This window comes from Malania oleifera, chromosome 4, assembly GCF_029873635.1.
Source record: "Malania oleifera isolate guangnan ecotype guangnan chromosome 4, ASM2987363v1, whole genome shotgun sequence".
NCBI lineage: Eukaryota > Viridiplantae > Streptophyta > Magnoliopsida > Santalales > Ximeniaceae > Malania > Malania oleifera.
Window position 1 is genome coordinate 37,556,739 of NC_080420.1, and position 72,089 is coordinate 37,628,827.

The 72,089-nt window shown below is 36.6% G+C and overlaps 3 protein-coding genes across 7 annotated transcripts in view; 1 reads left to right on the forward strand and 2 right to left on the reverse strand.

Moving 5' to 3' along the window:
- Positions 1 to 7,638: 7,638 nt before the first annotated feature.
- On the reverse strand, positions 7,639 to 9,935 carry LOC131154253 (folate synthesis bifunctional protein, mitochondrial). 2 transcript variants are annotated; one of them, XM_058106907.1, is made up of 3 exons: positions 9,717 to 9,935; positions 9,548 to 9,632; positions 7,639 to 9,429 (listed from the first exon to the last, which is right to left on the reverse strand). In XM_058106907.1, exons 2-3 carry the CDS (start codon positions 9,615 to 9,617, stop codon positions 7,976 to 7,978), a joined length of 1,524 nt encoding a protein of 507 aa, XP_057962890.1. In that variant the 5' UTR covers positions 9,618 to 9,632; positions 9,717 to 9,935; the 3' UTR covers positions 7,639 to 7,975. The 2 variants fall into 2 exon arrangements, with proteins under 2 accessions (XP_057962890.1, XP_057962889.1); XM_058106906.1 differs by having other exon boundaries at positions 7,639 to 9,432.
- Positions 9,854 to 37,696, forward strand: LOC131154251 (fructokinase-like 2, chloroplastic). Its single transcript, XM_058106905.1, has 5 exons — positions 9,854 to 10,143; positions 11,091 to 11,491; positions 11,583 to 12,223; positions 12,903 to 13,374; positions 37,084 to 37,696. The coding sequence occupies exons 1-5, from the start codon at positions 10,103 to 10,105 to the stop codon at positions 37,302 to 37,304; spliced, it is 1,776 nt and encodes a 591-aa protein (XP_057962888.1). The 5' UTR covers positions 9,854 to 10,102; the 3' UTR covers positions 37,305 to 37,696.
- A 33,469-nt stretch (positions 37,697 to 71,165) lies between these two features.
- The window catches only part of LOC131154051 (probable 6-phosphogluconolactonase 2), a 6,876-nt gene continuing 5,952 nt past the window's right edge, over positions 71,166 to 72,089 (reverse strand). For all 4 annotated transcript variants that reach the window (XM_058106541.1, XM_058106540.1, XM_058106542.1 and 1 more), the window contains one exon: positions 71,166 to 72,014. In XM_058106541.1, coding sequence (XP_057962524.1) covers positions 71,523 to 72,014 — 492 coding nt within the window. In that variant the 3' untranslated portion in view covers positions 71,166 to 71,522. The remainder of the gene's footprint in view (positions 72,015 to 72,089) is intronic.

Below are 72,089 nucleotides of genomic sequence, written 5' to 3' on the forward strand. Positions count from 1 at the left end.
AGTACGCTCTACTTCCCCTATGCTTTCATATTAAGGACAATGTTCCACTTTAGTTGGGGGGGGGGGGGGAGATGAGAAATTATATTGAAAAAAAAATTGAATATAGATGATTAGACCATGATTAACACTGACTTATACCCTTTACATACTTGCATATAACCTAGGAGTTATACACTTAAGCTGTATAGTGGCTTATTTATGTGTAGTTTTCCTTTATATGGTTTATCTATGAATTGCAACTCCATGAACGTTGACTGGTAGTTCATTCGTGTTAATCTAGCTATATAAACTCTTATATTTACATGATATCTTATGAGGTTGAAAATACACGTTCACGTCACTTGTAGCACTTAGGGTTCCTTGTGAGCACTGAGAGAGCACCCGTGGCGACTATGACACCTTGTGAGATACTATTGAGCCATTTATCGTTCTTTTAAGTTTTTTACGTTAGCTCAGAGTTCATGAAACTCAACTTTCCCTTCTTTTCTAGATACTCCTTGTACACTAGTCTCTGTTTTTGACTTTCTAGTCTGGAGGTGACATCTAGTGGAGAGATAGAAACCTAAGTCTTGTAACCTACTCAAGATGTGCAAGCTGAGCCACCCCTAGAAATAGACTTAATTCATGGATTACTGTTCAAGCTTAATTCCCATTGGTGGTATGAAGACAACGAAAGAAGTGTAATAATTGTCCTAATTGACAATAAAAAATAAATAAATTGAAGAATGAGCAGAAGAAAAAATAAGAAAAATAGAAATGCACATGAAATGAAAGGTTAATACCTGCTCCACATAAATACCACAAAAAGTTAGGGACACGACACATGTTCTCCACATATGATGACTCTTCAACCGCTTAATGCCTCAAATGAATTCACGCCTGGTTTGTGAATAAGTTGATCTAGGGTGGTCTTGGTTGGATATGGCGAATAGTGAGAAGATGCTAGGGTGAAGGACTCGACACCTCACAAATAGGCTGGATCCTTTTTAGACTAGTCCACTCCATACATTTAGGGTTTGTTCCTTGTAATATGTGGGATGTTTGATCACGACACTCCTCCTCACATATGATGAGTGAACCCATCCTTTTTTAGTGTTTCTAAGGGTATACCAGTTAGGCCAAGTCAAAATGACCGTTCTGTAGGTGTCCACTGGTATCCTGGGTGTAACGAGTCATACACATTACACATGCCTCGAGATTTCACCTATTTATACTTGAATTTATATGGCTACGTTAACACTGAATTGTAATTGCTGGTTAACTTTATGTGAGTATACTGTTTTTAATGGCTACATAATGATAAGACTTGCATGAATGACTTGCTTCAGAATTACGTGCATTGTATATAATGAGCTTGTGTGAAATATGGTGATATTCATGTATGTGAAATGGTATATTCGTGTTGCATATACATTCATTTAATATTAATTGGAATTGGTGTTTGTGGGTGTCGCGCTGAAAACCTTCATGAGACTACAATTCGTCCACTAGGATCAACGTAGGGGTTTAAAACCTTGTTGCATTCGGTAAATGCAACCGTGTTTCCCGCAAAAGAGGAGGTAGATAGGATTTGGTAGTTTTCTTAGTTTTCTTTTTTTGCTAGGGACCATCAAAACTTTAGTTGGAGGGTGTGATTATGCATCAAAGTTGCGCAATTAGCTGTTTAAATTCATGCATTAAGGATTATAATTTTAATTAAATGTAACGGCCCGAACCCATAATTCCAGGTCCGATGCGTTATACCTGATATAATCCTGATAAGTCATCTCCCATAACATACACAGCGGAAAATTATAATCATAATCTCTATAAACATAGTTCTACAATACCAACATTTCATAATACCAAAGTTTGCTATATCCTAACTAGAAATCCATAAAATTTAACCATCACCTGCATTTCCATATATATATATATATACATCTCCAAAACATTTCAGTATGTTCGCAACCATTTCTCTTACAACATCCTTAAAACATAACGACATAAAACATAAAACATAAAACATAAATATTTACATCTCCAAAATAGTATCAATATATACCCTGTTTCTTATATAGTCCTCAAAAATGCTAAAAATACCCTCGAGCTCCTAAGCCCAACCTCGAGGATGTCCTGAAAAAGAAACATTCATATTCGGGTGAGACACATCTCACTAAGGGAAGAAACATACATATTAAGACAGCGTGTGACCAACATAAGGTAAATAGATATTATTTTTATTTCATTTGCAAATCATCATATAACATTGAAATCGTTTTCTGAACCTAAACAATCACATGCAAAGTTTTACCTACGAGATTACTCAAGAATAAGGGTGATTACCTGCCCATACAAGTAGCATCCCTTTGCTCTGATACATAGGTAACCCTAAGGTCACAACTAAAGCATACTAGGGCACTCACCTTACTTAGTAGGCCCTCAAGTGTTAGATTAATCTCGTACTTATGCATTCAACAATAATTTACCGGCAAAGGCCCTAAGGATAGGAAAATCTACCAGCCCATACAAGTAGGTTCCCTCTGCCCTAGTACGTTATGCAGTTATTGACACATCTGAAGCTACTAGTGCACTTACCTTTCTTAGCAAGCCCTCAGGGGAAGAGTTCGTCTTGCCCAATCGTAACATGTTCTACGTACATACATACTTCTAATATCATAATACATCATTCCTTTCTGTCATTATACATTCATACACATTCATTTTTGTTCATAACTTGACTTTTAAGTGACTCTTTCTCATTTGTATCATTCATGTTTCACATTTCATTTCATTGCATTGTCATTCCTTTTTCATTTCATTGCATAACATTTTCATTTCATTCCTTCGTAGTACAACTGGTCTTTAGCCATCATCAGTTAGTTTCCACATAGATATGCGCTAGAATCTGCTACAGTTAGTTTTCACATAAAAATATGCTAGAATCTGCTAATATGGTTGTCTTTCAGTTGTCTTACATTTACATGGTTGCATTTAACATACACAAGCATCATTGTCTATATCACATTTTATTCATAAGCTTTACTTACTTAACCTGCATCAGAATCTTATGCCACACAGTTTTAGCAGTAAAATCCATATACATTTTTCACAAAATAAGTCAACCCATAGTTAACATTGATATATTGAAAATACATTTCATTTCTTAATTAATTTCTTATGAAAATTCCTTTCCACTTCCATTCATTCATTTTCACATATACATGACTATATAAACATTCCTAGGCTCAAAAAACATAAATTTCATGGCTGACATTTTAAACCCATATATAAACATATATACATAAATAATGCATAATCCATTTTTAATTCATGAAAAACCTAGTTTAATATATAAATTTCCCCCTTACCTGACTTTCAAACTACACTGGTAGGATCCCCAAACCGATACCCGCAGCGTTCACTTGGACCTTGAATCCAAAAATCCTAACTTAAATACAATAAATTTCAATTAACTTAAATCTTAAGGAAAATACTTATTTACTATTTCCTAAGTTCCATACAACATTATTCGTTAAGGAAAACCCAAAATAACTCACTTACCTTGATTTTGGGATGTTTCCCAAACCCCTCAACCCAATAATCAGCTCTTACAGCCTTGAAGAGAATGATCCCACGAACCTCGTGGCAGTTTCGGATAGTCAAACCGGGTCAAAATCGCCCGAAATCGAAGAGAGAAGGTTGGGGGATCGTTTTTAGAGGGGGAGAGAGAGAGAGAGAGAGAGAGAGAGAGAGAGAGAGAGAGAGAGAGAGAGAGAGAGAGAGAGAGAGAGAAGAGAGTGCCGAGTTTTCACATTGAAAATGAAAGAATTTCAATTTATAGGCAGGGCTTCATCGACAAGACACGTCGATTCGTCGGCGAGGCGCTATAGAGTCTTCGTCGACGAGAAGATACCTTTGTCGACGAATTTCAAGGTTTCCAAAATTCTCTATTGAGATTTCTTCGTTGATGAGAAGCAGACTTCGTCGACGAGCTTAGAAGGACACTCGTCGACGAATACATGACATTCGTTGACGAGGCCTGCTTTTCCTTAAAATTCTTCCTTTCTTCCCCTTATTTTCCTTTAATCCATTTTATTCATTATATTTTCTAATTATTTTAATTCCGGCTCATTACATTAAATACCTAATTATGTTCAATATTTTAACATTGCACCCAATTTATAATATTTGAAATTTTATTCAATAATTTACGGATTTTTGTATTTTATTATTACAGAAAAAAATTTTAGAAATTAAATCCGAGATTAGAATGTACGGGGGTCATGAGCATGAAGAGGTGCAGTGTACGTGAAGCGGAGCTCAAATCAAGACTGTGAGCATCCGGGATTTTCATGGGCATTTAAAGGATAATTTTCCGATCCATGCACGCAAGAGAGGCCATTTTCAACACTGTTTCGTAACCTATACTGGCTGCATCAATGTTGAAATCAGACGTGAAGTTACCATACACTGTTTTTATGGACTATTTCAATATTACTCTATAATCTAGGCGTAACTTTCTCGTCCAAGCTCCAATCAAGATGATTCAAAATTCTGTGGAAAGTTGAGGAAATTCTCTACAACTTACGTGTTTTGAGCTTTGAGAGTTACGGGCTGTAGGAAGGTAAAAATTGGGCTTGAAAGTGCAAAACTGACTATGTGTGAATAAAAGAATGAAAGAAAGAAAGAAAAACAAAAAAATGTGATGTGACCACATGATGGCAGCCCTTGCCATGCACTGGTCTTCAAGTTGCTGGGGTTGGAATTGTAAAAAAGGGGGATTTATTAGTTTTATTTTGACAAATCAAAGGGGGTAGCTTTAGGCAGGGTTTAAAGTAACTTATTTTATTTTTTTCTTTTGGATTTTGGGGGCCTTGGAGGCCGTGCGCACCAGGGGACCTCCCTTCACACGACTAAGCTCTCTCTCTCTCCTTACTGTTTCTTTATAAAAAAAAATTAGTTCAATTTTCTTGTTATTTAAATATTGTTAATTAGTTCAAGATTGAATCTTTCTCTCTCTTCTAGTCTCTTTGTTTAGTTTATTTGTTTAATAAAAAGTTGTAGTTGGAATTTTATTTTGGTTGGGTTATTATATTATTAAAAGTTCAGTTTTTGTTTTAGTTATTGTTGGACTTGTCTTTCTTTCTTTCTTTTTTCTCTCCTTCATTTTCCCTTTTATTTTAAATAATTGTTTAAGTTATTTGTGTTAATTGGAGTGTGTTTTAGTTTAAATCATGGAAGTTTAAATTTTTGTTTGATTATTATTAAGAAAGTTTGAGTTTTTATTTAATATTATCTTTGGAATGAATTTTGGGTTGAGTTATGTTTCATAGGTAAGCTCAGTTTGCTCTTCTAAAAATCTCAAGTTCGTTTTTGTGTGAGTGGATTATTGGATTTAGTTTGGTTTTTTTTATTTTATGCATGTTTAATTTTTAATTAAAGTTTAAATTTTATTACAAAATCTCAAAAATCCCAAGAACCCGAATCTGAACTGTGTTTAGTAAACTTTTTTTTTTTGGATTACACCAAATTTGGAATTAAACTGCACTCTTGAGGAGACGATCTCGCCCTTAGGCTAATTATTATACGACAAAACTCCTATACTTGGGATAACTTCCGAACTACTCATTTTTCGAGTGAGTCATTAATCCAGTCTAGAATGAATGTATGTAAAGGTTAGGGGCAGCCTTGTGAATTCGACCTAGGGCCTTCTCCGCCCCGTAAGGAGAATTTGTAAAGGTTGAGGTTAGCCCTGGGAATTTGATCTGGTTGTCTACAGTGCCGCTCCACCCGTTAAGTGAGCATTAGTGGAATTCTCAGGCTTGCGAGCTGAGGCGGGGACGTAGGTAGTATTGACCGAACCCCGATAACATATCTGGTGTCAGTTTTATTTTCTGCAATTTACTTTCTACACCTGTATGTTAATATTTATTGCGCTGAATTTTTGATATACTGAGATTGCTTTAAATTGATTAAATATCTACTCAATAGAATATTTATGATATTGGAAAATACTTAGACAGTAGGTTGTGCATATACTGCTACTAGATAGTCATACCTAGGCATAAATTTTTTAAAGAACCAATTCGCCCCCCTCTTTGGAATACATCAATTCCAACAAAGGACATTACAGATGTTGCTTTTTTTTTACTTATCTATTTGGTTGGAAAAAAGTGAAGAGAAGAGAAAAATGACTTATAAAAAGAAGAGACGATAGTTATTCTTTACATCGTTTGATTTAGTAAAAGAGACGAGAAAATAAAATAACATTCTTTTGTTGTTTCTAGTAATAATGCCACAAGATGACCTTTTAAAATTGTCAAGGCTATTTTAACCTTTTTGAGTAATTTCTCTCCAATTTGAGATGAAAAAACAAAAATTTTCACTTTTTTTTTATCTCTTTCTCCACTTCTCTTATCTTTTTCCCATTCTTCTCCTTTTATCTCTAACCAAGTAGACTGTGAGAGTTTATATTCACCTCCACTACAAAGAATTTGTTATAAGTTTAAGTTATTTTCCCTAGGGCACAATGTAACCAATGTCTGCCTGCTTTTGTACATATGATTCAAAAGAACTAGCAATTTAGTGGATAATATTTTACATTAAAATAAGAACTAGTAGGAGTTCAAAGAAATTTGCTTGTAGCATTGCTATTTGGTCATACAATATTTCCATGCAGCATGTCTTTTTGGGTTAATCTGTATCTCTAGTTTGTTTTGTGCATGTGCATGTGTCCGCGTGCGCACACATATATATATTACTGTTCATTTTCATGTGGTTGTATCTGTTGGTAAAATTTAAATGTGTACATTTTATTAGTTTGCACTCCTTTGCAATACTAGGTCAGTCCACCATACCATTGGGTGAATTATGCAAAACTGAATTGGTAGCGTGTCCATACCAAGTCAACCCACCGAATCATTGGGTTGATTATGCAAAACGGTATTAGTACCGTCTCCAGACTTCATGCGCTTGTCAAGTGCATCATCAAAGTGCCACATTGTGTCACTCGCAACTACACATCAAATGAATGGGTGATCCTTATGAGATTGCATCAATGTGATGGCCACTTTGTTTAAAGAGTAAAGAGAAATGTGTACAGCGCTCTTGTACCTCAGACAACTTCTTTACCTTTGTGCCACAAATCTTGCTGCATCCTGTCCTTCTTCAAAAACCAAAACCAAACTTCATTTTGACAAAAAAAAAAAATATCAACATTTTGGAGAAGTCGACTTATAGAGGTATATATTTGGCATTAAGAATATCTGAGATCATCCTTCTCTAGGTGTTTGTTAACTGCTTGCTAATTCAACTCAGCAATCTTATACCCAACTGCTCAAGGCCTACAATAGATATCAACTTTAATCATTTGTCCCAAAAGGAGCTTCTTGTTGAGGCTAGTAACAATTTTTGCTATGAATTCCTTGACCCATACTCTCCATGATCTTGCTCTATCCCTACAATGGCTCCAACTTAAATCAATTCAGTCCTTGGTAGCAGGGTCTACATAAATCTCCCAACTTAGTGATCAACTTTGATTAAAAAAAAAAAAAAAAAATACTGTTTGGAGTAATTCCCATTTGCAGGATCAATAAGAGATGGAGGCAAGAACGCAGCCAAAAAATTCAAGTTAAATATAAATATTAACTCTACTGATGTATAATGCCTGAATATTATTAGATACCCAGTTCTGGGCTGCGACAAGGTGGTAAAAAAATTTAATTTCTAAATAAAAAAATTAAACTCATACAAGCACAAGCTTAAGCAACCGGACACAGCTTTCATAAGTTTATGCATCATGCTCACTGAATCAACAAATCACCATTTTACAACACTTGTATCTGTTGTAATCACCTCAGTCCTTGCAACTCAGTTACAGTAGCCTTCAGGCCTGAGAGACCAATCCATTTGCCACGTGTGGAGGAAGGGAGAATCAAGGAGGGAATTATGTGGAAGAAAGAGAGCTTCAGGACCTTGTTGGCAATCCCAGAAATCACATAAGAGTTTTCTTGTGTTTCAGTGTTGCATCACACAGCTTCACAGCATCTAGATTATCCCTAACATTATGTACTCTTACAATGTTTGCACCACCCAAAACACCAGTTGTGACAGCAGCCAAAGTTGCAGGATCTCTCTCAATAGCAGCAGAACGACTGCAAATTTCTCCCAAAAATCTCTTCCTGGAAGGTCCAATCAATATAGGAGCATGAGACAGCGCCAAACTCTTCCTTGCAATCTCAGTTTGAATAGTTGGTATTCCTGTGAGGATCTCTAAATTATGTTCGGTGTTCTTTGAGAATCCAATTCCTGGGTCAATTATAATCCTCCATGCTTGGATACCAGCTAACTCTGCGTCTCTAACCCATAAATATAACTCGGAGGCAATCTGCTTACAAACATTATTATACTGCAGGTTTTCACTATTCTGCATGGTATATGGGTCACCCCTCATGTGCATTGCAATGTAAGGAACCCGAAGGCCAGCAACAACACTATGCATGTTAGAGTCTAGCCGTCCCCCAGATACATCATTAACAAGATGAGCCCCTTTCTTGACTGCTTCTGAAGCAACCTCTGAATAAAAAGTATCCACAGATAAAAGCTTTCCCTGTATCTCAGGCATCTCTAGAGCAGCTTCTAAGACAGGGATTAATCTATCTAATTCTTCCTGTGGAGAAATCCTAGACGCCATTGGGCGTGTGGATTGCGCACCAATATCAATTATATCTGCCCCTTCCGAGATCATCAAATGGATTTGAGAAAGAGCAGCATCCACAGACTGAAACTTTCCTCCATCACTAAAACTATCTGGTGTCAAGTTAAGGACACCCATGACAGAGGTTTTCTGGGACCAGTCCCATAAGCCATTTCCAATTGGTAAAACTCTTCTCATTCCTTCTTTTCCAATGAGAGTTTCTCCACCAAGTTCCTCCCATGATCCAAACAGTCCATTGGAATGTTTTGAAAATGAATGCCAGCAGGCAACAGTATCACTATCTATATCTGATCCAAGTAAGTCCACCAATGGGGCCATTACAAAAGGTCTTTCCCAAATCCTTTCATGGGGGACAGTAAGAATTTCAGAATTAATCCTAAACTTCCCATAGAACAATATATCCAGATCAATTGGTCTTGGACCATACCTGATCCCATCAGTTCGACCCATCTCCCTCTCAATATTCTTAAGCACTCCCAGTAGTTCATGAGGCCCTAGCTTTGTAAGGCCTCTAACAGCTGAGTTAAGAAAGAGAGGTTGATCAGTCACATAGGCAGGCTCTGTCTCATAAAGACAACCATGTCTTGTGATGTGCAATCCGGATCTCTTCATTAGTTCCAAGGCTTCATCGAAATTATGGAGCCTATTGCCCACATTGCTTCCCAAAGCAATGATTACTTCCTGCTCTTGAGAATGAACTTCCACCGATGTGTGAAGGAAGGAAAGACATGCTGCTACATAGAAAGAACTAAAACTTTATTAAGCAAGTTTCTTCTTTGCAGTAACTACACGTCTTAGCTGCTAAAATAATTGAAAAAGAAAGAAGAAAAACAAATTTAAGGGCATTACCTCGACCAGACTTCAACACCCAGTTGAATCCACGCTTGGTGGGCTGTCCCAGCTGCTTGAAAATGTTCATACCAGGAGCGAAAAGCTGAAGAAGAACAAGGGTAAGAATAAACATGGATTATAGCCATGAAACTTGCAAGACACACTGAGAGGCATTTCAAAATCTCACCTAAACACTGGTGCAAGAATTGGAATTGATCTGAACCCAGAGAACGCGAATATGGTCGAAGCCAAGAAATGGGACGGCGTAGCTGATAACGAAACCAAGAAATAGAAGGAAGTAGCCGCGATTGAAGATTCCCCGGCGTGACCGAAGCTGCGTCTCACTGGAACCCTCCGGAGAAGAGATGGAGAGAGAGATTGAGAGAGAGGATAGATGGGCCATTATGTAAAATCGTATTTTGAATTTCGTTAAAACTGTGCATTTTTTTGCTCGCAAAGGCGAACCTTTTAGTTCTTTTTGACAAAAATACCCCTAAGAGGGCGGGGTTTAACCTGTTCAGACAACAAAATCCTAATCTTTTGAACTGCTCGGAGAAGCTGCAACTCTGTCAAATGGCCTCCCCTTCCTTCACTCACTTCCCTTCATTGCCCAGGTTCTCTCTCTCTCTCTCTCTCTCTCTCTCTCTCTCCAATTCCTTATTGAAGTTTTTTTTTTTTGTTGTTGGAGTTTATCAGTTCGAATTACCAAGAAATCTATGTTGTTTTAAGTTGAATTTTTGAAGGGATTAACCCAGTTTGTGTTATCTATTTTACATTTGCAATCCTAATTGTAAAGAACTTCTTCCTATTTCCATATTAAGCGCATACTTAGCTTTGGCACAGAGCTTACACTGTGGACAAGGAACCGTAACGCCCCTTCTCAGCTACACAAAAACACAAATGTACTTTAGATGCTATTCTATTTGAAACTTACATGCAGTGAAGCAAGATGTGAATTGAGACCCATTCTGTAGTCCTATTTATGTGATTGTCTTGATTGCCAAGTACTGAAGAAGAAGAAGAAGAAGAAGAAGAAGAAGAACCATTCTGTAGTCCTTTTTATGTGATTGTCTGAGTGCCAAATACCGAAGAAGAAAATTCCAACATTGCAGTTGAATGGTTTCTAACTCGTTATGGGATGGGTTAAAAAAAGGGCATCCCTGAGCCGCAAGGCTCCTTGCAAAGTGAGGGTAGGGGTAGGGTTGGCACATTGTAGGCAACCTTACCCCTCTTTTTATGTAAAGAGGCTGTTCCCTTAGACTTGAACCCGTGACCAACTGGTCACGAAGGAATAACCTTATTGTTGGTTACAGGATGGGTTAGGAAAACCTATTTTTCAACTAGTCTTAAAGACTCAGGTAGTCAGGTTGCCGACATGCACCCTATATAATCAATAGGGAATATTTGCATGACATTTTAGCACGGTGCATGAGTGCAATCAACTTGTGATTAACTTAAAACTTTGGATTGAAAATCTCACACATATGGTATAGTCCTTGTGCACTTGTTAAAATGCTAAACACTTCTTCTTTGCAAAGCCATCATCTAATCGAATTTACAGGTGGCACTTGAATTGGCCTTTTTTGCCATCACAAATCCTTGTGCAGCTTCAAGTTCATAGATTGCAGAATAATTGGGGTCCTTCAGCTGTCTCAAAGAAAAAAATGGCAGAGGCCTTAATCCAAGAGATGTCAACTGAAGAACCAGTTGTTGCAAAAAGGACATCTAGAACCAAACGAAGTCCCACAAAAGGTCGGAAGAAGGTGCTACCTGAGATTCTGGAGGAGAAATCAGATGGTGGTTTGACATATGGAGAAAGTGTTGCTCCCAAACGACATCCCACACGAAGCAGGAAGAAGGTGCTACCTGAGATTCCAGAGGAGAAAGTGCAGGAGGAAAGTGTTGTTCCATCTGCAACTAGTGAAGATCCCAAGAACATCCCACGGAGAACTCGAAGGAAAGGTATACCTTTTACTTGGTTTTAGCATTATTACACAGGCCTCATGCTCATACATGACATAAAACTTATAAATGCAAAACTTAAATGATACAGCTACCCTGGCTCCTAGTAGTACAGAGGAACAGAAAGCTGAGAAGGGGAGGAGATGGAGGAAAACTAAGAAAATTGATGGCTTGGAGCATGAACATAGTGGGGAGGAACTTAGTGATCATGAAGGTTTCACATTCACTGCAAATATGGAGGATGGAAGTGAGGAAGACCTAGAACTTGAAATAGATGAGGGAGAAGATATTAGCTTTACTTATGGTTGGCCTCCTCTTGTTTGTTGCTTTGGTGGAAGTGCTCAACATGCTTTTTTACCCTCAGGAAGACCAGCTAATAGACTCATAAACCATGAAATGCATGAGACAATGAAGGATGCATTGTGGACTCCTGAAAAATTTGTTAGGGCTCCTGGGGGATCTTCAAGTTCAGTCGCATTGGCGCTAGCCCATTTGGGTGGCAAAGTTGCTTTCATGGGAAAACTCGGAGATGACGACTTTGGTCATAGCATCCTATACTATTTGAATTTGAACAATGTTCAGACACGTTCAGTTCGCATTGATAGCAAAAAGAGAACATCAGTCTCAAAAATGAAAATTCGTAAGAGGGGTGGCTTGGGAATGACCTGTGTTGAGCCTTCTGCTGATGATTCTTTATTGAAGTCTGAAATTAATATTGATGTGCTGAAGGAGGTAAGAGATTCCAATATGGAAAAATATAGTGCTCTGAAATCTTATTTTTTCTTGTTTTTCTTGTGGATCATATAATTATTTTTTTCATGTGCTAGCATAACAATCCTAGTGTTATTTACTATCTACTTGGCTAGAAATTAGTTGCTTAGAAGGCAAGCCGATGCGTTTAATGATATGGATGTTGATGAAGTAAAACTTAGTTATTTAACTATGAATTCAATATCCAAAAGTTTGATCCTAGGGATAATCAACTGTAAGAATCCTGTAGAGGGTTATGTAAGTAATGCATACTGCTGCATGTTTTTGGTTTCACGTTTTGATTAGTATAACATCTCTATGCATCAGTTTTTGCTCAGTCTTTTCTATGCTCTTCTATGTATATTTCTTAGACAAAAGGTGTTATTGCTCACCATCAATGCTTCTAGTTTTGTGCTTAATTTTTCCCTGCATTTTTAGCATTTCTGTTGCTTCTTCTTAGCACACATGCTCACACACAATCAGCTTCCCACCTAGAGTGCTTCTCTCCAACCCAGCCCCCCCCCCCCAAAAAATTTTTCCTGGTATTTTCTTCTGTAAATGCATTTTTTTTGCTTGCTATTTCCTTGAATTTGTAACATAGTATGCTATTTAACTGGCTACATCAAGTTATATCAACCCCTTTTAACTACCTTTCCTGCAGGCAAAAATGTTCTACTTCAACACATCATCCCTGATCAACCAAAACATGAGATCAACTGCATTGCGAGCCATAAAGATTTCAAAAAAATTTGGAGGGGTAATTTTTTATGACCTAAACCTCCCATTGCCACTGTGGCAGTCTCAGGAAGAAACTAAGATTTTCATGCAGCAAGTATGGAATCTCTCAGATGTTATTGAGGTCACCAAGCAAGAACTTGAGTTTCTGTGTGGGATCAAACCCTCTGAGAATTTTGACACTAAAGATAATGACAAGTCTAAGTTTGTCCATTATGGGCCAGAAGTAATTGCCCCACTTTGGCATGAAAATCTCAAGGTTCTGTTTGTGACAAATGGGACTTCCAAGGTACACTACTACACTGAAAATGACAATAGCTTTGTTCGTGGGACGGAGGATGTTCCCATTACTCCTTTCACTTGTGACATGTCTGCATCTGGAGATAGCATTGTTGCTGGTATGTTCTTGTGAAATTGCAGTCTTGATATTATCTCTTTTTCCCTTTTCCTCTTAGTTACAGGTATTTTGTGAAACCAATACATGTAGAATCTGTGAAGCCATGTGCCCATGTGGAAGGCACAACCTCGAAAAAATTATTTACTTAGATTCAATTGTTTGTCTTGTATATATCTCTTCATTCAATTATCTCATCCTGCCATTCATATGACATTTTAATGAACCGGCATCATCATTTTTTTTTTCGTGTGAATGGCTTCCAATCACCCCCCACCCGCCCGGGGAGCTTCAGTTGGCTATTTAGCTTGAGGGACAGATTTTATCAAGCCTAGTGAGCTTGGTTGGCCAAGGAGTCTGTTTGTAGGTTAGTAGATGAAGGCACCCACTAAGCATGTCACTAGAGATATTGCTTCTAATAATGTTTGGGAAGTTTCTTAAAACTCCTCTTACTTTTCTCAGTGCACGAAACCACATTGGAGCTGTCAGATTTCATAATGATACTGTAGTTTTAGTTAGGATGCTTCCTTGGTCTAATCTAAGAAAAATTTACCCTTCATACTCAAACAACTTGAAGAGCTTGGAAATGTTGCAGTTTGTTTAGAATAAAATTGCCACTAAGCCAAGTGCCTTCAAGCCCTTGGTAGAATATATCCAGGAGCCAGCGTAGGATTTGGGCCCAAAATCACCACAGAGCACTGAAGGAGAAGTTCACAGCATTTTAGCAAAAGATGGAGGCCATGCTAGGAGACATGAAGGATGAAATCCGCAAAGGAACAGAGCAGGGAACCCCCACCCCCTCAAGTACTGAAGGATAGCCTTGCAGCAGCACAGGACCTGAGCATGCTCACTGACCCTATTGACTAGAATGTGTAGCTGAAGCATCGAGTAGATAAAAGACCTAGCACCAGCGCGTAGACTGACCATAAATCATTTACAAGAAATTTGAGTGGATATATGATCAATTTGAGCAACTGATGACGGTGGTTGGGCAAAGTTGCAAGAGATGATCAGTGGGTTGGTAACTCTGATCCTTCATTCACCAAAGAAGTCATCACCCAGGAAGTTCAAAATGCAGCAGCAGGAGAGCTAAGATGGCTCCATTCATCTGGTTGAACACCTGGACACCGCCAAAATCTTGTTGTTGCTGCAAGAGACAGTAGATGTAATTATGTGTCATGTCTTTGCAATCATTCACGTGGGTTAGCTAGATTGTCGCACTAAATCTTGAAACCATGACCTATCAGGCTGTGTGGCACCTGCTGAAAGCCAGTGAAATAAAGTCAAAGGGTGCGATTCTATGTTTAAAAAAAATGTTAAATGGGAGGAAGTGATGCCAGACTAATTGGCACAAGAGGAGAATTGAGGAAAATAAATAGGAAATTAAGCCTTTTAAAGGATTTCTCTGATCCTATAAGGAAACAATCAAATCCCCCGCGTGTGCAGCCTGACAGTACATGGAGAAATAAACACACGATAAATAACACCTGTTACAGAGAATACAATAATTTTTTAAACACCACAAAATAAACATGGGCAACAAGAGTAGAACTCAGGACCTCCTGGTAACTGCTATGATACCATGTTAGATTGTCACTTTATTTAAAAGCTTAAGCTATTAGGTTGTGGGCCAACAATGTATATCTAGTTTTAACACTCCCCCACATGTGCAGTCTGACAGCGCGTGGAGAGATTAACAATACATAAATAGCACCCATTACAGGGAATATAATTATTTTTTAACACCACACAATAGAAGCAGGCAACAAGACTAGAACTTAAAATCTCCTGGTAACCAGCTCTGATAAAACTTGGAGTTATTAGGTTGTGCGCCAACAACGTACCGTGCAGCCTTCTCCCTCTTCTCTTATTCTTCTTCTTCTTCTTTTTCTTCTTCTTCTTCTTCTTCTTCTTCTTCTCACCCTCGATTCTCTCTCTCTGTTTCTCTTATTATCCTGCATCAATTTGATATCACAGGAAAGCTGATCACCCTCTTTTCCCTTGATTCTCTCTCTGTTCCTATCTCTTTCTGTCCTGCATCAATTTGACATCATAGAAAAGCTGATCACCCTCATTCTTCTGCTCTAACTGTTTCTCTCCCTCGATTCTCTCTCCGTTTCCATCTCTTACTGTCCTGCATCAATTTGATAAAGCTGATCACCCTCATTCTTCCGCTGTAACTGATTCATCATCAACGTTCTAACTCGTACAACAATTTCCCTTGAAGAATCATCCGAAGAAAACACTCGAACTACAGCCAAAAAACCTATGCAATCTCTCTTCAATTTCTTTCAAAATTGCTTCAAACCAGAGAATTAACAAAAATCAAGAAAAAAATTGTAAATTTGAAGAACTGTTATTCAACCTGCAATTTTCCAGAAAATTACTGTCATGCCCTTGTATTGCAAACACCATTTTTTAGGCATCATTTCATGACATCGCATCACCATTAAACACGCAGCCTCCCCCCCCCCCCCCCCCCCCCCCCCAAAAAAAAGTGTGAAACACCGTCCCTTGAAATTTCATCAGTGTCAGACCACCTGAGAGCTCACATGCTTGGCCTGAAAATTTTCCAGCCAACCCTTTCAAAAATCCTACTTTTTCTGGAGTTGTTTTGACACACTGCCACCACCAACAGATTCACCACTCCTCAATCCACTGCCATCTGGAATACTATTGCCCAATGACTGCCATTGGTGTCATAGGCTGAACACTTTACACCTTTTGAAGGGCTGTGTCGCACTGACAACATGAACAATTTCACAACCATTGACACAAGTTAAGCAAAAACAGTAAACAAGCATGTATGTAAACACAAGTTATGGGGTAAACTGTAAAGCAACGTAAATCATTATTCACACCTACATAGGCAACGTGTGGTTAGCGAGGGAGGCCAGTAAGCTACGTTTACAAAACCTAGTGATTTTTTTTTTTAGCATTAATTGATCAACACTCACCCTTAAAGAGCTTTCTATACTATTTTAGCTTTGACACTAGGAAACATACCAAGGAGTCATACCCCCATGGCCCCATATTACACTAAGGCATTATCCTAGTCAAAGAATAAAACCTACACTATTTACATGATGGTCACCCATCTCATGTACACAAGACAAGCAGTCACATACAAGCATAATGCCCTGAACAAGCTTGGTTCATAACATTTGGTGTTACACGTGACTGACATCCGGTGGCATGAGCGTGACTGAATTCCGGCACTTTGAAATTTTCATCTGCTGTGTGATATTTTGATTCCAAACATGATATATTGCAAACATATGTAATGTTTTGATCTGAATTTCTGGGAGTTGGACTGCCAGCGAACCATCAGCATTTTGGAGAGTCAATTGTCACTACATCAAGATTCAGACTCCCTTGCTGCATTCTCCTGCTAGCACCAGATTCAAACGTGCTGTTTGTGGGTTCACTGGGTTGTTTTGTGAAGACTTGAGAAATTGGGAGGTTATTTGAGAAATTTGCATGATTGAGCTGAGAATCATTGCAAGTTGTGCTTAGACTGTTGTTGAGTTAACTGAATTCTCCCATTCATCTTGATTAATGTGTAAATGACTAGTAAAATTTGTAATTTGCTTCATTCCAAATTTCTTGCTTCCATCTAAAAAAATCCTGCTCATTTGATGTGAGTTCCTTTGGCTCAGTCATTGCTTGAATATTTGTTCATACCCACAGACCCTTCTTGTCATATTATGTAGGACCATGTCAAATCATCTGCATTATGTTCAATAGCCTAATGTGTGTGCGTTATAGTAATTTTAGGATCCATATGACTTTTGGTCAAGTTTAGTCTTCCTTAGAATCATTTGACTGTACTGCATTATGCCATGGCCATTATGGAAGCCATTGAAACCATCACCAACAAACCAACACCAATTGATGCCCAGTCTTTGTCTGCTCAATCATACACTCTCTAGGTACAACAAAATTTTGAGAATCTCACTGAACAATTGACACAAGACTTGAAGTTGTTCTGTAAGTACCGTAAGGCCTAGTTAGTTAGGCACCCTTATGGGTCCCCATGTTTTAGCCTAGGTCATTCTTCTCACATAAAAGTGTTCCTATAGCAACCCAACAAGAGGAGTCAGGCCTTTAGACCACCCAGCAGACCTGTTTAGCCCATTTAGCCTCCTGTTAACATGGAGTAGGTTTGAGGAAGGTGGTTTTGATGAGATTGACAATGTATTTTTTAACCTAAGCCTAGGCACATTCCACATTCACCAAGGCATGATCAAGGGGATTTTGGAGATATCACTAAGAGGGTCAAGGTAGATGTACGTACTTGCGGACAACTAGATCCAAATTCCTTCTTAGATCTATGTTAGATCCAAACTTGTGGAAGAGATGGAGGATTACATTGAGTGGTACTGCATGAGAGGTGAGGAAAAAGTTTAATTGGCCAAGGTGGAACTTGTAGAACCAGCTGGGAAGTGTTGGCAAACTTTTAGACAAACCCTCTATGGTCGAATGAACATCCCATTCCTATTGGGGAGGTGGTGAGACAACATTGGAAATAGAATACGTCCCTCCTTCCTATAAGAACAAATTGTTTAGTGAGCTCTTGAAACATTGACAGACCCCCACTATGGCCATTTATATTAAGCGACCTAAGGAGCTTTTGCTTAGGAGTGGTATTGTCTAGGCCACACATGAACATAATCACCAGGTTCATTAATGGTCTAGAAGAGGATTTTAGGAGAGAGGTCGAAATGTACTCACATGAGTAAGGAAGCTTATTGGAAAATATATTGCCATTGAAAAGTACCTTAAGATTCCTTGTTGTTCATCATCTTAAGTGAGTGATTCTTGCAGTCCAAATCCTTTCCTAAATATAGGTAAATCATTACCTTGTCTACCCTTAGAGAGAATATTACAAGGAAAATAGAGTCCCATCATGTCATTCATTCTGGTGGGTCTAGAATTCCTCAAGCTAGTAGCTCATCCATGCTAGGGATCTCATAGTCACCCATTGTTGCCAAGCCTTAGCTTCAGAGAGTGAGATTGATGACATACTCGATTGTGAGGATTTATAGATGCCGTTGAACAATTGGGAGATGAGGTAAGCTTAGAGATGATTTTGAGTTGGATGAAAGCCATGGTGTGATGAGGTCTATGTTGTCAATTAATATGGATTGTGAAAAGTGGAATTAACCACTATTGTTCTCACTTTCATTTGATATGATGATTGGGCGTGCAAGTAAATTATTGATGGGGGTAGTAGGATGAATCAATCTTCAAAGCCGCACTTGGTAGAGTGAAACTTAAAGGGAACCACTCGCCTTTCCTTTTAAAGTGAGTTGGGTAAACAGGACAAATCTACCTATCATTTTGAGGTGTTGTATAACTATCCAAATAGGAGAGTAAAGGATTGGGTTTAATTATGATATACTCTTGATGCATGCGCATGTCTTGTTAGGGCATTTGTGGTTATATTATCTTGATGTGACCAATTGATGTAGGACGGGGGAGGGTGACCTAGTCCTACTGATTCAACCCTCACAAGCAAGCATACACACTCAAACACTTTAAATTAAGAATTCAGTTATCCAAACATAAACACAATAAATCATGCTACATTTCACATATTTAAGGATTTTGAAAAGGTGTATGATGCTGTTTAGAGATAAGTCCCAAGAGTTCTTTCACAAAGGAATTAAGTTAAATGCGGAAAAGATGCTATTTCATTATTTCAAGAATAAAGTTCTATGTTTAGCACAGTAGTATTCCACAATTGATTTAGACTAGCAAGCAATAATATTGAAAGTCTAAGTATTCAGATATGCTATTCAAGTTTTGGAATTCAGAATTTCAGGCAAAGGGTTTATCAAATACGAAGGTGCAGAATTTGAAATTAAGGTTTAGTAATAGTAGGGGCTGTAAGATATAATAGGGGTTCAAACAGAAACTGAAGTTACCAGGAGAATCTTTGGATGCATGACGTTGTTCAACACAAGTCTTAGACCACGCTAGAAAATTCCTTGGAACAAGTTTTGTAACACCGAGACGAACGCAGCAATGTAATGGAGGGGAAGTGGTCGTGTGGGGGGATATTTTGGTGTGGCCGTGTGGATGCGTTGGAGGATAGTTAGAACTCATCTGAAGTTCTTCGTGCACACTTTGAAATTTGGATATGTATGTAGCAAATGAAATGATGGATTGGTGGCCTTGGGGTGTAACTTGGTGATGGTTGTGTGGGTGATGAAAGGAAGTCGTGAAGGTGGGATAGGGATGGAGTCGCTGGATAGAATAGTGGTCTCTCACGAGGAGAATGACGTAGCCTCTCACTACACAATCACAAGGATTGGGCAAAGTTTAACAAGTTTCACAAAGGAAAAACCTTTTTAATTCAATAACAATACTTTTCTCTCTACCTAGTTCTTACAATGAAGGGGTATATATATATAGCTAGCATGGGGGGACAAAGCATCAATAAGTTTAGCTAGCATGGGGGGACAAAGACATTAAACAACTAACAATTCCCATACAAACATGGGAGACACAAATAATAAAGACACCAACTTACTAGACACATTAATTACTCTTACAAGTTACAAAATAAATGCTCTAACTTTCTAGACATAATAAATACTAACACAACTTATAGCACACACAACTTACTAAGACATGCACATGCAAGCAAACAAGTTGTCTTGTAAGATTACAAATTAAATATAAAACAAAAGTCAAAGGGAGGCCCAATTTCATGTGGGGCCCACAAGACTGGGGGGCCCACATGGGTCTTGAACTCGGACTTGCTTCGACATCTCTACTCGGGTCTTTCTTACATTGAAAATTCTTCAAATAATCCATTCAAAATCTACAAACAATTATGAACTATTGTAGACATCGGGAGGTCGTCCATGTGTCATCATGTCGGCAAAGGAAATGTGGACATCAAGGGGTCGTCCACGTGTTAGCATATCAGCAAAGGAAATGTGGACATCGGGAGGTTGTCCACGTGTCACATCATCTAAAAATGATATAAGTAGGGCATGCTGATCCCCATCATCTCTCCCGGGCCCAAAAGAATTCTTCTTCGAAGAATTAGAGGTGAAGTACTGGGAGTAATATTCCGAGTTAAGATGAACGAGGACTTCCTTAAGATTCCAGCTCCTTTCGGGAAGTGGCTTACCTCTCCACTTGATCAGGAACTTTCGGTACGGTCCTGCCTGCGTGAACTTTGCCTTGTCAACCAAGATTACACCAAGGTTCTTGGGGATGGGTAGGGGTAGAGGCAAAGGCAATTTCGGTTTTTCAAGTTCAAGAGGAGTGGGAAATGGAGCGGGGTCACTTGCAGGGTTAGAATTTGAAGGTTCCACAAAAGAAGATGCTACAAGAAATGGGATTAGATTTTCAACATTAAAAACATTGCTTATGCTAAAATAAACAAGAATATTAAGCATATAAGCATTAGAACTAGTTTTCATTAAAATTTTGAAATGATCCATCTTGTTAACATGTAACTTCCTCACCTCTCCTACAGCAATCTGCTCAGGACGAATACAAACTATAACCATATCACGCTTTGAAAATTCTTTTAACATGCAATGTATATTAGCACAAGATTCATGATGTTCAAAATTCAAATTAACCTTCATTCTTATTTCAAAGTGTAGATTGTGTATATGCTTTGCAAAAACATCAGTTGGCTCACTCACTCTAGACTTAAGTGGTAGTGGAATAAGATCTATTTGCTTTCTAGGACTATATCTGGTGACAACTTGAAATGGGCTAAGGCATGTGGTCCTATCCACTGAACTACTAAATGCAAAATTGACCACAGGAAGGCGTAAATCCCAAGCTATGATGTTTTCAACTACCAAACATCTCAATAGGTCCCTAAGGCTTCTATTTACTACTTCAACTTGCCAATTGGTTTGCGGGTGATAAGCACTAGTACATTTAAGTTTGGTGCCTAACATGGTCCTCAAGGCTTTCAAGAAGTAACCTATGAGCTTCACATCTCTATTGGAAACAACGCTTTTGAGAACCCTATTCTCAATGACAATCTTGTTGGTTGCTCTATTATTGATGCATGTGCTCAAAGTGTTATCTTCCTTGAAATTAGGAAAAGTAGGGAAGGCAAGTGGACCTAAACTCTTATGAACAAAGTCATGTTCCTTCAATTCATTCACTTGTTTCAACTCCTCATGTTCTATCGGGTTCACTCTATAATGTGATAAATGAGACAGAGATGAATAAGGAACAAGGTCGGTGACATGTTGATGGGAGATGACTCACTAGGTGGCTCAGAGATGACATCCTTAAACTTAGAAGGTAGGGATGATACTTCTAGTGGTGTTTCTTTCTCAGGAAGGGTATTTCAATCTCCTTAGTCACAACCACATTCACTTTCTGTGTATCATGACTTTCCCGCTCACACAACTTTTTACTTATGGTGTTCAAGGATTCTCCACTAGTTTCTTTCTTTTCATTCTTCTTTTTCTGACCATCTTCCCTATTAAGCACCAAGTTCTTGGTGGGACATTGTTTGGGAAAGTGTCCTTGTTTATGGCACCTGAAATTCATTGCACTGTCAGAACTCTGGTGAGAGGATTCAGTCATGGGTGCTTTTCCTTTGTCCATAGGTTGTTGAACTATGGAATTGCTCCCTTGGGAGATAACTTGACCTGATTGCGTTGGTCGGGACTTGTCATAACTCGGTATATTTCAAGAGTATGACTCATTTGAAGAGGTATCAAACCGGTTTCCCATGGGTCCTTTAGTCATTTGCTTAAAGTCATGAGCTAAATTATAGATCTGTTCAAGGGACTCAATGTGGTGGGGAAACAGTTTTCTCCTCAGTTCAGGCTTTAATCCTAGGCGGAATCGGGAGATCTACTAACTAACAGTCTCATAGACACCACATCTTATAGACAACTCATCAAATTGACTCATGTATTCTGAAATAGTCATGCTACCTTGACGCAAGCTATAAAGATGATCTATAAGGTCTTCTCTACAACTAAGGGGAAGATACTTCTCCCTTAACCTATCCTTCCTTAGATCTCAATGCTCAATGGGTTTATGATCTAACCTCGCTTCTTGCCTCTCAACATGCATCCCATGGAGCATGGCTTGCCCTGTTAACTTCATTTTTGCAAACTTAACCTGATGAGGGTCAGTCATCTTACACCAATCGGAATAGGAATCCATCACATTCAACCAATCTTGGAAGACTTTAGGATCCATCTGTCCATCATAGGTTGGGGCTTTTATTATCATTACATCCTTGTAAGGATCACAATGGTCCCTACGGTAAGATCTCCTAACGGGAAAGTCATCAACGTCATAATCCTCATCATCCCAATGTTGGGCATAGGACTCGTGACGTGGTGGTCTCCTAGCAAAGTCATCTTGGCAATTCACTTGCCTTTGTGGGAGGGGAGGTCTTTCTCTAGGAGGCATAGGTGGTTCTCTTTCATCATTAATCCTTCGACCTCGGTAAGGATTCTTGACTTGAGTAGACATCCAAGGGGTTGGGGAAGGATATGGACACACTAGGGAAGCCCTTGGAATGGTGTTTGGTCACACAAAGTTGGGTCAAGTGTAAATCTAACCAAACTAAGTTCCAAATATCCAAAATTCAGAATATAGGTGGGCTGTTCTAGGCAAAATCCTGCGGCAGTTTTAGTATAAAACTAAAATCCTGCAAGCTAAGGGAATGGGACTTTGAGGGTTCAGCCTAACGAAACCTAGGCTCTAACTAGGCTCTGATACCAAGATTCAACCTTCACAAGCAAGCATACACACTCAAACACTTTAAATTAAGAATTCAGTTATCCAAACATAAACACAATAAATCATGCTACATTTCACATATTTAAGGATTTTGAAAAGGTGTATGATGCTGTTTAGAGATAAGTCCCAAGAGTTCTTTCACAAAGGAATTAAGTTAAATGCGGAAAATATGCTATTTCATTATTTCAAAAATAAAGTTCTATGTTTAGCACAGTAGTATTCCACAATTGATTTAGACTAGCAAGCAATAATATTGTGATGAGGTCATCCATTTTACCCAATATTTTAACATGGTATTAGAGCATAGTTTTGAGACTTTAACTCTTATTCATAGCCACCATCAAACCAAAGCCTAAAACCCTAATCTGCTGCATTTCTACCTTTTAGGAGGACCATCCGCACCACTAGGGACCATAATCAACTCTAGGAGTTGTTGGAAAAAACAACATTCTTGAACATCACTATTGATTCAAAATCTCAAGATGCTGTTCTAAATATTGCAAAACCAACCCTATATACCGCCATAGAGCCTACTAATCTATAATTTTGTGAAATTTCATCATTGGAGGAGGTCCATGCGGCCCCATGTGCTCATTGAAAATCAATAGCTTTGACCCGACGTGCTGGTGCGCAAGAGGTTTTTGAGCACTATTTTTGCTTTGATTTCTTCCCAAATGCCTGAAATATTTCCCTACACTATAATAACAAGTTGTTGGTCTTGTCTTTTTTTTGAAGATCCAATTGTTTTTGGTCATCCACTCTTTGCACTTTCTTAATGGTTGTTTGGTACCATTAGGGTTGTGTGTTAGTTTCTTGGGGAATTTCTCGGGGAGGGGGGGGGGGGGCACGATTGGTTGTTTCGGTGGCTCTAACTAAATTGTTGGTCTCGTATGTGAATATCGAGATGAAGCCAATGAACCCTAAAAGTATATTTTTCATTGTGTGCTTCTATTTTGCTCCAATAGTCAAGGTTGTGTGTATGTTCGGATGGAGTCCAAAAATCCCAAAAATAGGTTCTTTTATTAATCACTTTTTTGGCCATTTGTGAACAAGGTACTCCAATTGTCTTAGAGGAGCACTATTCAAAGTCCTAGAATTAGTGGGCATCCAAACAAGCATCTCATCACATTGCATCTTTTTTATAGAGTGCTAATTCTATAGCCTGCATGTCACCTTGTTTCTCTCACTAGTCCTTGGGTTATCGATTCGACCACCACTAACCATAGGTGTAGCCAACTTCTTTTCTACCATCCAGTATTCTAAAAATCTACCTTGAGTTACTCTTGTTCTTGAGTCCTTGTGAAGGGGTTAGGAGCAATAAATGCTACTCATTCTCTCTTTCTTCTATTTATTACATTGCTAAATCCCCCCTTTGATCTTATGTCTTTTAGTAAGATTACAATGTCACTAACTTGTTTTGTAGCCTTCTTTCCTAATTCTTTTGTTATCACGGATTTGAAGATGAGGAAGATGAATTGTGTAGGATGTAAAGCTAGTGGATTTACTATTTTAAGCCACTCTCTCCTCCTATTGCCTGCAATTATGCTACTATGCCACTTCAAATTCATTGTCGCATTGGTTATCCTTCATTGGAGAAGTTAAAACAGCTAGCTCCTATTTTGAGTTCTTCGTCTAAATCTTGAGTGCGAGTCTTGTCAAATGGGAAAGAACCATCGTGGTCCCTTTTCATGTTAGTCCATTCCAATATTCCAGGTGTCTTAGTAGTGTCACGTCAAAGTTGGGGTTGAGATACTTTGTTACATTTGTCAATGACTACTCTAGGATGACTTGGTTGTATTTTGTTGATGCTTATTTTAGTCATTTAGCATTATTAGTGTGTTAGTTTTATGTTATTAAGTGAGTCAGTAAGTATCATGGTCATTGGTATGTACTTGACTTATATTATCAATAGAGGGAGAGACATATCATTGTGATTAGGTCTTCTATTTTTACCCAATTATCTAACATGGTATTAAAGCATAACTCTGAGACCTAAGCCCTAATTGTCACAAGCACCATCAAAACCAAAGCCTAAAACTCTAAATTTGCTCTGCCATCATAGAATAATTTCCAGTGACATCGTAGCCCAAATTCTATGCATGTCTACCATCATAGAATAATTTCCAACAACACCATAGCCCTAAATAAGAGCCAGCAACTGTTGGAAGCCAGAGCAGTCGTTGGAAATTTCCTTGGCAACACTGCTAGTTCAGGAACAAAAGAACCACTATACAATTTGCAAAAACAATACCATAGTCACCCATGACACTGCTGATCTGCGCCCCCCCCCCCTTTCTCTGAAATCCCATCTCTAAATTTTCTCCCATGCGCCTCATGCATTGGTTGAAGGTAGCCAAGGCTGACATCTTGCACTGCACATGAAGCTAATTTCAAGATTGTTTTGTCCTGACTTCATCTAGCATTTGCTTGAATCCCTTTAGAAACTATTAATGAAGTTTTTTCGTGACGTTTCTATTGTTTTTTTGTCCCATATTGGTAGAATAGTTCTACATTGGTATAAAAAGTTGTTTTGAATTTTCTGCATTATTTGTCCCACATTGGATAGAAGTGTTTTTGGACTTGAGGTTGAAGCTATATAAAGAGCTCAACTCTCCATTTGTAAATCAGTAACCATGAGCTTCGAACTCGAGATTGTTGGGATAGAGATGGGTGAAATGTTGATTTATTAGTGGATCTGTTGGGTGAAGATCAGGCCGAGGAAGTAATGAACTCTGCTATTTCTTGCAAGGAGGGTCCATATACAGTAATTTGGGAACCTTCAACAGATGGGAAATTCACCACGGCAAGTGCTTGGGAAATTATAAGGGAGCATAAAGAGGAATTCTCAGTTGCAAAATGGATCTGGCTTCCTATGTTGCCAAAAAGGGTGTCAATTTGTATGTGGAAGTCTTGGTTCGCTTGTCTTCCGGTTGATACTCGTATTAAAGAAGTAGGTGTCCAGATGACCTCTCGATGTGATTGTTGTTCAAATGCCAAGATTGAATCTCTAGACCATGTGTTTTGCACCGGATCTTTTGCTTAGGAGGTATGGAAAAAAGCAGCAGTGGCGTTGGGTATTAGTTGTATGGCAACGAGTACTTGGAAAGACAGAGTTAATGTCTGGTTTAGTTGTACAAGACGGGTCTTACAGTTAGGCATTTTGGTACGTTTTATACCTAGTCTCATCATTTGGAGACTCTGGACTCGTCGATGTAGAGCCAAGATGGAATCAATTCATGATTCGGTGAGAACTGTGTGGCTTGATATTAAATATTGGCTGAGATCCATTTCAGACAAGTTAAATAAATGTGCACCTGCTTCTTGCACGGATATTGCAGTCCTTCATGCTTTGGATATTCAAGTAAAAAATGTGGGGGTTCGTCTTCCTCGTGTAGTCAGATGGTGTAAACCTGGGATAGGTTGGGTTAAGTTGAATGTGGATGGGAGTTGTAGAGGTAACCCAGGGAATTGTGGTGGTGGAGGCGTGATAAGAGATGAAAAAGGTTTATTTAAAGCAGCTTTTTCCTCATTATTGGGTTATGGAACAAATAACATAGCTGAATTGAAGGCGATTATTTTAGGGATTAATCTGTGCAAAGATCTTTAATTTGATCAAGTGGAGATTGCATGTGACTCTGCTTTGTTGGTTCAGTGGATAAATTCTGGGAAGTGCTCGGTTTGGAACTTATGGGAATTGTGGGAAGAACTTATGCTAGCATTAAGAAGCATACAGTTCAAAGTGGAACATGTTTATAGGGAGGCGAATAAAAGTGCAGATTTCTTTGCCAAACAGGGTGAATCTAGTATTTCTCGATCATATAGTTGCCAAGATGATCTTCCTCAGTAAGTCAAGGGAATTATTCAATTGGATTTGTTGGGTTTTCCTTCTTTGTGCTCATGATGTTTTGTGTTATTACACTTTTAGTGGTTTAGTTTCTTAGTTTTTTGGTTGCTGGTGTTTGGTTTTTTGGTTTGATTTATGTTGGTTAAGTCAGTTTTAGGGTCTTGGAATTCGCTTTTGTTGTCCCAAAGTCTCAAAATTGTAACCACAGTTTTCCTCCACCATAAGTGAGGGGTTTTCTAATAAAGTTAGGAGGTGCCGCTCTCTTTTGCCAAAAAAAAAAAAAACTCTCCATTTGTAAAACACACCTTAAAGTTGTACTTTGTCAAGAAGTAGTGGATTGATCGTTGGCGCCCGAGGACGTAGGTAATTCTATACCGAACCTTGTTAATTTCTTGTTTTGTTCTTTTTACTATTTTATTATTAGTTTCTGCATTGCTTTAGTTTCTTATATATTCAATAGCAATAGTTGTAGTATTAGTGTTTAGCACAAGTGGGGTGCCCGGCACAATAATTGGTATCAGAGCTAGGTTGAATAGTGTCGATACAGAGGTGTTCCTCTGTTAGGATCCTTGATTTCACGTTTGATGCCTAAGAATGACCTTGTCTAAACGAGTACTCAGAGACCATTGCGGCTCAGTCACTCTCTGGAGGTCGGCCTTGTCAAAATGGAATTTCGTAGAATAAAACAGAGTAGACACAGTTGGTACATACTATTCATCCTAGGCCTTTTGCTTTGTTGGTTGCTATTGAATATATAGAAGATGACGGAAACTAGTGTAGCAGTATAAGAAACTCTGTCCGCACGAACTCCAACCCCTTTGGCTTTGACATCATCATCAAAGACGATAGCTAATGCTCGGTTTGAGGTGGAGAAATTTGATGGTACCAATAATTTTGGTATGTGGCAATGTGAGGTGATGGACATCTTGTATCAGTAAGAACTAGATATTGCTTTGGATGACAAACTAGTAGATATGGGTGACAAAGATTGGGAAAATATCAATCATCAGGCATGTGGTACGATTCGTCTGTGTCTCGCTAAAAATAAGAAATATTGTGTTATGAGGGAGACATCTGCAAAGAAATTGTGGAAGACATTGGAAGATACATTTATGACCAAAAGTTTGGAAAATTGGCTCTATTTGAAAAAGAAATTGTTTCGCTTCCAGTATCAATCAGGTATTTCGATTAATGACCATATAAATGCTTTCAATAAAATTTTGGCCGATTTGTTAAATTTGGATGAAAAGGTGAAAGATGAGGATAAAGTCATATTGTTACTGAATTCTCTCCCTGATGAGTATGAACATTTGACCACCACTTTATCGTATGGGAAAGATAAAGTTACTTATGATGCTGTTTGTACTGCATTGATTAGTACTGAATTCAGAAAGAAGGATCAAAGGGTCCATAAGGAAACAACAGAAGCACTAACAATAAGGGGACATTCTCAGAGTCGTATACCTGGAAGGAGGAGTAAATCTCATGGGAGGAGTAAATTTCGTGGGAGACCTGCTAAAGATGAATGCGCCTTTTGTTGTGAGAGAGGGCATTAGAAGAAAGATTGCCCTAAATTACAATAGAAGAATAAAGGTAAAACACATTCTAATGCCAATATAGCCAAATGATGATGGAAGTGAGTCAGATTTTTCTCTTGTTGGAACATCTTCGTCACATTATTTTGGTGAGTGGATTTTGGATTCTGGTTGTTCCTATCACGTGTCCCAATAAGAAATGGTTTTTTTAATTTTGAAGAATTAGATGGTGGGGTTGTTTTCATGGGAAATGATAATACTTGTAAAATAACTGGAATAGGATCAATACAGTTGAATGTCAAGATGGAACTATTAAGACCTTGACTGATGTTAGGTATGTTCCAAGCCTAAAGAAGAATTTGATTTCATTGGGTGCCTTAGAATCTAAAGGGTTCGCTATCACTTTGAATGATGGAACCTTAAAGATTAAATCAAGTGCGCTAGTATTGATGAAAGGAATAAGAAAAAATAACTTGTATTATTTACAAGGCAGTGCAGTTATTGGCTCAACAACTGTTGTTTCTGAGAAAGATACAGGTTCAGATACAACCAGGTTATGACATATGCGATTAGCACATGCAAGAGAAAAATCTTTGCAACAATTAGCTCAACGAGGTTTGTTAAAGGGTGCAAAGGTGTGCAAACTTGAATTTTGTGAGCATTGCATTTTGGGAAAACAGACTAGGGTGAAATTTGGCACTGCAATGCACCAAATTGAAGGTATTTTAGACTACATCCATACAGATGCATGGGGGCCCACAAAAACGGCTTCATTGGGTGGTATGCATTATTTTGTCACTTTTTTTGGTGATTTTTCCTGAAGAGTTTGGGTGTATTTTATGAAACATAAAAATGAAGTGTGTGATGTTTTCCTTAAGTGGAAAAAATTAGTTAAAACTCAAACTGACAGAAAGATTAAACAGCTCAGATCAGATAATGGTGGTGAATACACAAGTGACCCGTTTATGAAGGTATGTCAGGATGAAGGTATTGCTCGACACTTCACAGTTCGAGATACACCACAGCAAAAAGGGGTGGCAGAGTGCATGAATCGGACTTTGCTGGAGAAAGTTTGATGTATGTTGTCTAATGCTAGGTTAGACAAAAGGTTTTGGGTTGAGGCTGTTAGATATGCGTGTCATCTCATCAATCGTCTACCATCATCTGCAATAGGGGGAAAAACACACTATGAGGTATGGTCTAGAAAGCCTGCTAGTGATTATGATTCTTTACATGTATTTGGTATTATGGCTTATTATCATCTTAAAGAATCTAAGTTGGATCCAAGAGCCAAAAAAGCAATATTCTTGGGGATAAGTGCAGGAGTCAAAGGATACCGTCTTTGGTTTCTAGAGACGAAAAAAATGATTTAAAGCAGGGATGTGACTTTTGATGAACTTGCGATGATGAAGAAAACAATACGCAAGGAGTCACGAGTTGAAGAGAAGACCAGTGGTACTCAACAACAGGTGGAGGTTGAGACAATTTTGGGAAACTCAGTGATAAATGATACTACACAAAGTAACTCTCCAATTACGGTGGGGAATAGTGTACAAGAAGAGGAAATTTCAATTCAAGAATATTTATAGCAACAAGAATCAATTGTTTCTCAGAGGCCAAGACGAGAAATTCAAAAACCTGATCGGTATACTGATATGGTGGCCTATGCACTTCCAGTTGTGGATGATAATGTTCCTTACACTTTCAAAGAAGCAATGAGGAGCTCTGAATCAGACAAGTGGAAAAGAGCGATGGATGAAGAAATGCAGTCTCTTCATCAAACTCAGACTTGGGAGTTAGCCCAGTTGCCCAAAGGTAAGAAAGCAATTGGTTGCAAATGGGTTTATGTAAAGAAGGAAAGATTTCCAGATGCAAATAATGTTCGCTTCAAAGTTAGATTGGTAGCTAAGGGCTACACATAGAAGGAAGGCATTGATTATAATGAGGTATTTTCTCCAGTTGTTAAACATTCTTCCATTCGAATTTTGTTGGCTTTGGTAGCATAATTTGATCTTGAACTAGTTCAGCTCGATGTAAAAACTGCATTTTTACATGATGATTTAGAAGAGGAAATCTATGACTCAGCTAGATGGATTTCAGGTTGCTGGAAAAGAAAATTGGGTATGTAAACTGGGTAAATCGTTGTATGGTTTAAAACAGTCTCCAAAACAATGGTACAAACGATTTCATCTGTTTATGATGGGTCAGAAGTATATCAGAAATAAACATGATCATTGTGTTTATTTTCGCAGACTACGAAATGGATCTTTTATGTATTTACTCTTGTATGTTGATGATATGTTGATAGCTTCAAAGAATAAGGAAGAAATCAACAAGTTGAAAAGTCAGTTAAATCAAGAGTTTGAGATAAAAGATCTTAGTGAAGCAAACAAGATACTTGGCATGGAGATTCGCAGAGACAGAATGAGAGGAAGAGTTAGCTTGTCTCAGAAACAGTATTTGAAGAAGGTAGTACAGAGTTTTGGCATGTCTGAGCAGTCAAAACCAGTAAGCACTCCTCTTGCTCCTCATTTCAAACTTAGTGCGGCTTTATCTCCTAAATCAGATGAGGAACGTAAATATATGTCACAAGCTCCTTATGCAAGTGCTGTTAGTAGTCTGATGTATGCATTGGTTTGTACTAGATCTGATATTTCACAAGTTGTTAATATGGTGAGCAGGTATATGCATGATTTGGGTAAAGGATGTTGGCAAGCTGTGAAATGGATTTTGAGATATATTATGAATACGATTGATGTTGGTATAGTATTTGAGAAAAATAATACGATTGATCAACGTGTTGTTGGATATGTGGATTTTGATTTTGCAGGTAATTTGGATAAACGTCGACAACTACTGGATATATTTTTACATTTGCTAATGGTCCAGTGAGTTGGAGGTCTACCTTACAGTCTATCATTGCCTTGTTTACAACAGAAGCAGAGTACATGGCAGCTTCAGAGGCTGTTAAGGAAGCTATTTGGTTGCAGGGTTTACTTGAAAATTTGGGAGTTGTTCATAAGCACATTGTTGTGTTCTGTGATAGCTAGAGTGCTATTCATTTGGCAAAGAACCAAATCTACCATGCACGAACGAAGCACATTGACGTTCGGTTTCATTTTTTGTGGGATATTATTGATGGAGGCAAGATACTTCTTCAGAAGATTGCTACAACTGAAAATCCCGCAGATATGTTGACCAAGATTGTGACAACAATCAAGTTCAAACATTGTTTGGACTTGATCAATATCCTGCAAGTTTGAATATTTTTGGAAGGCGCCGATGATGTGGAACTCCAGAAAATGTTGGTGACTGAAAAATTTGTTGAATTTATTGTCAAGGTGGAGATTTATTGTTTTTTTGTTCCATATTGGTAGAATAGTTCCACATTGGTATAAAAAGTTGTTTTGAATTTTTTGTATTATTTGTCCCACATTAGAGAGAAGTGTTTTTTGGACTTGAGGTTAAAGCTATATAAAGAGCTCAACTCTCCATTTGTAAAACACACCTCAAATTTGTACTTTGTCAAGAAGTAGTGGATTGATCGTTGGCACCCGAGGACGTAGGTAATTCTATACCGAACCTCGTTAATTTCTTATCTTGTTTTTTTTACAGTTTTATTATTAGTTTCTGCATTGCTTTAGTTTCTTATATATATTTAATAGCAATAGTTGTAGTATTGGTGTTTAGCACAAGTGAGGTGCTTGGCACAACAGTTTCTGGTTTGAAGATCTTACCTTTTTAGTTGCTCATGTGTGGCACTTGAGAAATGGTTGTTTGTTGCTTCCTGAAGTTGTGTGTCAATGTTTGTTGAGTTTATTGGTGTCTGAAACAGGGGTATTTGATGTGCTCTTTGATTTGTTTGTCTTGTTCTTGTGTTTGCACAGATTGTTAAAGGTTGTGTTTGTTGGGATAGAGTTAGTGAATTCTAAAAACAAGTTGTTTGTGTGTATTTCTAATATGCTGCTCTATCAAGGTGGCATGTTTGTTGGGATGGAGTCCCAAAATCCTGAAAGTGTATTTCCCTTGTTAGTCACTTGTTCAAGTGAACAACGCACTATAACTATCTTAGAGGAGGAGTATTCAAGGTTCCTGCTATTCCAACAAACATCTTGTCACATTGCATCTTTTACTTAGAAAAGTAATCATACCATCTGTATGTCATTTTCTATCTCTCCCACTAGTCCTTGGGTTATGGACTTTGCTGCTACTGAGCATATGATAGATGTCACCAACTTCCCTTTTGTTCTCCAGTATTCTAAAAATCTACCTCAAGTTAAAGGGATATGAACAGTAAATCCTACTCCCTCCATCTCTCTTTCTATTGTTTTGTACCTTCCTAAATCCCTCTTTACTCTCATGTCTATTAGTAAAATTTCTAAGTCACTAAATTGCTTTGTAACCTTCTTTCTTGGTTTTGTTCTTATTCAGGATTTGTAGACGAGAAAGACGATTGGCATAGGTTGTGAGGTTGGCAGAGTTTACTACTTTGAGTCATTCTCTTCTCTTATTGCTTGTAGTGCGCCTACCGCCCCACATCAAAACCATTTTCACCTTGGTCATCCATCATTGGACAAGTTAGAACAACTAGTTCCTACTTTAAGTTTTGTGTCTAAAATTGACAATGAGTCTTGTCAATTAAGAAAGCATCATCGTGTTCCTCCTTGGCTTCCCGAGTCAATAAAAGGGTCGTTAACCTTTTAATGTTAGTCCATTCCAATGTTTAGGGTCCTAGTCGTATGTCATAGACCGAACACTTCACCTGGCGAAGGGCCATGCGACACGGGCTAAAGCACTTTTTCTTAATTAGTTAATCAAAGATTATTGTGGTTTTCCACAAGAACACATTCACAACACTTGAATGAAAGTACGCAAAAATAGTAAGCAATTCATGAAAGTAAATGGAAAGCAAGTAATAAGCATTGAAGTTACGTAATTCATTAACAATATCTCTGTAAGCAATGTGTGTTTAGCGAGGGAAGCAAGTAGGCTAAACAAGTTAAGAAATGCTAGTGAGTTTTGCAAGATTAATGAACACTCACCCTCTCCTAAAGATCTTTATATGCTTTTTTACTTCTGGCACTAGGAAACATCAAATTGTCCAAGGAGTCATACTCCTATCTTACACTAAGGCTTACATATACTCAAAGCATAAATTGATACTACTATTTACGTGATGGTAACCCATACCATGCACACGAGTTGTGCGATCACAAGCAAGCATAATGTCCTAAATAGGCTTGGCTCATGACATTCTCCCCCACTTATGCGGTCGATGTCTTTGTAGATTTTGATACTAGGTATTCTTCAACTTTGTCCACGAAAAATTGTAAGTATTTTGCTGAATTCCAACTGATTTCTTCATCTCCAAGGCCTTTCCAGTTCACTAAGAACTCATGTTGCTTCTTCCTTGATGTGAACTCTCTGTTTACAAGGATGACTTCAACTTCTCTTTTATCAGGTTGCTCTATCTTCAGTGGTGCTTTGGTTGACTGACTTTTGCTTGGATCTTCAATGTCTGCATAATGGCTTGAGGCAGTTGCCGTGAAATATAGGATGCACTTTCATCCAAGCCAAAGGATTAACCTTGTATGAGGCCTTCTTGGATTTAGTCATGATGTGGATTGTTCCTTCATATTGGCCAAGAAGTCTCCCATCTCCCTATAGTGACTTGATCTGTTTAGGATGGAGCTCAACAAGCACCAAGTCGCATACATTGAAGTGCAATGGTCTTCTCTCCTAATGTAATCACTTCTTCATCTGCTTGGAAGTTTTTTCTAGGTAAGCTCGGGTGATCTATGAATTTTGTCTCTATTCTTGGTGAAGATGTATGCTCTTGGATTCTTTTCGTTGTACGATTTGTCCACTGTGTAAGCTAATAGCGGCTACTAGCTTGTAATAAGCTCAAAATGATTCTTGTTGGTTGTTAAGCTTTTTTGGGCGTTGAAACAGAATTAAGCCACATCGTGTAGCTGCACCCAATTCTTTTGATTGGCAATGAAGAAATGGCGTTAGGTACTCTAGTAGCTTATTAAATCTCTCCATTTATCCATCTGTCAATGGGTGGTAATTTGTAGAGATGTCAGGTTGCAAATCGAGGATTTTGAAAAGTTTTGTCTAGGAATTTCTTGTGAATCTTGAGTCTTGGTCACTAATAATGTCTTTAGAAACACCCCAAGACTTCACAATATGTTTGAAAAACAATGGTGTTGTTTCCTTTGCTGAGTAGTACTTTGGTGTAGGTATGAAAGCATTGTACTTTGCAAACCTATTTGTAACCACAAGTATAGACCTTGCGTCTCCCACTTTAGGCAAGCTAGTGATGAAGTAAAGTGTGACATTGTCCCATGGTCTCATTGGTACTTAAGAGGCTCTAGTAGCCTTACCATCCTCTTCCGCTCCACCTTGTCTTGCTAGCAGGTGAGACAAGTTTGGGTATACTCGATCACATCATCACGCATGTGTGGTTTGTAATGCCTTTGCTTTATCAATGCCAAAGTGCGATGCCGTCTTGAATGAGCTTCCCACATAGTGTCATGATACTTTCTCAATAGCGTCTTCCTCAAATCTCCAATTCAAGAAGAATCAGTTACCATGTGTCATCAAAAACCTATCTTCTAACTAGAACTAGCATGTTTTGTTGAGAATTCCATTTGTGAGTTTGTCCCACATTTGAAAAATTTGAGTGGATGATGGGTGCTTATATATATGGTTGGGCCCAAGACCTAATAGGCTTAAGCTTTTGGATCAAGTTGGTGTTCACCCATGTGTATCAAGTCCGCCCATGGACTCCTCTGGTGCTAACAAGTGGTATTAGAGCCGATAGTTCGTAACTCTGGATGAGTGAGAATGTTGACAGTTCAGCCAGATCGCATCACTGATAAAGGTTACTTGGAACATTCAATTGGGTATGCCATTAATTGTGGGTTTGCAGACCAGTGGAAGCTTGCGCAGCAACGTGGCTACCCTCCTAAACCTGGTGTGGAAGAAGAAGTGATCCCAGATGCAAATGGTTTAAGATCAATAACAGCAAGGGAATACCGAACTCGTGTAAGTTGATTAAGGGTGTTGCATTGATTTATATTGCACATTGCGCCATATGACTTGATGGTTTGGGATCATTCTGTCCCCTGTGTAGTGTGGCTGAGCGTTAGTTCCCTTGCTCTTGGTTTTCATTTGAAACCCATTACATTGGGGTTTACCCTGCTCGGTGGGGGGAGAAAGGTAAAAGGGGAAGGCTTGTGGTGGTGGTGGTGGTGGTGGTGGTGGGGGGGGGGGGGGGGGGGCGCGGGAGGGGTGGGCGATGGTTCTCAAGTGTTACAGTGTACAAACTAGGAAGTTTTCTTTGTTGACATTGCATTAGAGGTCTGATACTTGACGAGCAAGATCATTTTGCGCAAATATAATGTATGTTAAGCATTGTGCAACTGCCGTTCCTTTGTTGATCTTAACCTGTTGAATCTGCATACTAGCGCAAGTAGATTTCATTTTCATAGAAACAATTATGTTAAGAACTCAGTATTAATTAATTATGGTTACTTGGAAGGAGGTACGAATGCTAAGGGCCTGTTTAGTTTTGGAAAACAGTTTTTATTTTTTATTTTAATTTTTTTAAAAAAATACAAAAAAAAAAATTAATTTTTCATTTTGATAACATTTATATGAAATATAAACAACAATAAACAATTTTAGCACTATTTTTTTTAAGAAAAAAATGTTTTTGTTTTTGTTTTTTAATTTTTCATACAATTACAAAAATATTAGCTTATTTTTTAATTTTCAAATTTATATAGAAAAATTAGAAAAAACATAATTTTATTATTATTTTTTAAATTTTAATTCACTTTTTATGAAAGTATTGAATTCAAATGTTGGACTTTAATTTGAGTGAATTATGTCTAGAATTTTTTTTTTTTTTTAAATCTACACAAATCTAAATTGGAGTTTCAAAATTATTGATGTTGTTGACATGCATCTGATTGTTGGATACTTGGATCCTGGAAAGTGGACAAAATTCAATGCTGGTAGTAATAATTAATATTGCTTGGCAGTTTAATTATGGATTGCTGTTACACTGGACATCAAGCATTTCTTTCATTGGCTCAATCATGTCAAAAAATTAATATTGTGATCGAATTGTAATTTATAATGTGTACTAATTACAAAAGTTCATCCTAGCTCTCTACCATTGTGGCAGAATTTTACTAGTTAAGTTTAATGATGCTGGAAGGATAAAGCAATTACAAATCATAATCTTTGAGAGACATGCGATGGGCAGAATAAGGAGTAATAGCTTACCAATCATTAAGGAGGAACAAGTATCTCTTTCAATTACATTTTTTATGAGATCTGCCCCATGCCTTGTAACACATAACGTGCATTCATTTTCCATCATGTTAACACATGAAAAAATATGTTCATTGAATATTTCTATTTCCTTAACCATAATCAATGCATACAGATATAATAATGTATAAATTCTCTAGGTTGAACTTTCTAACAGTCCGTAAATAGCAAGAGCCTTACTTCCTCCTGATCAAGCCACTTTCCTACTAATGTTGTTTTGACACTTCTTCAGCTCTCATGAGAATGTTGACAGTTCAGCCAGATCGCATCACTGATAAAGGTTATTTGGAACATTCAATTGGGTATGCCATTAACTGTGGGTTTGCAGACCAGTGGAAGCTTGCGCGGCAACGTGGCTACCCTCCTAAACCTGGTGTGGAAGAAGAAGTGATCCCAGATGCAAATGGTTTAAGATCAATAACAGAAAGGGAATACCGAACTCGTGTAAGTTGATTAAGGGTGTTGCATTGATTCATATTGCACATTGCGCCTTATGACTTGATGGTTTGGGATCATTCTGTCCCCAGTGTAGTGTGGCTGAGCGTTGGTTCCCTTGCTCTTGGTTTTCATTTGAAACCCATTACATTGGGGTTTACCCTGCTCGGTGGGGGGAGAAAGGTAAAAGGGGAAGGCCTGTTGTGGAGGGGGAGGGGTGAGCAATGGGTCTCAAGTGTTACAGTGTACAAACTAGGAAGTTTTCTTTGTTGACATTGCATTAGAGGTATGATACTTGACAAGCAAGATCATTTTGCGCAAATATAATGTATGTTAAGCATTGTGCAACTGCCGTTCCTTTGTTGATCTTAACCTGTTGAATCTGCATGCTAGCATTAGCACTTCTATTATCTACATAACTTCAACTCTTTAAAAAAAAGGGAGGGTTGTTAAGAACATGTGCACTGTGTGCCCATGAAAAGTGTGTATGTGAAATATATACATAAACTTTTTGTAAATAATACTTGTAAATAAAATCAAGAACGAAACCAAAATAAATTTGTGCTACTTTTGTTTTATTAAAAATATTATAACTTATTATTTAATTTTATTAAATATTCATAGATAGCATGCAGGTATTTGGTTCAATTAATAATTATATATACATTATATAATTCAAAACACAAACAATCAAGAATGCATATATTTATTACTTTCTGGAAATCACAACAGAAAATACAACTTGGTGTGGTGGTTAGCTGGTTCATCCATCATGTGGTCATGTGTTCAAGCTCCCTTGCTCAGTCAGGTTAATTTCCTCAATTTTTTTTGCTGTGTAAAACACTGAGTCGACCTAGCCAGTTCACTAGCAGGGTCAGACTAAGTCTCCTGGTTTTGATCAGGTTGATACCAGTTTTGTACAAGCCCAGTTTCATGGCATAATTGAGACTAGACGGGGCCTGGTTCTGGTCCAAACCTGATCAGACCAGCCAGTTTGGTCAATGTTTCAAAACCATAGCAATGACACTACAGGCAATATGAGGAGAAAACGACTCAAAGTAGTAAAGTCTACTAGCCTCGCGTCCTATGCCAATTGTCTTCTTTGTCTTACATAACAATTTAATGACTTTGTAAGTTTTACTAATAAACATTAGATTGAAAGGAGATATAGGAATGTACAAACAAAAGAAAAAGAGATCGATGGAGTAGGATTTACTATTCCTATCCCCTTAACTATACTAGTGGACCCATTAGCTTTTGGTAGATTTTTAGAATACTTGAGAGTAGAAAAGAAGTTGATGACACCTTTCATATGATCAGTAGTAGGTTAGCAGCAGAGTTGATAACCTGGGACTAGTTGAAGACATACCCAATTATGTACAAACTGTAGGATTACCCTTTTGAGCAAAAGATGCAGTGTGATGAGATGCTTGTTGGGATGTCTGATGCTGCAGGAACCTGTTTTTTTTTGGCTAGGCCATGCTGCTGCAGGAACCTTGAATACTCTTCCTTGAGAGTTAGTGTACGCAGTTCACCTAAACAAGTAATTGATAAGGGAAACACATTTTTGGGATTTGGAGATACTATCCTAACACACACAAGACCTTGATGTAGCAGCAAATCAAATATACTGCGAACAAAATGCTCTAGGAATTCTACACTGAAAACGAAACCGACGAACTGAAACAACAACAAATAAGGTTAACCACTTACTCAACCATGAACGAATCATCAACAAAAACATAGCACTGCCCCAGCCCCCAAAAATTAGCCTACACACGATGCCACTGCCACAAGGCACTAAAGAATTTTTTGTACATTACTTGAGTGCAATTGGTTGTCATGAATTTTAAATTTTCTTTATATTGACTTGTTTATTTCAATTTTAAAGACTCAAACAACTTTGTGCACTTAGTAGTATAATATTATTATTAAAAAGGTAAAAGTTAAAACATTAATTTACAAAAAAAAAAAAGAACAAGTAATTTAGTAATTAACTGTTGCTACTCATTTATAATTTATATAATCTGATTTAGTAAAAATAAGTAGTTATATTTTTTCTTGTTAAAAATTTGTAAAAAAAATGGAATTAGTAAAGATATTTTTTCTAATTGTTAGTTCAAAACATATTTCTGTATACTATCCTAAGTAAATTATTCAAAAAGCATTGCGATCCCACATGGCATATAAACTATCAAGTGTATCACGATCCAAAATGGCATGCTTGTTAACCACACCAAAATAGCCGCATCTCTCCTTCCAACTCAGCTTAGAACTCTTAACTGTCATCACTTTAGGCATAAAAAGATTTTTCTCTTCCGCTTGTGAATGGTAGAGAGATTAGTGGCAAAGAACTTATGATCAAGTCAAGGGTGATACAGACCAACCCACTTTCCCTGAGTGGATCTTAAGTTGAATTAGGCCCTAAATATATTGGAAGTGGCCTCCTAAGGTGGAATAGAGAGTTAAGGCTCACGAAGGTATGCCAAGAATTAAACACCAATTGACTTGGCATGATACTGTAGTACGCGAGGACCTTGGAATTGAAGGGATCTAAGTGGAGACAAAGACTTGAATTCCAAAAATCCTCATGACATTTGTGATAAGGAGCTTTGTCCTACTAGGAAGCCTTAGAGCCATCTTAGAATGGGATGTAGTGCACAAACTGGAAATCGTGAAGGTTTTGCAAGGAGTGCGCTTCCTAATTTGTCTCCTTCATAAATGACCACCGAGCATCCTACTGAAGGGTTGCTAATTCACCATTAGATGGCTCTAACCATTCTATGGGGAAACTCTCGATGTTCCTCAAGGAAGATAGAGAAGGGAGGACTTAAGCTAATGTCCAAGAAAGGGATGGGAAGGAATACCTAAGAAAGAAACACACTATAGGAGAATTCCCCACCCCCACCCACCTCAACGCTTCATGCATTGAAGAAAAGTGATGATAAGAAAAGGAAAATACTACTTGCCACAAATTTTAATGAAAACCTTAACACAAATGTAAGAAAGAAGAAAAACAAGAAGGGAGGAAATGAGATTATATGTCAACCTATATTTAACCAAAGGGAACTTGAAGAAGCTTGATGGCAATTCAGCAACATAACGACACTCACATTGAGAAGTGATAGTTGAGGGGTAAAATAATCCTCGTATATAGAAACATTTGACAGCTTGAATTGAACTAAGTTGGAGGGCTATGATTTGCTCATACCCAATGGTGAGGGAAGGCTTAACATGTGTCTGTCCTCTAAAAGATGGACAACTGTGCCATGGGGAAATTAAGTGTTTCTTTGAGAAACAAAGAGAGGCGTGGTGGGCAGCATGCCCCCCCTCCCCCTGCGCATTTGGAAGGGATATCCAAAAAGATGTATCTTTTTTCTTGCCAAAACTAGAGGACATGATATAAGGGCAGGTCAAATTGGACGATCATCCTACGTTGTATGAATATGTCCAATGATGGATCATAAGGTTGGGCTAGTACAACCTTATTAGTCCATTTAGAATATAATCTCAATCCCCAACATTGCCTTTTTGTCCTTGTAACTATAAAGGATCTCTCAAACATTATAAAGGGTCATGAGGAGCAGCAAGAGGGAAATATGGCTATTGGCTTACATCGTTACCTCACACCCTTACTACTACAAATCGCTAACTCAAGTGTTAGTGGGATCCCCCATAAGCAAGTTTGGCCTCTATTCCTTTGTTTCGTAGGAACCTCTTCCTGTGGTTTGTTAAATTCCTCTAGTTCCTTAAATTCCCTTTTAGCCTCAAGGCCCAAGATTCCCTATGAAATAGCCCTCATGGTTAAGTTTAATGATGCTGGAAGGATAAAGCAATCACAAATCATAATCTTTGAGAGTCGTGCGATGGGTAGAATAACGAGTAATAGCATACCAATCATTAAGGAGGAACAAGTATCTCTTTCAATTACATTTTTTATGAGATCTGCCCCATGCCTTGTAACACATAACGTGCATTCATTTTCCATCATGTTAACACATGAAAAAATATGTTCATTGAATATTTCTATTTCCTTAACCATAATCAATGCATGCAGATATAATAATGTATAAATTCTCTAGGTTGAACTTTCTAACAGTCCGTAAATAGCAAGAGCCTTACTTCCTCCTGATCAAGCCACTTTCCCACTAATGTTGTTTTGACACTTCTTCAGCTCTCATGAGAATGTTGACAGTTCAACCAGATCGCATCACTGATAAAGGTTACTTGGAACGTTCAATTGGGTATGCCATTAACTGTGGGTTTGTAGACCAGTGGAAGCTTGTGCGGCAACGTGGCTACCCTCCTAAACCTGGTGTGGAAGAAGAAGTGATCCCAGATGCAAATGGTTTAAGATCAATAACAGAAAGAGTATACTGAACTCGTGTAAGTTGATTAAGGGTGTTGCATTGATTTGTATTGCACAGTGCGCTATTTGACTTGATGGTTTGGGATCATTCTGTCCCCTGTGTAGTGTGGCTGAGCGTTGGTTCCCTTGCTCTTGGTTTTCATTTGAAACCCATTACATTGGGGTTTACCCTGCTCGGTGGGGGGGAGAAAGGTAAAAGGGGAAGGCATGTGGTGGAGGGGGAGGGGTGGGCGATGGGTCTCAAGTGTTACAATGTACAAACGAGGAAGTTTTCTTTGTTGACATTGCATTAGAGGTATGATACTTGACGTGCAAGATCATTTTGCACAAATATAATGTATGTTAAGCATTGTGCAACTGCCGTTCCTTTGTTGATCTTAACCTGTTGAATCTACATACTAGCACAAGTAGATTTCATTTTCATAGAAACAATTATGTTAAGAACTTAATATTAATTAATTATGGTTACTTGGAAGGAGGTATAGATGCTAAGGGCCTGTTTAGTTTTGGAAAATAGTTCTTATTTTTTATTTTAATTTTTTAAAATATATATATATATAAACTAATTTTTCATTTTGATAACATTTATATAAAATATAAACAACAATAAACAATTTTAGCACTATTTTTAAAAAAAAAATGTTCATGTTTTTGTTTTTGTTTTTTAATTTTTTATACAATTACAAAAATATTACCTTATTTTTTAATTTTTCAATCAATTCTTGTGCCACGTTTCTTCTCATGAGAATGCTCAAGATGACCTTTCAACCCTAAACTTTTTCATTAGATTCATCTGTCTTTATTAATAGAAGTGTCTTATAACTAAAAAGATACTTCAAGGAGTTCAAGGAGTTCTAGTGTTATGTTAGAAAGTTTGGTGAATATCTATAGCATAGTGAATAGTTTAAGGGTATAATTCAAGTGTATTTTCTTCAAGACTTAACTACCTACAAATCATTTAATGACTTGCAATTTATCGATTTATATGCTGAGAAGATTTAACCCTATATTTGGATAGTCTTTGGATTTGAATTTGTTTTGAATTTGAGTAAGATGTGATATAAAGTTATATTAAAGTCCATCTAAATCCAATTAAATTTAAATCTATGGTCTGAAATTCATGCCCCCAAATACGGCATAATTGTATATTTGATAACACTATTCTATTTTCCAAACCAAATGAGAGATAAATGTTTGTTTGATAAGTTTTCTAGTGATATATGCTTGCATGTTGTATCTTATCCAATGTAAAGCAAGGGACATTTTGTGAATGGCTTTCAAAATATATTTAGGTGCTGAGTTATCTTATAGGTACATTTTCATTGGAATGTTGATTCCATAGAGTGACCATGATAGAAAGATATAATAGTTTATACACAAAAACAAAAGCATTATAATTGAGCAGAAAACTATATAATTTTTTTTAAGGCGATAATAAGAAAAATATAAAGAAAAACTATTTTCAAATTTCACCATAAAAACATTTATCTTATTCTGTGTCAAAAAGAAATAACACAGAACTTTTGTTTGAGTACTTTCTTTTAAAATTATTCTATTAATTTACAATTTTTTATTATATTTATTTTTTGTATTCCATCCTAATATTCCTCAAAACAATAACCTTATTATTCATTTCTTAAACACTGATAACATTAATTTATATACATATAAACAATTAATAAATCTTCAAAACCTCTCAATCTTTTGATTCTATTAATATGAAATCCTATTAAGTAACAACTTAAAAGCAAAATCATTGGTGTAAAATAATTTGTTAACATCAAAACCAAATTAATGAAACCCTAAAAGTTAACAAATTTTACACACACACACACACATGCATGCTATCACCATAAAGTAAAAAAAAAAAAAAAAAAAAGTGTAAATTTCAAGAGTCCTAAATTTGACCATGATAACACCTATTTCTATCTTGTTCCATGTCAAACGAAATAGCATAAACTTTTTATGAGTAGCTTCTTTTAAAATTATTTCATCTTGTTGTGAAAATCAAATGCACAACTAAATAAATTGATCTTACAACGCAACACTTAACGGTGAAATATACAAAACAACAATCACACAGATTATAATAAAAGTAATAAAATAATGACACGAAGATTAACATAGTTCGGCAAAGCCTACATCGACGAGAACAAATGACAGTGTTTTTCACTATCTTCTTGTCCAAAAACATGAACATTACTTAGTTACAACATAAACCATGTATACATAAAGTCCGCGAATGTTTTCCCTCCAAAACCCAACTGTTAATTTATGTGTAATCCCAAGAGGGTGGGTGAATTGGGTGTTTTAAAAATCTTTAAGTTTATTTTATCACTTAATCCCTATTTCAACATTTAACAAGTTAATTGCAGCGGCTTGAAATTAATTCAAATTATTATCTTAATAAATTCTATTTTACCTAATTAATTATCAAGTGCGTATAATATTAATTAACATACAAACATGCAAAATTTGATAAGGAAATGTAAGCGGAAATTAAAAAGATAAGGGAAGAGAGAAGACAAACACGATTTTATGAGGTTCAGCCAACCCAGCTTACATCCTTGCCTTGAGCAACCCACTCAAGGATTCTACTAAATCTCTGCTCCTTTGACCGAAACAAAGCTTCCCTTACAATCCGCTACTTACAAGAGGCACAGTTTCCTCCTCACCCGATTTACAACCCGAATCATGATTAAAATATAAAATTTCAAATTTGCAAAAACTCAATTTTGCTTCTACACAAGCTGGTGAGTACAATAGAAATTCCTAACACATATTCATATGATAAAAACTTGAAACTCAATGAGTGTATGTAATGTGGTCAATAAAATCTCTGAATAATCTTTGGTTTAAAAGAATATGACTATTCCGCTTCAAATATTGAATCCAACCAAATAATCTCAATACAAATATGTAATTCAGTTTTGCTGCAAAAATCTAGATTGATCAGTTTTGTTCCAAATATCCAAAACACAATATGATCTTTGTATATGAATATGTATATATATAATATGTGTTCCAAAGATCAAAAACCTAATATAATATTTTTCAAAAAATATCCCTCAATAATATATATATATATATATATATATTTATGAGCTCTTAAATTATTTAATCAAGTGGTTTTGTAATACCGAAAATATCGAATCTTTAAATGAATAAACACTTGAATAAAAAATATTCAACCATTGGCAAAACTTTTCTCAAGTAGTGATCTTTTCAAAACAATCTCTCTCTCTCTCTCTCTCTCTCTCTCTCTATATATATATATATATATATATATATATATATAAGTACACTCAAGATCAATCTCTCAAATAATATTCAATGATAAATTTTTGTGATGAAAAACTCTTTGAGAATAAGTAGTAAAAAATAGATCGATTTACCAAACCTCAATACCAAGTTGAATGCACAACAATCGCTAGAATGCCTTTTGAAAATCAATGTAGCCTTAGCTCAGATTTGACGTATATGCTTTGAAATCCCACGCAAAAATTCAGCAGTGTGTTCAATGCTCTCCCAAGCTGTGCTAAACCCTCAAGACACTCAATCTCATGCCAAAGGTTGAGGCACTAGGGTTTAGATGTTGATTATATAGGTAATCTCGGATTTAGGATAAGTCCTAACCGTTGGATCAATTTGATCAAGTGTATATCCTGCGTATTCTCTTGCTAAAGATCATATTTTTAAACTCCCTGCGGGTTCAGACGATTGAAGATTCGGGTTTAGATGCCTGATGTTCCTTAAAGTACTAAAATTTATAGTCTGGACACAAGGTTAGACGACTGAACTAAAGGTTCAGCCTTCTGAAGACCCTAGTTCAGATGACTGAACTGAACGGTTCAGACGTATGAAGGTGTTCTGCCTGTTCTGTGTTTCATAATTAATTCTTCAGTTTTCTGAGGAAATTTTTTAGACGTCTGAAGTTGCATCTTCAGACTGCTGAGGGTAATCCTCAGTCGTTTGGGAAGTCCAACTTCAATTTTTTTTTTTTATTTTTTTTTCAAAAACCAGTTTTGCTTTCTTGCTTTGCTTCTTCATAAAACATTTTTCGGGGTTTTAAATAGAGTCTCTAAGTCAATAAATAACTCTAAGAAGATTTTCATGAAATGCATGAGTCCTAAGGTCAGTTTAGGATGTATTTTGAGTTTCAAATTAAATCATATGAAATATATAAATACATTCAGTTATAAATACCCATTCCCATGATGATCTTGAACTTGATGCTTGCATCTTCACTCTTCTACTCTTTAGTTCCATGAATTGTGTCAAGTTGTATATCCTTTAATCCTTATGACTTCCATAACTTTCTAACCTTCCGTGCATGCTAAATATTGTTCCTATTCAAAATCTCAATGTACAGATCAAATACCAAGTGATTTGTTAGTATCAAAATAGGATTGGACTCATAGAGTCAACAATCTCTCCCTTTTTAATGATGACAAATGCACTAACAAAAATACAAAATGGGTTATGCCTAACAAGGCTCCCCCTCAAATAATGAACAATCAAATATTCAGTAACATGAAATATGCTTATACACAATTGAGAATAGACAGTAGTTTTGTACGTATAACTCATGTACTCATGTACTTTTGCCAACTATTTTTGCTATAACCTTATATTTTTCTCCCATTTTTGACATCAACAAAAAGGTATTTAACAAAAATGTTCGGACATAATTAAATCTCAATTTTTTAAAATATGCAACCTTTAGATTTCAAAATTGTATTGTAAAATATGTTTCCCTGTGATAATTCAATTTACTTCTCCCCCTTGCTAATGCAAAAAATTGTGTTGTTGAATTAAATTGCAATGTGAACATACATAGTGTGTCAAATTTCATAGACATGGATAAGCAAAAATAGTCACTAAAGTTCAAAGGTTATGTAAGGATTAACATGTGTCAGTTAACATACACTCATCATGATATGAGTTTAATATCAAATGTGAACAAATGTGATACCAAATGGGAACAAATGAGCTGAATTTGAAATTTTTAACCAATTGTAAATATTAAGTAATGTTGTTCTCCCTGAATTATGTCATCTAATATAATTCTAGGCAACTTCTCGACTATGCATCAAGCCTAATTCACGTCTAATTTGGATAAACCTATCATCTGCAAGTGGTTTTGTGAATATGTCTGCCCATTGTTCGTTTGTGCATACAAACTCAAGTGTCGCATTTTCTTTTTGCACATGATCACGAAGAAAGTGATGCCTAATTTCTATATGTTTAGTTTGTGAATGTAATATAGGATTCTTTGAGATGTTTATTACACTCGTATTGTCGCATCTTATAGGAATTGTGTCATAGTTTAATCCAAAATCCGTCTGTTGTTGCTTCATGTATAGTGTTTGAGCACAACAACTTCCTGCCACTATGTATTTAGCCTCAGTTGTGGAAAGAGCAACTGAATTCTACTTCTTGGAAAACCAAGAGACTAAAGAATGTCTTAAGAAATAACATTTGCCACTCGTGATCTTCCTATCCACTTTGCTACCAGCAAAAGCAGCATCTGAATAGCTGATAATCTCAAAGGATGTATACTTAGAATACCATAACCCTAGTTCAATAGTTCCTATCAGGTATCTAAGTATTCATTTGACAGCTAACAAATGTGACTTTTTTGGTGCAGCCTGATATCTTGCGCACAAACATACCCTGAACATTATGTCAGGTCTTCTGACAGTCAGATATAGTAGCTACTGATCATTCTACGACAGAGCTTGATATCTACTAGTATACATTGTTCATCTTTGTCTAATTTCAAGGAAGGGCTCATAGGTGTCCCTAGTATTTTTCTATCTTCCATATTAAACTTTTTGAGTAGATCTCTGTTGTACTTTGATTGATTTATAAAAATTCCATGTTTCGCTTGTTTGATCTGAAGTCCTAGGAAGAAATTTAGTTCACCCATCATACTTATCTCAAATTCATTTTGCATAGTGCTTGCAAACTCATTGCACAAGTCTTTATTTGTTGCTCCAAATATGATATCATCTATGTATACTTGAACTAGGAGCATGTTATCTTTCTTAGACTTTATGAAAAGCGTTGTGTCTATCCTTCCTCTGATAAATCCATTATCCAGTAGAAAGCCACTTAGTCTTTTATACCAAGCTCTAGGAGCTTACTTTAAACCGTACAAGGATTTAGTTAGTTTATAAACATGATCTGGATTCTTATGGTTTTCAAAACCTGGGGGTTGTTCTACATAAACTTCTTCACTTATGTAGTCATTTAAAAATGCGCTTTTTAAATCCATTTGATACAGCTTGAAATCCTTCAAAGCAGCATATGCTAAAAGCATTCGAATGACTATTATTCTAGCTACAGGTGCAAAGGTTTCTTCAAAATCTATTCCTTCTTCCTGGTTATATCCCTGAGCTATTAGTCTTGCCTTATTTCTAGCAACTATCCCATGTTCATCTTTCTTGTTCTTATATATCCATTTTGTTCCAATAATTGCCTTATCCTCGGGTCTAGGAACTAATGTCCATGTTTTATTTCTCCCAAACTAGATTAGCTCTTCTTGCATGGACATCACCCAAGATTCGTCCTCAATTCCTTCACTCACATTCTTAGGTTCTTCTTAAGACAGAAAGGCAAAATGACTAATCATATTCCTAAGTGAGGATTGTGTGGCTACTCTACGTAATGGTTCACCTATTATTTGATCAATGGGATGACTCTTTATGTACTTCCATTCTCTAGGTAGTTCATTAACCTCATTTTCAATTTGATTAGTTTCAGCAGATGGTTCCTTAATTTCATTTCTCTTTTCTAAATCATTTTCAATAGACAAATTTTCAAATTCCTTATTTATCTTAATTTCATCTTCATCAGTCCTTTTAGAGAAGGGATTTGACTCATCGAATACTGCATGAATGAATTCTATAACGGTTAATGTTCGTTTATTATATACTCTGTAGGCTTTACTATCTAAGGCATATCCTAGAAAGATACCCTCATCTGATTTCACATCAAACTTTCCTAAATGTTCATTGTCTCTAAGCACAAAACATTTACAGCCAAAGACATGAAATTATGATATGTTTGGTCTATGGACATTCCATAATTCGTAAGCAGTCTTATTTAGAGATGGTGTAATCAAAACTCTATTTAGAACATAGTAGGCAGTATTTACTGCCTCAACCCAGAAGTACTTAGGTAGTTTATGTTCGTTAAGCATAGTTCTGACCATTTCTTGTATGGACCTATTCTTTCTTTCAACTACACCATTCTGCTGTGGTGTTCTAGAAGTCGAAAAATTATGAGCTATTCCTAATGAATTGTAGTAATATTCTATGCCTTGATTTTAAATTCTGTACCCTTATCACTTCGGATTTTAGTGACAGTATAACCCTTTTCATTTTAAATTTTCTTACACAGATTTATGAATTGTTCACATGCTTCATCTTTGTAACCTAAAAATAGTACCCCATGTATATCTTGAATAATCATCAACTATGATGAATGCGTATGATTTTCCTCCTAAACTCTGAGTTGGGTTTGGACCAAATAAATCTAAGTGCAGCATTTGAAGTGATCTAGTAGTAGAGATTACTTTCTTCTACTTAAAGCTAGTTCTTGCTTGTTTTCCTAGTTGGCATGCATCATTATTTTATCTTTCACGAATTTAGTCTTAGGCAATCCCTTAACTAATTCTCCCTTAACAAGTTTATATATTAAGTGTAATGCCCCGACTCACCACATGGGGCCCGAGGTGCTACTTTAGTGACGTCTATGTACTTTATACAAAATTCATCATATAAAATGCAGCGGAAATAAAAGATACAATCTCCAAAAATCCATTTCTAGAGTTCTATACTATTTTTATATGCAAAAAGGTTCCAAAATCCTTATTACAAACCAACATACTATACTTTATACACAAAAACCAATTCTGACTACACTCACCACATACAAAAAACTATACTACCGTCTCAACCCCTCTAGCCTGCTAAGAACATTTCCTGGAATTTCCTGAAAAGATAGTTTGTAAAGTAGGGGTGAGGCACAGCTCAGTAAGGGAAAGACTAAGTTAATGTCAGTGTCTGGTCAGCATGCATTTAGTGTTCAGAAAATAGCCACTTCACTAAGTAGATAAACACATTTATGAAATCATTCTTATTTTACACTCACACACACAATTAGCCAAGGATAGGGAAGATTACCCGCCCATACAAGTAGCTTCCCTTTGCTCTAATACCATTACTACTATTAAGACACTCACCTTTCTCAGTAAGCCCTTGAAGTTATCTTATTAATTATCCGTATTCACATAAATTAACAAATATTCATAAAAGACAATCCTTGTGACAAACATGTCATTTACTTCCCCCATGGCATGGGTTATGAGGCCCGAAGGCTGGACTTAGCGTGGGTGATCAATCCAAAAAAATTCAAAAAACAACATCCTCTGCAAACACATCTGCAGGCATCCACAACAAAGCTACATGTCCGACGCCCTTACTTCAACCTCACGTAGACAGTCGGCTGGACCCCCTGCACTTCTATCTAGAGCAGTGTGGGTGCACATGGTCTAACTAGTAACAGTACCGTGTTCACAATACATGTCATACAATTTAGGTAATAGAAATCACTACTTAAAATATCAATTCACATATATTTCTTATTATTCCAAAAACCCGGCTCACGACCACAAATATAATTCGGCCCGTAGTCGTTTAAATAAAACCTCGGCCCTCAACCGTCAAATAATAATCCTAACCCTTGGTCAATCAAATAATACCTGGCCACTGGCCATTATTTCAAACTCCTGCATTTCATAAACAGTTTTAGTATTTTCGCAAGCACTTTTAGTATTTTTCAAGCAATTCAGTATTTCACAAACAATTCAGTATTTCAAAATCTCAAATCTAGATATACAATAATTCATACCAATTAAATCATCTGTCACGCAATTTTCCACATTTTAACATAATCATACAAACAAATAAGCTCCCCACCATTCATTTTATTCAAAAATACCATTCCAAATATCCTAAGTTTGTAAAATCCATTTCGAACGGGTTGGTTTTCAAAATAACCTTTCATTTCTTAAATAAATAAATATATAACAATTTAATAAATTAATGTTTAATAAAATCTTGACTTAACTTAATCCCCCTCACCTAATTCTTGAAAAGCCCGATAAAACCCCGACCTACGCCCCACGACATTCAAAACCCCTGAAACCCTAAAATTCAAACTTTATCACATTATTCATCACAATTCTCAGAGTAACTTTTCCTAAAATTTCCCTAGGTTATGAATACCCTAAATAACCTATAAAAGTCTAAATTGTTAAACTTACCCACGATTTAGGATTGGTGCCCCGGAGCTCCAACTTGAAAACCCGCTCCAGTTAGATTGTAAAGAATCTTCCCACGAATCTCCTGACAATTTTCGTTCGTTAATTGGGCTTCAGATTTAAAAAAAAATTGAGGTAAGTGTGAAAATTGGCCTTACCTCGGGAGATATGCTTACGCTGCTCCCACAACAAATCTACTCCTGTAGGAATGTCGGTGGTGGAGGTAGGAACCCAACGGTATCTTCGGATTTTCGATTAGTCGAATGTTGGAGAAAAAATTAAGAAGAGTGGAAGAGGAGACGAGAGAGAGACGAGAGGAGAGTTTGAGAAACTAAGAGAGTGAGAGAAAAAAAAAAAACGCAGAAAGTGGGGGTGTATGCTGCAGGATTTCAAAATCCTGAAGCTTCTAAAAAAAGCTTCAGGATACCCCTTTTCTTATATAAATATATATATAATAATATAATATATTATATATATATATATATATTATATTATATAATTTAATAAATAATTATTATTTAATTAATTTTTCATTTTTTAATTTTTTAAATTTAAATTTAAATATTTTTTTTAATTTATTTTTTACATTTCCATGCATTAAATTTTTGGGGTCATTACATTCTCCCCTCACAAAAATTTTATCCTCGAAATTTGCTGAGTACGACCCCAAGTAAAATCCGTCATTGACCTAATAAGTTTGGAGTTAATCTTGTAAACAACTCTATTAGAATAGGTAACTAACATAAATTGATGGAATTATACACCCTGTCCTAATACACCTTACTTTAGCACCAACACTCAACAACTTTAATTCTCATCTCCAGTCTTCCAAAGATCTAACACCAACATTTCCTATTTAGCATATAATTGATGCTCTCATAATGTTTGTGAAATTGACCACAAATGTTGTTCATGCTCTTCTTGAGTCTTTGAATATCCCAAAAATCATCCATAAAAATTATAATGAATTGATCCAAGTATGGTTGAATAATTTGATTCATTATATCTATGGTGCATTGGTAACCCCAATTAGTAACACCAGAAACCTAAAGCCATTTTACTGTGTACTCAATTCTGTCTTAGGGATGAATAATTCTCAAATCTTAATTAGTGGTAATTTAATTGCAAATCATTCTTCAAAAATTTTGGGATTTACCAATTAATCAAATAATCCACCAATCCCTAGAAGTCAATACTAATTCTTAATGTGACATGATTCAAGGTCCCATTATGTTTCTTAGTAAACAACACAAGTGCAACCTATGATAATATACTAGGTCGAACAAATTCTTTGTCGAGAAATCTTCTAGTTGCACCCTAGGTTCTCTTAGTTCAATTAATGTCATTTTATATGAAAAAGTTGACATAGGCTCCGTTCCTAACACCAAATTAATATTAACTTCAATCTCCTTTTGGAAGTAACCCTGATAAATCATCTGGGACGAATATATGAAAATTCATCACTTATGGGTAAAGAAGTTTGGGATTCGTTAACTCGTATATTTCTTTCATTGCTGTTCCAACCCCAGGCATATGTCCACATTATGTCCTTTCACATGCACTCAAGATGTCAAATATAAGATCTGGTTAGTTAGAAAGAAAACCCTCACTCCATTTGGATCTTTGAGTACTATTTCCTTTTAAAAACACACTAGGTGAATGATCAATAGATCACCACCAATGGTTAGTCTCATCTTTAAATAGAGAACTTGTAATGATGACTCATACTTATCAAGGATCATACCTATTGGGACATCTCAGACTAGGGTGTGTAATCATTTTCCTATTAGATCAGATGTATAAAACGCACTTCAAAACTCTTATCATAACTTGTGATTTGTTTAAGTAAAAATTATATGAGGTTCTAACCATTCCCTGTAATTCTAATCACTGAATTCCTTTTTAATGCCAAACTAATGTACTGACTTACACTTTTAAATCAGGGTAAAGTATCATTTTCCTACAAAATTGGTTTCTAGATTTTATTCTTTTTTTTTATTTTTTTTTTCCTCGCTTCAAATAGTTTTTAAGACTCAACTTCTAACCTGTGTTGGCAAACGTTGAATATCAAAATATAGTTGGAAGATATCCTCCATGAAAAATAATGATTGCAATTATGGCACATCCAAGTCCTGGTATACTAACTCAAGCCAACCTTGATCTTGCTCCAGTGACTGGACAATATGCAATAAACACATGTCTTGGTTCTTAGTATGGAATGCAATACTAATGAAGTTGTTTAGTCAGCTTTGATCAGTGATTGAACATTGTCAGACAACATAAATCTTTTGTGAAATAGACTAGGAAGGAAAATGTGATTCATTTGTGCTAGAGAGTTGCTAATGGTAGAATGGAGAATTTCATTACAGAGATGGAGTTAGATTCTGAATATGGCTTCAAAAGCCACAATCAACTGCAGATCACCACAGAAGATTTCACATTAAGCTATATACAAATCAAATCCCAACCGAGTCGATGCCAAAGTGATTAAATTAGTGTCCTATTGCTAGGTAGGATTCGCACAGACTAAAGCAAAAAGATAAAGCTCCAAGTCCTAGCATGTATGGTTTTCCTTCTAGATAATAGATTACTAAAGGTCCAAGTATCATTATGATTTTTCTTCTAGGTAAGTTATTAAAGATGATTCTATTAAGTGTTATTTGGTTCACAGGACCCTTCGGAATACTTGGCAATGTGATGCCCATAACATCTTATTCTTATGTTTGTTTCTAGGTTATGGTGATAACATCACTTCCTAGGAAATAAAGAATTTTCCCAAAACTTAAGAGTCCAGTTGTTGCCCACGTAGTATCTTACATTCTTATGGGCACCTTAATTTTAGGATTCAATTGTCCCCACTATTTTGACCGATTTATGGAAATATGAAAATATGTAGTCGATGCACATTCTCATCGACCCATCTTTCTTTTTCACAAACAATATTGGCACTTCTTAGGGTTACACACTGGGCCTAATAAACCCTTATCTAATAATTCTTGTATCTGTTCCTTTAACTTTTTTTTTTTTAAATTCTACTGGTGCCATTCTGTACGGTGCTTAGAAATCGGCGTTGTCCCTGAAACTAGATCAATAGTAACCTCTACCTCATAATTAGGAGGTGGTCCCAACAAATCCTCAGGTAATATATCAGGAAAATCCCTCACTTTCGGGATATCCTTTAATCCCAACTTCCCTTTTGGTGACCCCCTCGGGGTGCCTGATTACCTCCTTGGTACTGATGCTGTGGAGGTGGATAGTTCAATGCGCACAGCAGTCCCGCGCCATATATCTAGCCCCACTACACTGATAGCAAATAGTTGGTCCTCCCCTGCACTTGCCTCAATGCCTTTAATGGCATCTTGAATAGAAATAGCGCTATGAACTCCCGTGATGGGCTTAAGATCCCATATCATGTCATTGGCCCAAAAAATCACCAAGCCACCTTCATGAGCCCTGACTAGTGCTAGTCTGAAACCCCCGAGGAAATAGCCTCTTCTTCTGGTTTGCAACTCTCTCCTCCTCCTGAATGCTAGCCTCAACTGCCATGGCCCTATCCACCGGCTCATAGAAATTCTGAGTCAACAACGCCTCCACCTGTGCGTGTATTCCTTGCCTCAGACCTCTCTTGAACATCCGAGCTTTCATCGGTTCATCTGAGACCATATAAGGAGCAAAGTGGAATAGCTCCATGAACCTGGCCGCATACTACGATACAATCATGGGTCCCTGGGTCAAATATAGGAATTCCTGAGCTTTCACCTCTCGAGTGGCAGTACGGAAGTATCTATTGAAGAAGACACCCCTGAAACAGCTCCAAGTGATAGATGTATGCCTTGGATGCTGTTCCTCAATCATTTTCACCGATCTCCACCACCTCTTCACTTCCCCTATCAATTTAAAGGTGGAAAACCGCACCTTCTGCTTCTACGTGCACTCCAGCACACCCAACAGTTCCTCTATTTCCTAAATCCAATCTTCATCAGTGATTGGATTCGCTTCTCCCACAAAAATTAACAGACTCATTTGGGTAAACTATTGAAAAGTGCAGCCCCAACCAACCAGTGGCTGATCCTACTCTCTAGAGTCCCTTCGGTTCTCTTTCCAAGCCTATCGTACTATACTTCACAGCACTACCGAAGCATCATCATCATCCTCACTGGAAGTATCCATGTGATTATCCCCTTTAGCTACGATGTTATTTCCCCTAGAATCCATCCCGAAGATAGGATAGAAACCGGCTTAAAACTCCTAATATATCCTAATTGAAGCAAGTATGAAATGAAGAGATTACTAATACGTATGAATTCTCGGTTTAGAGATTCATTCCCCTAGTTTTGTCACAAAACTGACAGGATATCAGTTTCCAACATAACATTGACTTCACACACGTACTCAACCGCCCTAATGTCCCAACCTAAATTTCTGAGCTCCAGTCTCTCAACCCAGGAAACCATTGATGGATTTACTATGATTTTCCTGATATCGTTATTCAAGGAAAAGCACAGAAAACTGTCAAAAATCTCTGCCTCCAAGCTTCCAGACCAAAACCCAACCTAATCTACCCACTCTCATCCTTATCCTATCTCAACCTATACTCTGGTAATTCTCAACCATCAAAGTCTACAGAACCTAGCAAACATAGGCTCTGATACAACCTGTAACCCCCCGACCCGCTACATGGGGCCCGAGGTGCAACTTTAGTGATGTTTATGAATTTGATACCAAATTCATCATATAAAATGCAGCGGAAATAAAAGATACAATCTCCAAAAATCCATTACCAGAGTTCTATACTACCTTTATATACAAAAAGGTTCCAAAATCCTTCTTACAAACCAACGTACTATACTTTATACACAAAAACCAATTTTGACTACACTCACCACATACAAAAAACTATACTACCATCTTAACCCCTCTAGCCTACTAAGAACGTTTCCTGGAATTTCCTGAAAAGATAGTTAAAAAAGTAGGGGTGAGGCACAACTCAGTAAGGGAAAAACTAAGTTAATGTCAGTGTCTGACCAGCATGCATTTAGTGTACAGAAAATAGCCACTTCACTAAGTAGATAAACACATTTATGAAATCATTCTTATTTTACACTCACACACATAATTAGCTGAGGATAAGGAAGATTACCCGCCCATACAAGTAATTTTCCTTTGCTTTAATACCATTACTACTGTTAAGGCACTCACCTTTCTCAGTAAGTCCTCAAAGTTATCTTATTAATTATCCATATTCACATAAATTAATAGATATTCATATAAGACAATCCATGTGACAAACACACCATTTACTTCCCCCATGGCACGGGTTGTGCGGCCCGAAGGCTGGACTAAGCCTGGGTGATCAATCCAAAAAAATTCAAAAAACAACATCCTCTACAAACACATCTGCAGGCATCCACAGCAAAGCTGCAAGTCCGACGCCCTTACTTCAACCTCATGTAGGCAGTTGGCTGGACCCCTACACTTTTATCTAGAACAGTGTGGGTGCACATGATCTAACTAGCAACAGTACCGTGCTCACAATACACTAGTCCCTAGGGTTCCTAAAGCATATCATCCAATTTAGATAATAGAAATCACTATTTAAAATATCAATTCACACATATTTCTTATTATTCTAAAAACCTAGCCCCCGACCACAAATATAATCCTGCTCGCAGCCGTTTAAATAAAACCTCGGCCCTCGACCGTCAAATAATAATCATGGCCCTTGGCCAACCAAATAATACCCGGCCACTGGCCGTTATTTCAAACTCCTACATTTCATAAACAGTTCAAGTATTTTCGCAAGCACTTCTAGTATTTCTCAAGCAATTCAATATTTCACAAACAATTCAGTATTTCAAAATCTCAAATCCAGATATACAATAATTCATACCAATTAAATCATCTGTCACGCAATTTTGCACATTTTAACATAACCATACAAACAAACAAGCTCCCCACCATTCATTTTATTCAAAAATACCATACCAAATATCCTAAGTTTGTAAAATCCATTTCGAACGGTTGGCTTTCAAAATAACCTTTAATTTCTTAAATAAATGAATATATAACAATTTAATAAATTAATGTTTAATAAAATCCTGACTTAACTTAATCCCTCTCACCTGATTCTTAAAAAAGCCCGATAAAACCCTGACCTACGCCCCACGACATTCAAAACCCCTAAAACCCTGAAATTCAAACTTTATCACATTATTCAACACAATTCTCAAAGTAATTTTTCCTAAAATTCCCCTAGGTTCTGAATACCCTAAATAACCTATAAAAGCCTAAATTTTTAAACTTACCCCTGATTTTGGATTGATGCCCCGGAGCTCCAACTCGAAAACTCGCTCTAGTTAGATTGTAAAAAATCTTCCCACGAATCTCCTGACAATTTCCGTTCATTAATTGGGCTTCAAATTTAAGAAAAATTGATATTAGTGTGAAAATTGACCTTATCCCAGGAGATATGCCTACGCCGCTCCCATGAAAAATCTGCTCCAGTAGGAATGTCGGTGGCGGAGGTAGGAACCCAACGATATCTTCGGATTTCCGATTAGTCGAATGTTGGATAAGAAATTTAGGAGAGTGGAAGAGGATACAAGGGAGAGACAAGAGGAGAGTCTGAGAAACTAAGAGAGTGAGAAAAAAAAAACGCAGAGAGGGGGGGTGTATGCTGCAGGATTTCAAAATCTCGAAGCTTCTAAAGAAGCTTCAGGATACCCCCCTTTATATATATATATAAAGATATTATATTATATAATTTAATTAATAATTATTATTTAATTAAATATTTAAATTAATTAATTATTAATTTATTTAATTTTTAAATTTTTTAAATTTATATTTAAATTTAAATTTTTTTATTATTTTTATATTTATTTATTTATTTTGTACATTTCCATACATTAAATTTTTGGGGTCATTACATTAATTCCATGTTTGTGTGTCCTACTCTCCTATGCCAAATCCAACCAATCTCATATATAGCAGAAAAGCAAGTAACATATTGAGAAACAAGATTGTCAAGGCTAGTAAACGATATTTTGTTTTCAGATTTGTTCTCTACAGTGCGTTTGTTATGTTCAAATGAGACTTTATAACCTTTATCACATAGTTGACTTATACTCAATAAGTTATGTTTCAATCCATCAACTATTAACACGTTATCAATGACAAGTGAAGGTTCCTTACCAACCTTACCAACTTCAATGATTTTACCTTTAGAGTTATCCTCAAATGTAATGTATCCCTCATCTTTGGATATGATAGATGTGGATTTAGCTTTATCTCCTGTCATATGTCGCGAGCATTCGCTATCCATATACCACTTGTCCTTCGAGGAGGACAATCTCAAGCACATCTGCAGGACATAATCAGATAACTACTTTGGTACCCAAATTTTATTGGATCCATGGGGGTTAGTACTAGATTCTCCTTTGACTTTTTAGAGTTTCTTAATTTTAACATCTTTATTTTTGAAAGGATCGTCAAATTTTATGTGACCCAACCTCTTACATTTAAAACAAGTAATATTTCTATGATAGTATTTAGTTGGAACATACGATTTTGACTCTCTTACAAAATATAGAGATGTCTCTATTTTAGATTCTCCTTCCTATTAAAACCAAGACCTTCTTTCTCTAAGGAATTTCTTTGAGCTCCTAGGAGTTTTTCAAAATTATTTTGACCTTCTGTAAATTTACAAATAATCTTAGATTTATCTTTCAAATTCTTTTCTAACTCCTTAATTTTCAAATCCTTGTCTTTCATGAGAGATACATGAGATTCATTTTGACTTTCAACTAACTTCGAAAATTCTTTCAATTTTAATTTCAAACCAGAATTTTTCTTATTCATTTTCTCAAGCATTTTAAGGGTATACAGATATTCTTGATGCAATTCATTATAAGAAAGCATGCTATTTTCATTTTCTGAATCACTTGAATAGTAAGATGAAGCAAAACAAAAAGATTGTACCTTGTGGTCATTGTGAGCCATCAGACATAGATTCGCAATCTTATCATCACTGGATTCAGATTCTGAACTACTGGTATTGTGAGTGTCCCAGCCCACCTTTAGAGCCTTCTTCTTCTTCTTCTTAGACACTTTCTTCAGCTAGGGACAATCTGACTTGATATGTCCAAATTCTCTACAGTTATAACACATGAGAGGATCATCATTTTGCTTCCTTTTGCTTGACTCTCCCTTTTCCATTTTTGAGCCCTTGAATTTTTTAGTGTATTTCTTGTTCTTTCTCATGAACTCTCCAAATTTCTTAGTGATAAGTGTCATGTTTTCATTCGATTCTGAATCACTTCCCTCACTGGAGCAGTGAGATGATGCCTTAAGTGTTGTAACTTTCTTTGCTTTGATTTGCTCATTCTTCCTCTCATTTATTACAAGCTTATAGGTGATGAGCGATCCAATTAGCTCATCAACATACATCTCCTTCAGATTTCTCCCTTCTGCTATTGCAGTAGCTTTAGCTTCCCAAACTGGAGGTAGTCCCCTAAGTATTTTCCTAATCAACTCATAAGTAGGGTAAGATTTACTAAGAGCATTTAAAGAATTCGTGATGTGAGTGAATCTAGTGTATATGGATTGAATAGATTCATCAGCAGTCATTTTAAATGTCTCATATTCACTAGTAAGCATGTCTATCCTACTATTTTTTACTTCCTTAGTACCTTCATATGTAACTTCTAATTTTTCCCAAATCTCTTTAGCAGTGTTACAGGTCATCACCATATTAAATTCATTTACATCTAGTGAACAAAATAGCAAATTCATTGCAGTAACATTTATTTGTACAAATTTCCAATCTTCTTTAGTATACTCATCTTCAGTTTTAGGTACATTTACCTTATCAACTAATTTCATAGGGACATGGTTTCCCTTGGAAACAATTTTCCACACTTTCCAATCCACATTTAAAACATATATACTCATTCTACGTTTCCAATAGGTGTAATTTACACCGCAGAAAATTGGTGGTTTAGTAGACGAGTGTCCCTCACTGAATAGAGTTACATCAAAGTGTGCCATGTGATCTTTTTACAAAATGAACAGTTAAGTCTATGTAAACCTTCTCTAATACCATTTTTTAATTTAGGTGTAATCCCAAGAGGGGGGGTGAATTGGGTATTTTAAAAATCTTTAAGTTTATTTTACCTCTTAATCCCTATTTCAATATTTAACAAATTAATTGCAGGGGCTTGAAATTAATTCAAATTATTTTCTCAAAAAATTCTATTTTACCCAATTAATTATCAAGTGCATATATTACAAATCAACATACAAACATGCAAAAGTTGATAATGAAATGCAAGCAGAAATTAAAAAGACAAGGGAAAAGAGAAGGCAAACACGATTTTATGAGATTCAGCCAACCCGACTTACGTCCTCGCCTTAAGCAACCCACTCAAGGATTCCACTAAATCCCTGCTCCTTTAACCGGGACGGTGCTTCCCTTATAATCCGCTGCTTACAAAAAGCACAACTTCCTCCTTACTCGATTCACAACTCGAACCATGATTACAATATAAAATTTCAAATCTATAAAAACTCAATATTACTTCTACACAAGCTGGTGAGTACAATAGAAATTCCTAACACATATTCATATGATAAAAACTTGAAGCTCAATGAGTGTATGTAATGTGGTCAATAAAATCTCTGAATAATCTTTGGTTTAAAAGAATATGACTATTCTGCTTCAAATATTGAATCCAATCAAATGATCTCAATACAAATATGTAATTCAGTTTTGCTGCAAAAATCTAGATCGATCAGTTTTGTTCCAAATATCCAAAACACAATATGATCTTTGTATATGAATATGTATATATATAATATGTGTTCCAAAGATAAAAAACCTAATATAATATTTTTCAAAAAATATCCCTTAATAATATATATATATATATATATTTATGAGCTCTTAGGATATTTAATCAAGTGGTTTTGTAATATCGAAAATATCGAGTCTTTAAATGAATAAACACTTGAATAAAAAATATTCAACCATTGGCAAAACTTTTCTCAAGTAGTGATTTTTTCAAAATAATCTATAAATATATATATATATATATATATATATATATATATATATAAGTACACTCAAGATCAATCTCTTAAATAATATTCAATGATAAATTTTTGAGATGAAAAACTCTTTGAGAATAAGTAGTAACAAATAGATCGATTTACTAAACCTCAATACCAAGTTGAATGCACAACAATCGCTAGAATACCTTTTGAAAATCAATGTAGCCTTAGCTTAGATTTGACGTATATGCTTTGAAATCCCAAGCAAGAATTTAGTAGTGTGTGCAATGCTCTCCCAAGTTGTGCTAAACGTTCAAGACACTCAATCTCATGTCAAAGGTTGAGGCACTAGGGTTTAGAGGTTGATTATATAGGTAATCTTGGATTCAGGATAAGTCCTGATCGTTGGATCAATTTGATCAAGTGTATAACCTGCGTATTCTCTTGCTAAAGATTAGATTTTTAAACTTCCCGCAGGTTCAAACGACTGAAGATTCGAGTTCAGACACTTGATGTTCCTTAAAGCACTGAAAATTATAGTCTGGACACAGGGTCAGACAACTAAACTGAGGGTTCAATCTTTTAAAGTCCCTAGTTCAGACAACTGAACTAAACTGTTCAGATGTCTGAAGGTGTTCTGCCTGTTCTGTATTTTATAATTAATTCTTCAGATGATTGAACTAATTCTTCAGTCTTCTGAGGAAATTATTCAGATGTCTGAAGTAAAACTCAGTCATCTAAAGTTGCATTTTCAGACTGTTAAGGGTAATCCTTAGTCGTCTGGGCAGTCCAACTTCAGTTTTTTTATTTCCTTTTCAAAAACCATTTTTTCTTTCTTGTTTTGCTTCTTCATAAAACATTTTCCGGGGTCTTAAATAGAGTCTCTAAGTCAATGAATAACCCCTAAAATATTTTTATGAGATGCATGAGTCCTAAGGTCAGTCTAGGGTATATTTTGAACTTCGATTTAAATCATATGAAATATGTAAATATATTCATTTCTAAATACCCATTCCCATGACGATCTTGAACTTGACACTTGCATCTTCATTCTTCTACTCTTTTAGTTCCATGGATTATGTCAAGTTGTATATCCTTTAATCATTATGGCTTCCTTGACTTTCTAACCTTCCGTGTGTGCTAAATATTGTTCATGTTCACAATCTCAATGCACAAATCAAATACCAAGTGATTTATCATTATCAAAACAGGATTGGGCTCATAGAGTCAACACCAACCTCTTCAACGTCCCAATTCAAAATTTAAAAACAAAGGCCGAGTTCCCGAGACAAACCATCGACTGTTTGTAGAGATACCATCGACAGTTTAATACCAAGAGCAAACAGTCAAAGCAACATCACTAGAACCGTCGATTGTTTCTTGTCATCTTGACAAAACCATCGACGGTTTGCTCTTGCAAACCACAACTGCAATTTTCTACCATGTTTTCTTATTGTACAAGCATTCCACTCAATATATGAGCCACATATCACAACAATCTCTACCTTGGCAAATATATGCCCTTAGGAGAATCGAAAATATAAACCCGTTGCTCCACCTTGACCTTGAGACATTAGGTTGGGACTGCCTCCCGCCTAGCAACTGGAGAAAAAAAACCAAGTCCAAGCAAGGCTTAAACTTGTCCATGGTAGCTTAGGCTTCTGCCAAAAGCCCCAACCTAGTTGTAGATATAACAATCGGAGACTGTATCCTGGACTTCCAACAAATAGGCCTTCCAACAACAATAAACACATATCCTATTGTGAACCTTCTGTCGTCGAAGCCCTCTACATAGTTTGCATCCACAAATCTCACAACTGACAGATCACTCTATTGTCTGCTGAAACACCCCATTACATGAGTATAAAGGACCTTTGACATATCTCGAACATCACCGTTTGTCCTTGGGTACCGAGCTGTAGACAATTTACATTGATTATCCACAAAACCACCCCGAGATAACCACAATCTCCCTATAGTTTTGTCCACAAAGCCACCCTGAGATAACATCAATCTCCTTGCAGCTCTGTTCTTGCAAATCTTCAAATCAAGACTTTTCTTGGTCGTACCCAAAACCTTCATGTCAAAACCTTTTCTCAACAGAGTTCCCAACTGATTAGTCTCAGTCAAAGCCTTCCTAGCAAATAACATGTTACCCAAATAAAACAGAAAATACATCACCCCCTTACATCTTATCACCCTCTTCCCTCTTTGAATTTCCACCAACACTCACATCTAGTTCATATACAATGACTCCATCTCCTCCACCATAGCACTCATCCATCTATTTTTCCCTTTATTGTGCATTGCATCTTGAAAAATAGTAGAAACTTTGCTGGTAGTAATGAATGTATAAAGCTTCAGATCACCAAATTCATACGTAAGTAGTGGCCTCATAGTGCATTTAGGCCCACTGTTAACTTGTTAGTAGCTTGAGTTATAACTCCCTGCATTATAAACAATGTCATCTCTACCCTGAGTCTATAACTCCACCTGCATCAAATGTTTATTGCTGCTGCAATTTTCGAGCATATGTTTCTTTTCATCTACTTGAGTACGTTGCCCATTAGTTTTCTCACCAAAAATCATGTCTCCACTGATCACCACCTTGTTTGCCATTGGATCGCTCAGCTTTAACTCACTTTTCTTATACCCCAGAAAGATGTACCATCTAGACATTACACCAAGCTTAGATCTCATCTCAATAGAAACGTACACGGTTAGACCTCCAAACTCACTCAACCCAGAGCAGTCTACTGCATAACCTATCCAAACCTCTCTTACAACTTTCACATCTAGTGATACCTTTGGCAATCAGTTAATTAAGAAACACGTTATACTTACTGATTTCATCAAGAAGTTGCTCACAAGCCCTGCATACAACTTGACATGCTACTCACAAAACTCTTTGAACAGAACCAGTTTACTCAGCTCAATGTATGACCTGAGGATCTTTCTCTCGGACTGGTTTTCCACCTCAGCCGCACCTTAAACCTGGAAAACATCTCTGACTTGTGCCGCATGAATTATACCAAGACCTTTCGTGATAAACTTACAAAATACATATGCTCACCCTATGATGCTATCCTCACCAGTCCCCAAGCATCTAAATAAATGTAGTTATGAATACCCTCCGTCTTGTATGTTGTTGTTTTACACAAAATAGTATTATCTGACTCAGATTTACAACTATAACTCCACCTACAACTGTGGTACCCCACGATGCATAGATATTTACCGCTAACTTTTGTCCCTTCATCACCATCAAGTCGCCTTCACACACTTTCATTTTCCCACTTTCAGACTTGTAACTATACCCATTACAATCTAAAATGCCCAATGAAATCACATTCTTCCATAGATCAGGTACATGCCTTATATCACATAAAGTTCTCACAACACTGTCATACATTTTAATTCTGACATTTCCTATTCCAATATTTTTGCATGACGCATCATTTCCCATTAGAACATAACTATAATTAACTGATAAGTAGGTATTGAACCAATTTCTATTCGGTGTCATGTGATAAGAACATCTGTAATCTATGATCCAAGAATCTATGAGGCATTCTGAAGCCAATGAAATAGATATCATATCACCATCAGTCTCCTTCTACTACATTTGTAGATTTTGATGAACCCTTTTGATTTTTAGCATCCCCCCTTTTCCACTCTGGATACTCTGACTTTATATGCCCAATTTTCTTGCACTTAAAACACCTTATATCCATCTTCCTCCCGAACTGCGAATGTGATCCATTCCAGAACTTGCTTCTCCCACGTTCCTGGGTTACCTTTTACCACAAGCCCTTCACCATGTGTAATTTCATCGTTGGCCATCTTTCTTTGATGAATACCTAGTAATGCGCTTGTTACCTCTTCCAAATTCAGGGTTTCTTTGCCTTATGTCAGAGTAGTAACCAAATTCTTATACATGTGAGACGCATATAGGGAATTCAATAGCATCAACACCTTGTCTTCCTCCTCAAACTTCACATGAACATGGATCAAATCACTTACAATCCAACACAATCTTTGCTTAAGAAACAACTCGTTCGATAAAAGCTTAGACATATACCGATTTTCCAGTTTATGCCAAACCATTGTCAGAGAATCCTCATCCATGATGTGATACAGTACATCATCAGCCAAACAAATTCGGATAGTCGATACCGCCTTTGCTTCCAATTTATTCCAACTTGTTTCATCTATCTTTTCCAATTGAACTCCATATAAAGCCTTCACTATACCTTTCTACACTAACAAATCCTTAACCCTTCTCTGCCATAAATTGAAGTTTCCCATTCCATTTAACTTTACAACATCAAACTTTGCAGAAGAAGTTCCAAAGGCTATTATAACAATGCTCTGATACCAATTTGTTGTGAAAATTGAATGCATAGTGGAATAAATTTCTCTTACAATGCAGTACTCAACGGTGAAATATACAGAACAACAATCACGTAGATTATAATGAAATCAATAAAACAATCATACGAAGAATTGCATGGTTCGGCAATGCCTACATCCACGGGAGCAAATGGCAATGTTTTTTACTATCTTCTTGTCCAAAGACATAAACATTACTTAGTTATAACATAAACCATGTATATATAAAGTTCCTATAGGTTTTCCCTCCAAAACCCAACCTCTCCAACGTCCCAATTCAAAATTTGAAAACAAACGCCTAGTTCTCGAGCCAAACGATCGACAATTTGCAGAGATACTATCGATGGTTTAATACAAAGAGCAAACAGCCAAAGAAATAACACCAGAACCATCAACTACTTCTTGTCATCTTGACAAAACCGTTGACGATTTCAGGGAAACCTTTGATGGTTTGCTTCTGCAAACTAGCTGCAAATCTCGATTGCTGTTTTCTACCATTTTTCTATTGTACAAGCATTCCACTCAATATATGAGTCACATATCACAACACATCTCTTTACAACGAAATAACATAAAAAAATTTTTACCAGCAATGACCATTGCATTAACATATGTGTCTCAATGTCCCAAAGAAGGTTCTAGAATGGTGAGAGGTAATAATAATGAAGGTTCAATGAAGTCGCTACTAATATGTTATTTTCCTAGGTGTGGTTAGTTTATCTAATTACTACTTATTGATTGTACTCTAAACTAATCATAGGCTAAGGAACCATTAGTTTCGGTCTGCATTTACTGCACTTGGGATCAAGAGTTCAATTATGCGAGGGGAAGATACTAGCACCCCCTACACACCAGCTCTACTAATGGTACCTAATTAACCATCCTAAACTGAATCTAGTGGTCTTTAATTAACTCCTTGAAAGTAAATAAATATTACTATTTTAAAAGAAAATATAAAATAAGGTCCAACAGAGGGGATCTTATTAGATAAATCCCCCTCAGAACTAATATAGGTGAGATCTGAAACACCTCTTTACCCTTGGTTTAATCATTAGGACATACACAAACCAAAATAAAATATATAAAAATAATGATAACCAAATAAATTTATCAAATTTGAGTAAAAACAAAAGTCTTTAAAACATTTCCAACTTTCCAAAATTTTTAAAAAATTTTATGAAGATTTCTCAACATTTTTCTACAATTCTCTAAGATTTTTAAGGAAATTTTCTCCATTTTATTTATTTTTGACATTTTTATTTTTTTAATTTTTTTGTTATATGAGTCAAAAATAACTTGAATAATTTTATTTTTTTTCTTGAATTTTTTAATTTTTAATTTTAATTTAAATTAAGTTTTAAAAATTTAAAATTAATTTTTAATTAAATAAATGAACTGATAGTTTGGGATGGGTCAAACTTGAACTAACCCAGTTGGGGAAATGGCTGTCACATGTCAACCAACAGTAGCACACATGGCGCTTATATTTTATATTTATTTATTTATTTTTAAATTTACTGTAATAGGGTGACATTAGCATGACATCACCCACCACGTGGAAAACCATGACGGGCATTGGGCATTTGATGCGGATCACTAACGTGGCAGCAATCCAACTATCCAAAGAAAACACACACCTTAGATGGCCAAGATCGTGCCCGCGTTGCACCCCAAATGCATAGTCCTAGATGTGTTACATACGGTGACACGTGTCCCACTAATTATTATATTTTTTATTTTGAAAATTTAATATAATTTTTTTTTTCTCTTTTTTTCTTTTTCTCCTCTTTGTCTTCCTATTCTCTCTTTTCTCTCTATGCATATTCCTGTTAATTCTCTCTATGTCTCTGCATCTTCTCTTGTTGGACATCGTAGCCCAGGAGTATATACGATGTGCCCTGTAACAGATATACAATATAGAGTCAGAGGGGGGGGGGGGGTGAATGGTTCCTTTTGCATATTTTGATTTTCTCTACAAAACAATAGTCTTGGCAAGATGGCAAGCAATTATATCACAATATATAGAATTTAAATCTTGCACAAGATAAGTAAATTAAAGAGTAGGGAGAGAAAATCTTAACACCGGGTTTTAACGTGATTCGCCACCAAGCCTACGTCCACGCCTTAGCACTAAGTCAAGGATTCCACAATCTACTATATGATCTCCTTTATTGGCGCAAAAGCCTTACAACTTAGAAACAAATCCCTACCGCGCTCACCAAGAGCCACAAGGATCACCAAGATGTCTTGCAAGTTTGGTTCACAAAGAACTTTTACAATAAGATGGGTAGACAAATGATGCTCCTCACAATGAGCTGTTTGCAATTACAAAACAAGCTTCACACAACTCTCTCAAGAATTGAATCAAACAAAATTAAAGAACAAGAGAGTTAGAGCACTTGTGAATGTGAACTAAATGCAAAGTGCCTAGGTTTTGGATTCAAGAGTATTTTTCACTAAATGCTTGCATAAATCATCAAAACCATTCTAAACAAGTCTATGGACTTGTTTTTATTGTCAAAAAGCCCTTATAGACGTTAACTAGCCATTGGGAGCAACTCCTAAATAAAACTAGCCATTTTCTAGCCGTTACAGCACTAGGCACGAGGCCACTAGTTAACCATTCACTTTCTATGGTCAACCATTGCCCTGCACTAGTTGACCATTCACCTGGTCTATGAAGAAAAATTAGCTACTGGAATTGTTGGTTGACCATTCCCTTACTCTGGTCGACCACTCCCCTGCTTTGGTCGACCATTGCCCTAAATCAGAAAAAGCCACCAACATAAAAATTGTGGGATTTTTTCTTAGCTTTCCAAGGACACCAAAATCATGCTTTTTGGAATCTTCTAGCAAAAGTTATACCTCAAATACCGAAAGATGTTCAGGAAAGACGATCGGTGCATAACTAAGGTTTTAAACCCAACCCAAAAGCCTTTTAATGACTTAAAACATTTTTTGGACAAAATATATAAAGTCTAATGAAGATTAAAACTTGTCCAAGAGAGTTTCACTTTGAATATAAGATATCTTGTTCATGAAAACACATTTGAAAGCTCGTTTCAATATCTTATATGCTTAATACGTCCTTTGTAAAATATTCTTGACTTTCTTAACACTTTAGGACATAAAGCTCATTTTGACACAAATGAGACCAAGTATGAAAATGTTTATCAAGATGTTTGAAAACTTGTCCCTTTGAAAACATATTTTGAGTTTAGGATTCTTTTGACAAACTCTTTATTTTAACTTTGAAAACTATGAACGTGAGTTTGTGACTTTAGGTGAAATCCTATAAACTCATGTGTCCTAGTATGCATGCATTGGCTCAACTCTTGCTCAGAAATTATGTAGAAAGAAAACGCAAGAGTTACAACAAGTTCTTACCACTCACAACCCTTATTACAAATAATTCAATTATGAAGCTTCCATCGGTTGTGCTTGGGTTCTTCTGAGTATGTGTCTATTTGATCTTTCCTTCTTAACGTCTACTCGGTGCGATCTTTGCCCTCGATCCAGTACTTTATGTATGAGTACCTGTACTAAACCTGATTTGCAAAGATAATAAAACACTAGGAATACATATGGGTTAATATCATCAAAACACATTAAACAATGATGGTGTGGCCACCAAGGCTAACATTCTCCCCATTTTTTATGATGTCTAACCTATTACTAATTTACTTAATCTTTGCATTCATATTTATATTTATCATAGCTTATTATGAAAAGATAAGCTTACCGAGAACCACTAATGGATTGTTATCATCAAAACAAGACAATTAAGCTCACGTAGCCTCTAAAGAGAACATCTCTCTCTCTCTCTCTCTCTCTCTCTCTCTCTCTCTCTCTCTCTATTGTCGATCTATTTCTATTTTCTATTTCACCTCTCTCATATCACCTCCTTTCTCATCTCTCTCTCTATCTATTGTCGATCTATTTCTATTTCACCCTCTTTCCCATCTCTCATATCTCTATCTCAACATTTTCCCTCTCTCATCTCTCATCTCACTCTTTCTCTCTCATCTTTCATCTCTCAGTCTCACGTCAAATCTCACCCCCTCTCTTTCTCATTTGGCAGGTTTGGGCAAAGCCCACCATGGCAAAGAGTTTCAAGCTCTCTACCATGTTTTTAAGATCTAAAGACAAATAAACCAAAGGTAAAGACCCAACCCCTTTCTCTTTAATTTTCTTTTATTTTTCATTTATTTTCTTTCATTTCTTAAGAAAAAAAACAAAGGGAACTGAGGCTTAGGTTTATTCTGAATAGAGGTTATACTTGGGTTGGATTAAAGTTAGGTTAGGGTTAAGTTAAACTTAAGTTAAGTTGTAGGTTAGGTTTAAGTTGGTTGGGCTAGGGTTAATTTGGGGAATGTTGGGCTTATGTTTGTTGGACCAAATTAAGTTAACTAGGTTGGACTCAGATTAGGTAAAATTTAATTGAGCCTAGCTAGTTGAGGCAAGCCTAGTTGAGTTCAAATTTAAAATGGGCTGGTCTATTCTAGGTTGTACTTGGGTTTAGGAAGGTAAAGCCCAATTGGGCTGAGCCTAATAAATTTTATTGGGCATGGTTTGAGACTTTGGGCTTTAAGTTTATTTGGGCCCAATTGGGCCTTGGGTCTTGAATTCAAATGGATTTGGGTTAGGGCTCATAATCTAGTGGATTTTAGCGGTCAAAGGATCAATGGACCTAGGTTAAAGTTTGACCTGGGTTATGGGTTCAATCCGTGGGTATTTGGGTCACCTGTCTTGGACTCGAGTTGGATCTGGGTAATCAGGTATGGGTATTCAGATATATGATAATCAAGTATGGGCGTTCCGATCTAGGTATTTGGATTTGGGGTAATTGGGTATGGGTGTTCGGATCTGGGTATTCGGGTCTAGATATTCAAAATTCAGGTCAAATACTCGAATCTTTTTTAGAATATTCTAGGAAAATTATTGATTCATGTTCTGTTTGAATTTAAGTTCTAATTACAGAATCTTCTCAAAATTCAACATTGCCAAAATATGAAATAAAATTTAATACAAAATTAACAAGTACATATTTGTTCCTGAATTCTCCACTTTATAACCTTCTCTTCCTTTCGCCTGAACCTCTTGCATTCTTTACTACCAATCTTCCACCACTTCTGCAATTCAAGCGGTTTAGTCTTCTATCTTTCTTCACCTTCTCAATTTCAAATGCTCAGTATTCTCCTCATGACTCTAAAAAATTTCATTAAGCATATCATCTCTTCCTTCTCTGTCTTTATGTGTCCCCTACCCTTCTTAAGCTCACTATTTATAGGCCTACATGATCAATTCAATCAATTCTAATTTGATTAATCATAATTTAACTAAACAATCAAATTAAAGTTGAATTGTTCAATTTACTTTGCATTACACTCTGGCTTCCCCCACATGCTAATTACTATTTCCCTCGTCTAGTTTCCCTTTTTCCTTTTGTGCTAGCACATTCAAAGATGAAATGCTGGTCCACTGGATTTTTGTTTCATTCATTTTTCCCTTTTTAGTTTTTTATTTTCAATGTATTCAATTTTTTTTCCTTTTTTTCCTTGTATTTTCTAATTTTATCGTATTAATGAATATTTACACAATTATAAATAATAACTCAAATTATGTTATATAAGCCCCGGACAATATGCAATGTCTACAATGGGTTCATGAAATAAGAAAAAGGTAAAAAAGGAATGAAACAAAAGATTAAACAAAAGATATGAAAAAAGAAAAAAAATTACAAATTTAATTCCATTTCATTCTTTCAAAATATATAATAAGGAAACTATACTGCAAAAACTATTGAATTTCATGAGAACAATTTTCACCAAATTTTTAACGAAAATTTCCAGCATTCACAGTCGATCCTAAGCAGAAAGCAGTTGCAGAAAGAACATACTGGCCCAACTTATTAACCTCCTCTTACCAAAAAGGATGATCAGACTTCCCTAACAACCCAACAAAACAGGGAAAGAAAAGGTAAACCCAAAAAGAAAAGAGAGCCAAAAAGAGGGGACTAATGAAATAGAGAGGGAAGACCTGTTGTCAACTCCTTCCACTGAATACATAAAACTATTGCAAGAAGAGATTGACCCTAATCTGAAAATTGAATACCATCAAGTTTTGAGGCAGCTGGCCTGTCCAAAAACCACACCAGTTTCCCCTTGGTTAGCTGTACCATCTGCACTGGCTGCGATGGGCAGTCAGGTCCCACTTCATCGATTGCCAAGTGCACAGCCTCTGCTTTGCTGCTGCCAGTCACCACAACAGCCACATTGGATGCTGAGTTGATGACAGGCAGAGTGAAAGTAATCCTCTCAGGTGGAGGCTTCGGGGAATCAGTTAGGAAAGTTACCCACTCATTTTCTTCATAAAGAATCGAGTGGTTCGGGAACAAAGAGGCAATGTGTCCATCAGAGCCCATCCCAAGAAGGATTAGGTCAAATTTAGGGCAGTCATTGATTTCAGATACACTAATCACACGGCTTTTCACTAGCTGCCGGATGACAAATTCGTATTCATCAGCAGCCTGCTCTGCTGCAACTGAATCATTGATTGAATGTACATGGCTGGGAACAACAGGCACCTGAAAGTTTCAATTGCAAGGATATTAGCACATTACAAAGAAATGACCTGAATTAAACTAGAATGATCTAAAACA

Bases quoted from the DNA above. Each gene is read 5' to 3' on its own strand.
- LOC131154253 (XM_058106906.1), bottom strand. From the start codon at position 9,617: ATGAACATTTTCAAGCAGCTGGGACAGCCCACCAAGCGTGGATTCAAC. The intron at 9,433-9,547 runs GTAATGCCCTTA...CTTTCTATGTAG, and splicing joins GGTGTTGAAGTCTGGTCGAG to CAGCATGTCTTTCCTTCCTT.
- LOC131154251 (XM_058106905.1), top strand. From the start codon at position 10,103: ATGGCCTCCCCTTCCTTCACTCACTTCCCTTCATTGCCCAG. The intron at 12,224-12,902 runs GTAAGAGATTCC...CCTTTCCTGCAG, and splicing joins ATATTGATGTGCTGAAGGAG to GCAAAAATGTTCTACTTCAA. The intron at 13,375-37,083 runs GTATGTTCTTGT...ACACTTCTTCAG, and splicing joins TGGAGATAGCATTGTTGCTG to CTCTCATGAGAATGTTGACA.